Source organism: Pelophylax lessonae (genome assembly GCF_965119305.1).
Source record: "Pelophylax lessonae genome assembly, chromosome: 4".
Lineage (NCBI taxonomy): Eukaryota > Metazoa > Chordata > Amphibia > Anura > Ranidae > Pelophylax > Pelophylax lessonae.
The window spans coordinates 260,932,642-261,004,440 of record NC_138771.1 but is presented as its reverse complement, the minus strand read 5'-3'; the positions used below and the strand labels follow the sequence as shown (position 1 = coordinate 261,004,440).

The 71,799-nt window shown below is 44.1% G+C and overlaps 2 protein-coding genes across 2 annotated transcripts; both read left to right on the top strand.

Moving 5' to 3' along the window:
• Positions 1 to 2,691: 2,691 nt before the first annotated feature.
• LOC309555030 (uncharacterized protein) lies at positions 2,692 to 4,863 on the top strand. The gene is made up of 3 exons (XM_082256842.1): positions 2,692 to 2,810; positions 3,320 to 3,403; positions 4,773 to 4,863. The coding sequence occupies exons 1-3, from the start codon at positions 2,716 to 2,718 to the stop codon at positions 4,840 to 4,842; spliced, it is 249 nt and encodes an 82-aa protein (XP_082112968.1). The 5' UTR covers positions 2,692 to 2,715; the 3' UTR covers positions 4,843 to 4,863.
• A 26,713-nt stretch (positions 4,864 to 31,576) lies between these two features.
• RAB21 (RAB21, member RAS oncogene family) lies at positions 31,577 to 66,489 on the top strand. Its single transcript, XM_082253109.1, has 7 exons — positions 31,577 to 31,909; positions 57,172 to 57,231; positions 59,732 to 59,839; positions 60,577 to 60,640; positions 61,517 to 61,571; positions 61,680 to 61,768; positions 65,817 to 66,489. Exons 1-7 carry the CDS (start codon positions 31,757 to 31,759, stop codon positions 65,951 to 65,953), a joined length of 666 nt encoding a protein of 221 aa, XP_082109235.1. The 5' UTR covers positions 31,577 to 31,756; the 3' UTR covers positions 65,954 to 66,489.
• Positions 66,490 to 71,799: the final 5,310 nt, after the last annotated feature.

The window sequence follows — 71,799 nt, the reverse complement described above, 5'->3', positions numbered from 1 at the left end:
TCATACTGCTTTGGGATGACTGCAGTCCACATTTGGAAAGGGTCCTGTGCATCTTTGGCTCCAAATCAGTAAGAATTCAGGCAGCAATTTGGTCCTGAATTGGTTAACAGGGATGCACTGGACCCCCCCCCCCCCCTGCTGTGACCTGTGGCTGCAGCATGTGTGAACCCAGCCTCAAAATGAAATGTAAAAGCAATTACCTGTGCTCCTCTGACTTATCCTTTGTACACACGTGAAGATTATCGGCTGACCGATCGTCTGACTTTTGTTCAGAGTTTTGTTTTGTTGGTTGGAATGTGCTCTAGACTGCACACGTATTTTCTCGGCCATCAAAAATCTACTTCAGAAGTGATGTCATGTGCTGGTTTACTTTCTGTGTGTTTTTTATTCTCGGAGCATGTGCTCATCAGATTTGTCTGCTGAAATCTGTGCTGACTAACGGAAAATTGGCCGTTGTGTTGACGGCCAACAAATTTTATAGCCTGCACACCAGATCTTTTTCGGCTGAAAAGTCGGAGTCGGTTGTTGAAAGCATCATACTAACAAGCTGAAAATTGGCCGATTGGACGTTGGCTGAAAATTCCTGGCCAATCGATGCGTGTGTACGAGGCTTTATTGTGCCTTGTTTTGGTCTGTGTAGCTTCCTCATGTCAATGCCCCCAGGGAGAACAGTGAGCATCACCAAATCTCATGGACCTAGCAGTCACAGGAAGCTGTGCCTTAGATCTCACAATGTAAATTACAGCTATGAAGCTGTAGGTACTTGCATACTGAAGCTCTGTGGCCATGTGAATGAGGCCTTAAGTTCTAAGATGCTAGTGTTCAAAGTACCATCATTAACAAACTGGCATCTCCTAAAAGAGGGGATCCTAAAAGAGGGGATCCTAAACAAGGGACACAGAAGGTAATCCAATCTAGACTTGGGTTCTAATCCTTCCCCCATGCAGGTTTAGTTTGTTTCATTTGAAGGTGAACTTGAGGCCTTTGGCAGGGTTTCAGAAATAAAGAAAAACGCCAGTCAATTTTTTTCCTAATATGTTAAATATTTTTATATTTGATATTCCTTTTCTGGCTAGCTGCTTGTGTAGCTTAGAAAGCCTTTTCTAAACTAAACAGCTTCTTCCTGTTCACTGTTCACTGACAATGCTATCTCCCTCTATCTGAATTTGCTAAGCTGTCTTTCACTTCCTGAAAAGGTGGTCAGTTTTAGACACATGCCTAGACTTGCCCAGCCCTACTTTCATCCTTCAGAACATGTCCTGTCTTGAAAGCCACGTTTTAGGCTAGCCGCTTCTCGGGGGGGGGGGGGGGATATATATGAAAGAAATGAGGTACAAAGGAACATTTTTGAAAGATTGGAAGGATACTGATGGCTTTCTATGGCTTTCTATTGCTCATAACATGTGAGTAAAGGGTTTTGGGCTCTTTCCACTAGTGCCTTTGGACACAGTCACATAACTCAAAGCCCATTGACTTCAATGGCACCTTTTCCCATCTATGCTACTTTTGAAAAGGTGCTTGCACTGCTTTGATTTGACTTTGATCCACAGTGTAAATTTAGATCAAAGCTGCATTCAGTCGCTCTCTAAATCGCACAACTTGGAGTCCCACTAGTGGAAACAGAGCTTTAAGCCCCGTACACACATACCGATTGTCGGCGTAAAAATTCGGCTGCCGACCGATTGACCGATTGTAGGCTTGTTAGTATGATGCTTCCGACAGCGCATTTTCGGCCGAACAGAATCTGTCGTGCAGACTTTAAAGTATTTGTTGGCCGTCACCAGAATGGCCGATTGTTCGCCAGTCAGTACAGATTTCGGCCGACAGACAGCAGATTAGCAAGACTGGGCATGCTCAGAAAAGAAAAGACAAGGAAAGTTAACATCACATGACATCACTTCTGCAGTCGGCTGTTGTTGGCCGACAAAATTCGTGTGCAGTCTTTTGCAGTTTTCAACAAACGACAGCCCTGGACAAAAGACAGCCGATCGTTCGGCCGACGATCAGTACGTGTGTACGGGGCTTTAGTCTACATTTACACTGTTGCGATTAAGAGTGACTTTATTCCAAATGTACTCTCTGGATTAGTCTCATCAAAAATTTGAATCCCAAGTAGTGCAGGTGTGGTTGCCTGTACCATGATCATTGTAAACTGAGATGAGACCCCACAGTACTACCAGCTACACTGACAGTTCCTACCCCAGCTCTTATTCTATGGTAGGCTTTGTTCAAAGCAAAGCACAGCTATATTGTATATGTGCACTGCCCCTCCCCCCTTCATCTTCATGTCCACATTAATTAGGATGTGCAATGCATCCTTACTGATAAAACTGGGTGGGAACCTATGATCTGCTCATCCCATTCTGTATATTCACACTGGCTACACAGGAATATTGTCACTCCCTGGAAGTGATGTCACTAGCTTTCAGTAACCACACCCACTTTCTGCTCTTGGACTCTGCAGGAAGAGGGATTGAAGTCATGTGACAGCACTGAATACTGCAAAATAAAGGTAGAAAAACTGATTTTTTTTTTTTTTTTTACATGAGTCTGAACTTAGCCCACGTTATTGCTTGCAGGGGAGAAAGTATTAGGCTGTACTTCACTTTAACATTGCGGGCTCTGGAAAGGTCCTGAATTGGCATCCAGCTTTGTGTAAATAACTTGGTTTTTGTATATTGCAGGAAATCGAAGTACCGGATTTATTAAGCAAGAATGAGTAACAGCAAAGGCTTACAGGCAAAGGGCCATCCCAACCAGCAACTTCCAGTCACACCAAGCATAACCAAACGGAAACAAGTGCAGCAAAGGTAAATGGGGTGACTTGAAACTTATTGACAGGGTTCAAATATTTTTGGGTGTTATGGCTTGGATATCTTTACTTTGTAACAATATGTACCACTGATGTAATGCTGTAGTGATATAATATGCTTGCTACAGATGGCTACCTCCCTGAGCACTAGCAAGGTATTCACCCTCCTGTCCTCAGTAGTACCAGTATGTGTAACTGTCCTACTGCTGTTGTAAGTGGTGCCCTATTTAAAATCCCCCCCCCCCAAAGAGGTAAGGATTGGCCCCTTTGCAATGGAATGTTCCCTCAAGTTTGCAAACTGGTGTGACACAGAGGTGCTTGTTGCTTTCTAGCATCGACTTGTAGGACCAGATCCCCACTTGGGCTGCCAGATCATGGTGTTTATGGCCACCTTAACTTTATTTCACTACTTTTTCAGGGACTGAAAACTGTTAATGTATCACAAACTTTCTTTTGCTTCCTAAACGTTATTGGATATCTTAATTTTTTTTTATTTCCCCTTTTCAGAAATGCTTTCAGAAGTCCAACTGACAACATGATATCCCCATGTTCTTTAAAGTTGTTAAAGTCAAAAATTCAGAATGATTCAAGGTGAGCTTCAGAATAAACTCTTTAGTGTACTTGTAGCTATGTTGGGCATTTGAGTAATAAAACAGTTTCTGGATTATAAAATACACCATACAAGCAAAACAATGGCATGTTTGCTGTGATTAAATTGGCTTGGCTTTACTTCTCTTTTTGATATGTTGCACCTGTTTGGGGTGTAGCCACCTGCCTATACAGCCACATAATGTTTTCAGAGTCCTGTGAATGGAAAAACTTGTCCCCTCTGCCATTTCGACAGCTAGTGGTTTTCAAAAAGCAGCAAGAGCGCTGGGGAATGCTCTCCTAGTTCATTGACCCTTCTGTTATTCAGTAACCATCTGCCTGGCGTACTGTGGGTGCAATATTATGCAGGCTGCAGTGAAAAATGCTTAATTCACTTTAACTACAAGTGTTTAATGTGTTAACAGTGGCATGATCTCGATTTCTGCAAGCCTATGAGAATGCAAATCCCATCATAAACTCCTCATCCAGAAATGGTTGAATAATTTATTTATTTTTTTGCTTCTTTCTTAACCCCCTATGTAACCTGATATGCAAGGGAATTTTATTATGTGATTTCTGAATAAAACCGAATGGTTGTAAAGTCAAATGTTCAACTTAAAAAAAAAATTTGCCTGCTCTGTGCAATATTGCACAGCGCAGCTCCTTGCCACTTCTTCTAGGGTCCCCCACTGAAACTTTGCTCCTCTTCAGTGACCCCATAGCAAGCTGTGTGGGTGCACTCCCAAGGCTGGCTGTGTGCATCTATGTACAGTGTGGGACCCCCTCACTTCTCACAGGAGTTGAATGACGGCAACATGAGTTAATAGTTCCTGCTGCTTTCCGTGACTCTTGTGCGCAGAAAGAGGAGAGAAGAGCTGCTAATGGGCAGCAAGAGTTGGGTGTGTGGGAGGAGCAGATGGTGGAAGGTTTTTTAACCTTAAGGCTGGGTTCATACCGAATACTGCTGCAATGGTCTGCTGCGTCTGTTTCAGGGACGAATCTGACCCAAATTTTTGCCTGAATTTGATCCTGAAACACAGCCAAAGATGCACAGGACCCCTGTGCAATTCACTCCATAGCTGCCACAGATATGTGAACTGGCTCCATTGAGAGCCTTTAAGTCTTCTGTCATGTGACTCGGATGCGCAGAAAGCTGCTACCAATTTGCATAAGTGTGAACCGAGCCTAATGCATAAAATGAAATTGAGGCAAGTCACTCTTTTGTGTTTAGAAACACTTGAATTGAATAGTTTTTATTAAGGGCCTATACTGTAACTTTTTTTATTTTTTTGCCAGGCTAATTGAAATAGCTGTGTGAGATAAGCATGACCAAATAACGAGTTTTTTTTTTTTTTTTTCTATATTCCTCTAGGGATCAAAGTGTGAGCAAGAAGCAGTTTCCAAAGTGTGATATGGATGGCAAAGAGAATGAAATGTCATGAAGAGTTGCTTCTTGTACTGACTGTTCTAATGATTCCTGTGTGGTTTTTTTTTTTTTTTTTTTTTCCCCCTATGTAACTTGGGTTTTCGTCTGAAGCTTTGTTGTGGGTTGCAAAAGGAGTTTATTTTAAATGTTATTTATGTATTGTCTGCAAAGTGTCCGTTGCAAAGGGAATGATCCAGTATAGTGTTCAGAAATCCTTTTTACTTTGATCTTCCCAGTTTAACAAATGTTAAATTTTGGTAAACTATATATACTGTATGGTAATTTATTATCTTGGTCTGAAATTGCTAACTAATTTGTGTAAATAAATAAATGAGATTAAACTGATTAAGTCTAATTTGTTTCTTCTGTTCATTCGCCTGAAGCCTTTCTCATGATTTGACCTGGATCTATGGATGAATAGCAGGCTAAAAAAACTGACCTTTCTGGAGAAAATGATGCTTTAACTAAAAGCCTAGGTGTGTTTGCAAAATAAAATATACAAAGTGAAAATGGTACAGACTTTGGGTAATGTCAAAATGAGAATTTTTTTTTTTTTTTCCAGAGCCCTTAATGGTTATACAGTGAGACCTTTAACAGTTACCACCCTTTTATCAAACATGACAAATCTAAACATCTGTTTGCTATAGTACCCCCTTTTAGTTTGGTTTATATAAATCAAGCCCTGTAAGGGTGTATTAAAACTTATTAGAATTGCCCCTGGCTGTTGTGTTTGGAAGAGGTTAAGCATCGACTGCTCACACTAGCCACTGCCTTTGAATAGGTCCCCCAAACAATGATTTGGGTGCCTACTAGGGATAGGTGAAGTGCTCAGGCTAAGCATTTGGCCACTTGCTAACACCCGAATTTGCTGGCTATATGCCCTAAAAAATGCCATGCAATGCACTTTGCGCTGCACAGTTCATTGTGCGCCCTGATTGGCCACACTGTCCTTACTAACCGATTTTTAACTGTCAAGGTTTCTCACGACAGCTGAATAAAAGTGCTGGTAAAGAACTGCATGGGGGATTTAAAAAATAACAGAGCTGGGTCCCTCAAATCTATACCAGACCTCTGCCCATGTTGATGGGGACAGGGGCCTTTTCCCAAAAACTCTGGGCTGTATTTGTACGGGACTGGGGCTTATCAGAATCTGGAAGCCCCTTTTAACAAGGGGTCCCCAAATCCTGCCCCCTATGTTTATGGGTATAAGATACATTGTGCTCCTACCCAATCGCCAAAAAAGTGTCACTTATAACCATGAACATTTTTTGATAAGTTTTAATGGGGAAGAGGGGTGCTTCCAGATTCCAATAAGCCCCCCCCCACCACAGCCCAGGGTTGTTGGGGAGGAGGCAATTGTCTCCATGAGAATTGGAGTTGAGCCCCCCCCCGGCCCAAAGAACCCACCCCTTCATGTTGGAGGTATGTGGCCTGGTATGGGGGGGGGGGGGCGGGGGGTATTGTGCGCATTTTCCCATTCCTTTCCCTATCAGGCTACATGCTCAGATAAGGGTTTGGTATGGCTTTTGGGGGAAGACACCCTGCTGTGTTTTTACATTTTGGCATAGTGTTCCCCTTAAATTCATACCGATCTGCAGGGCCTGGTATAGACTGGGGGCACCCCACGCAGTCTAAATTGGATACAATTGAAAGTGTTTAGTTTTGACCTCGTATCAGTCTTTGGTAAATCCAAAGAAAAAAATTGCACAAGATGGGGTGGAACATGCATAGCCAGCCTCCAGGTCAGGCCTGGTAGCAATTAAAGCTGCTGACATCCTGAGCCTAAAAATGTGGCCAGAGCAGTCAGAAGTGCACAACCTGCCTGTGATAACGAGCAGTCATTAGGCACAACTTTGTCTATGCAGCCCTTGCATAGAGGGCAATCCAAGATCCAGTCAATTATGTTGCAGGATCCACACCACCAAAATCAAGCACAGAGACCTGATTGCACCCAGGACAGAAGGGAGAGGAAGGCGTCTGGCTTCTTTTACAGAGACGACTAATCCTTATAGGACTCCCAGGGATTCTTTTGCCAAAGGTTTGCTTATGCACTTTAGGCAGATTTCCTCTCTTGTGCTGACAGTCGCTACCCGATGGTATTAGCCTTCACTAATGGGTAATGGCGCACTCCACAGGAGCAGGCTAGGCAGATGACTCATTAACAGGTTAATACAAAACTTTTACTTCAGCACGTAACTAGGGAGCCATCCCTCGGCCATTACCAGAAACTCATCTGATATCTCAGTTTGAAGCTGCCTAGCATCAGGAGTAGAGTTGGGTCTATCCTGCTGAGACCTAGAGTCTCGGTTTTCTTTATTTTTTTTTCTGAAATTGTGTTTCTTTACACAATAGATTTTATTTTCTCTCACTATCACTAGTTGGTCAGGGATTCCTTTCCTGGAGGACTACAAGTGATCGCAGAGCTGGGTCTCGGACTGGGTATCATAGATCCTTATGGAATCGCAGCCTGCCAACTAACGTCGCAGGTTACTGGGACGCCCAGGCCTCGCAATGACTGTGCCTCTTCACATGGGGACGAGCCTGCGGAGCTGCGCTTCACTGAGGATGTCTCAACCCGTGTTGCCAGTGTCTCTACATGGCGGTCGGCACCCCCACATTAAGGTGGGAGGTCTCCCGTAGCGGAGTGGTGCCCATTTCTGGACTGGTGAGTACTGAACCCCCTTGTCCCTGGGGACGTTTGGGGGGCGGGTTGTGGGCCCTCTCTTAGGGGATAGCAGGGCTGGTGGTCTCTGGAAGGTCCCCCTTCTGGCCGGGTAGTGGGTCCCCCCACGCTCCCGCGGGGAGCGCTTTATGGGGTACTGTAGGGGTCTCCCTGGGGTCCCTGCAGATAGCCAGAATGTGTTTGGTGCACTTATTTGCCACCTGTTGGGGCGGCTGCCATTTTGTGTGGTGTGCAGAATCTAAGCTCTGTGTGAGACAGCAGCCATGTGGGGATTCTGCTAGGGCTCCCGGTCTGGCGCCATCTTGGATGTGGGCAACATGCCTAGCAAGGGCAAGTGGCCATTTTCCCTGTGACTTTTGTCATAGGCTTTCGATAGGCACCTTTTCTCTGGGCTCGAGGGCTGGCCTCTAGTGATGTGAGGTCACTTCCTCCTTCAGTCTCCTCTACACTGATGCATGGTTGGGGGGATTTTTGCTTATTCCTCTGCCATTTCTCAACCAAATCAGATTTTGTTTGTGGCTTGTGTATTTTCACAAGGGACTTTCTGTTTGTGCAGATTGGGGGGGGGGGCATTTAAAGGGCCAGCATCCCTTTTTTAATTTTAAGGCAAAATGGACTCCCAGGATAACAAATTCCCTGCAGACTTGGTGGGAGCTTCGGGTACACCTGAATCCTCCTCCATGGCTTCCATGTCTGCTGCACTTGTGACTTTGTCGTCCCAGGTGAATCTGCTGATGTCAAAACGCTCCTCCAAAAAATGGCCTGTGCCCTCCCAGTCCTCTGAATCTGAGCCTGAATTGGTTGCCACGGACAATGGCCCCCCCCCTTGAGGGGTCCCGGTTCCCTGCTTCTGAGCGGGAGGAGGAATCTTTCCCCCTCGGTAGCGTGGGAATGCGCTACGATGGATGTTCTCATTAGCGCCATTAAAGAAGCTCTTGTTCTTGACAATGAGCCATCTCAGTCACGTAAGCGGTCTGCTTTCGGGTTCGACAAACCCCAGAAGTCTGGTCAGGCTTATACCTGCCCTGAGGAATTTAACGAGATTGTGAATGACCAGTGGTGGCGCATTAAGCACATGTTGGTGGTGCCTAAGTGTTTTCCCGTCCGCTATCCTTTCATGGAGGTGGTAGAAAAACATTGGACGGTGTCCCCAAAAGTGGATCACACTGTCTCGAATGAATAAGTCCACCTTGATGCCAGTGGAGGATTCCCCGGTTTTCCGGTATCCGGCGGATAGGAGGGTGGAGGCACTCTCCTGTCACATTCACATGGTGGCAGGTTCCCTATTGAAACCTTTTTTTTTTGCCTCGGTGATGGCCTCTTAGGCGCTCACGGTATGGGGCAAGGGGCTTCGTAGCACCCTGGTGGCGGAGTCGGGCTTGCCAACTGCTCTTGCAATGGTTGATCAGCTCATCCAAACTTCGGATGCATTTGTGCAACGTGCCCGTGGACGAGGCTCCTTTGTTTGCCTGGTTATCGGCGGTGGGGATTATTAACCATTACCTGGTTGAAGAGCTGGTCGGCTGACCACGCGTCCAAGAAGACGGTGTCTGAGATTCCCTATGAGGTAGGTCGCCTTTTTGGGGAAACTCTGGACGAGTTAATTAAGGGGCTCACAGGAGGTAAGAGTACTCTGTTGCCCCAGGTCACTAAGGGTAAGTCCCCCTGCGTGCGGCGGGGACCCTGTTTCAAGACTCAACGTACTTCCTTTCGTGCCTTCAAGACGCAGGAGAAGGGTAAACCCTTACAACCCCCTGGTGGCCAGAAGAACCCGTGGATGGGTAAGCCAAAAGCCAGAGAGTCTGGCTCAGCGGCCCAGTCCACCTCTTACTGAAGGGACGTCCTCACCCGTTGTCTGGGTGGGGGGACGTCTGCGCTGTTTTCAGGAACCCTGGTTGTCCAGCATTCAGGACAGGTGGGTTCACAAACTGATTTGTTCAGGGTACAAGATCGAGTTCCGATCTTGCCCTGCGGACAGGTTCTTCCTGTCCAATCTCCACCTGTCCCCCGATTGTCTAAGAGATCTCAAGGGGGCAGTGCTCGATCTGCTCGCCCAAGGAGTCATTCTACCCGTTCCTTCACGGGAACGGTTTTGTGGGTTTTACTCCAACCTGTTCACAGTGCCCAGGAAAGAGGGCAGGGTGCGTCCGATTCTGGACTTGAAATCTCTGAACCGCTGTGTGCGGGCGGGTGCAGAAGTTCAGGATGGAATCCATCCGGTCGGTGGTAGTATGGTTGAGGCCCGGAGACTTCCTGGCTTCTATAGACTTTTAGGATGCGTACCTGCACATCCCTATTTTCGAGGGTCATCGGAGATATCTCCGCTTTCGGCCTTGCTTCGGCTCCCAGGGTCTTCACCAATGTGTTGGCTCCGGTTCTAGCTTTACTGCATTTACGGGGCATTGCGGTCCTCGGTTACCTGGACACCCTCTTGTTGAGGTCGAACTCGTGTGACCCCGACGAGCGATCTGGCCGTGACGGTTCAGACGCTCCAGGAATTCGGGTGGACCATCAATTTTCAGAAGTTGGCACTGGTCGCCCTCAACTCGTCTTCAGTGCCTGGGGATGGTCCTGGATTCGGCTCAATCGTGGGTTTTCCTCCCGGAAGACAAACTCAGGACTTTGCAGGCAGACATCTGGGCCCTCAGGCTCAACGATTTCTCCTCTTTGCGGACCTGCATGCGGGTTCTGGGCTTGATGGTCTCTGCCTTCGAAGCAGTTACATTTGCTCAATTTCATACCAGGACTCTGCAAGCGGAGATCCTGGCCAGGTGGGACAGGATGCCTCAGTCCTTAGAAAGGAGGATTTCCTTGAGTTGCCCAGTGTGATCGGATCTCTTGTGGTGGCTCCAGTCGCCGTCTGTGACACAATGCCAGTCTTTCTGGCCTCTGTTGTGGACGATCCTCACCACGGATGCCAGCCTATCGGGCTGGGGAGGAGTTCTGGGCACGCTCTGATGTCCTGGAGCTCCAGGCGATAAAGCTTTGTCTATTCCTGTGGTCATCTCAGCTTCAGGGGTGTCCGGTCCGGGTACAGACGGACAATGCCACGGCCGTGGCATACATAAATCCATGGAAGTGGCCGAGATCCTGTCTTGGGCAGAATCGCATGTACCGGCTGTTCACATTCCGGGTGTGGAGAACTGGCAGCAGGCGGACTATCTGAGTCGTCAGACCCTGGACCAGGGGGAATGGTCCCTGCACCGGAGGTGTTTCGCCTTCTGTGCGCCCATTGGGGAACCCCGGACGTGGATCTGTTCGCGTCCCGCCTCAACAAACGGGTGGAAAGGTTTGTGGCCAGAACTCACTATCCTCTGGCAGGCGCCGTGGACAGGTTGGTGGTGCCTTGGCACCGCTACCGGCTGATCTATGCCTTTCCTCCAATTCAACTGCTGTCCAGGTTCCTTCGCAGGGTGGCGTCGGAACGGATGTCAGTGATTCCAGTGGCCCCGGACGGGCCTAGACGGTCCTGGTACACGGACATCGTTCAGATGGTCGTCGAACCTCCCTGGTGGCTTCCGCTGCGAGACGATCTTCTGTCTCAGGGACCGATCTTCCATCCTGCTTTACAGTCGCTGGCTTTAACGGCATGGCTGTTGAAAGCCAGGTCCAAGGATAGGATAGGGGTCTTCCACAAACGGTCATTCCTACCTTGTTGAAGGCTCGCAAAGCCACTTCAAGGAAGATTTATCACCGCACTTGGAAAGCGTATATCGCTTGGTGCGAAGCAAATGCTCTTCATCCTCGTTCTTTCTCGGTGGCGAAAGTCTTGGCCTTCCTGCAGAAGGGGCGTGGATCAGTGTCTGGCGCTGACTACGGTTAAGGGTCAGTTGTCGGCCTTGGCCATCTTTTTTCAGCGACCATTGGCGTTGCATTCTTTGGTACGCACTTTTATTCAAGGGGTGCGGCATTTGGCTCCCCCGAGGAGGGCTCCTTTGCCTCCTTGGGATCTGAATCTGGTTTTGTCAGTGTTACAAAAACCTCCTTTCAAGAACATCAGAGAGATTCCTCTGTCTGTGTTGTCACAGAAGGTTGCTTTTCTGGTGGCAATCACGTCGGCTCGCAAGGTGTCTGAACTGGCGGCCTTGTCCTACCGTTCTCCTTATCTGGTATTTCATAGAGATAAGGTGGTTCTGCGACCGAGTCAATCTTTTCTTCCCAAGGTGGTTACTTCATTCCACCTCAGTGAGGATATTGTGCTGCCTTCGCTGTGTGCACAACCCAAGCATCCTAAGGAGTTTGCCTTGCATTCTCTGGATGTGGTCCGGGTGGTCAAGGTCTACCTGTCTGCCACGGAGTAGATTCGGCAGTCTGATTCTCTATTTGTTCTTCCTGAGGGACCTCGGAAGGGATCGGCCGCCTCCGCGGCAACCATTTCTAAATGGATCAGACAGACGATTGTTCAGGCCTATTCCATTAAGGGTCGGGTTCCTCCTTTCCCGGTAAAGGCTCATTCTACTCGAGCCGTTAGTGCCTCTTGGGCTTTTCGCCATCAGGCATCTGTCGCTCAGGTGTGCAAGGCGGCGACCTGGTCGTCCGTGCACACTTTCATTAAGTTTTACAAACTTGACGTTTTGGCATCTTCGGATGCTTCCTTTGGCCGCAAAGTTTTGAGTGCGGCAGTGGTTTAAGGGGACATTATTTTTCGGTCCCTCCTTATGGGGTGTTTTGTTCTGGGTTTGTCCAGTTTTTTCCTGTGGGCTTATGTTGTTGTTAGCCCAGTTATTTGCGTTACCTGCTAAATTGGTTGCATTGATTGCCCATCCTTAATAACTGCACTGCTTTGGGACGTCCCGTTAGAGAAGGCTAATACCATTGGGCGGCGACTGTCAGAGGACGTAAGAGAAAAGAGAATTTTTGTAAGAACTTACCGTAAAATTATTTTCTCTGAGTCCTCGGACAGTCGCCACCCCCACCCCTCTGGTTTTTGGATCTGGGGGTTGTGGCCTTCTGATACTGCTTGCTACAAACTGAGATAATATCAGATGAGGTTCTGGTAATGCCTGAGGGATGGCCCCCTAGTGGCGTGTTGAAGTACAAAAGTTTTGTATTAACCGGTTAATGAGTTATCTGCCTAGCCTGCTCCTGCAGAGTGCGCCATTACCTATTAGTCTAGGCTAATACCATCGGGGGGCGACTATCAGAGGACTCAGAGAAAATAATTTTATGGTAAGTTCTTACAAAAATTCTATTTTTTTTTTTTGCCCTCATATGAAACACATTCCTAGAGTGAATGCATGCTGCTGGTCTTTGCCAAAAATCGCTGCTACCTCTAATTTAGCATTATGTTTATAGTGGTTTGGTAAGTTAAATGGTGGCCGCAGCATGCTCTAGCTTACCTTGCAGCTATCCTGGCAAGCAGGATCTACAGGGCAGGGTGGGGAGTCATCCTGACATGAGCAGTCTTGGAAAAGGAACCGTAGCATAGGGACCTTAACTGCTTCCTGCCCTGCTCCAGCTGTCCGTTTTCTCTTTTTCTTCTCTCCCCCCCCCCCCCCCTGCAGGTTGGTGGACATACCTGTATTGCAACCTCCTGGTATCCTCGGCTCAACCTCTCCTTGTGAAATTGAGGCATTTATCTTCCCTCCGACAACAAGGATGTTGCCCAGAACGTCAATGGGGACAGTTGCCCGAAGGATGTAAGGACCAGGGGTGCTGTATGCAGGGGCCATTGTGACTTACATCATATGTGTAGTCACCATGACTGTTACAGATCAGACAGAAGCAGCTTCCCTAGGAACATCGGAGTGGATGCGTTCACCCAAGGCTGGGTTCTCTGTCAGTTATGCATCCCCCCCCCCACTGCCCTAATACCAAGGTTGGCACAAAAGGTCAAGGAAGAAAAGGCTACAGTGATACTTATTGCCTCCCTCCCCCCCCCCCAGTGGCCCCAGAGACCATGGTTCAGTCACTTAAAAAAAAAAAACTGAGCACTTCGCCTCCTCTATCGCTTCTAGACATGCCGAACCTCCTATCGTAAGGGCCAGTCAACCACCTGAACCGCAAGGTCAGCAAGCTCTTGGCCTGGTTCCTGAAAGGGTGAGATTACAGAGCAAGGTCTGCCTAACAGGGTGATTGATACAATCTTAGCCAGCAGAAAACCTGTGACTAGAGCCATCTACAAAAATAGTGAGGGGAAAAGTTTGTTTTCTGGTAGGAGAACAAAGGAGACCCATATAAGGGAACTATTCCAACAATCTTAGATTTTTATTTTTTACAGGAAGGAGTGTACAAAGGCATTTTCCATAACACTTTGAGGGCTGCCACTTGAGCCTTATCTTTCCACCTATTAGGCTGGCAGAGGACACGCTCGTAAGATTCCTTCTCTCATTGGGAAAAGTCACACCCATAAAGTTCAGCAGAACTTGGATATGGGAGCTCTCCACGGTACTCAAAGACTTCCTCTCTGCACCCTTTGAACCACTGGAGGAATGTTTGGATAAAAACAGTACTCCTGGTGGCACTTGTGTCAACAAGAAGAGTCAGCGAAATACAGCCTCTATTTGTGATAGAACCTTACTGTTTACTTCTAATAAATAAAATTATTCTCACACCAGATCCACCCTTCCTACCAAAAATCTCTTCAACTTTTCACAGAACTCAGGAGGTGGTTATTCCTTCACTTCCAAATTCAATGGACAGCAGGAAAAGAGTCACTTACAAAAAGCTAGATGTAAGAAAGGTCCTGATAGCTTACCTTGAGAGAACTGAAGAGTGGCGAAGAACCACCACACTATTCATCCTCCATGCAGAAGTCAACAAAGGAAAGCCGGCCTCGAAATGTACGATAGGCAGATGGATAAAGCTTGCTATTCAGACAGCCTACCAAGCCCTAAATCTTTCACCGCAGAGAGGAGTCATGACCCACTCAACCAGAGCTTGGGCATCATCAAGCGCAAAAAGAGCTGGGGCAACACCGGAGCGGATCTACAGAGCAGTGAAATGATCGGGCTTCAATACTTTTGCAAAGGTATTCCTGCATCGACCAGCTGTCCAGTCAGGACCAGGCATTTGGACGCAAGGTGCTCCAGACTTTTTTTCCCTCCCTAGTAAGTATTGCTTGGTACATCCTCTCAGATGCTGCTTTGGAAGACGACTGGAGAAAACAGTTAGGTACCTGGTAACTCTTTTTCTAGGAAGTCTTCCAGGGCAGCACCCGTTCCTGCTTTAAACAATGATAAATAAGGGATTTGCAGATTCATAAGCTTACTGAGGGTTTCCTTCGGTGCTTTAATATTACTGAGGCAGAAGGTATGACTGACATTTTTATAATAGTGGACTATTGTGTTTCCTGTTTCAGGAGGGAGGAGCCTATCTCTCAGATGCTGCCCTGGAAGACTTTCTAGAAAAATAGTTATCAGGTACCTAACTCCGTTTTTGTTTTTTTCTTATTATACATGTCTTTCAGGGCAGTACCCATACCCCTTTTATGGCCAATTGCTTGCATATAAGCCTTCAAAATGGACGCTTTTGATTTTTCCTGTTGGGCTTCAATGGGGTTCACCATTCGGGTTAGAATATTTCCCCTGTTCAGGAGTTCTGCTGCAACCTGGACAGGGGGTTGTTCAGCCCATCCCTAGTGCCTAAATTTTTAGAGACTATTTGAATAAGAAAAACGAGACCGTCTTTACACTCCACTTGTAGGGTTTATCCCATTCTAACATGGCAAAAATGCACTCTGCAGTAAAAGAGCTGCTGCTCTTAGTGTAAAAATTAGGTTATGGGTATTCTTGGTGCTGGATGGACCTCGGCCAAAATAAGAATTTTGTGTGGTGGTGCCCAAACACCACAACCTGGCAAAAATAATACATGCAGGGCACAGGATTGCCCTTGCTTACAAACAAATTCACATTATTTGCAACACTTAAACTGCTGCCAAAATTGAGTGCGTTAAATAAGTGCTATTGTATAGAACAGGAGGAATGACCTTAGTATGAGATGGTAACGGTGGCAGGTCTACATCAGTGGTGGTAGATGTTAACCATACCAGGATTGTGGTTGTAATAGCTCAAGGTTTTTACCTTCAAGCATTCTATTCATCAAGTCAAAACAGTGTGCAGCAGCCCCCTCAATAATACCAAGCCCCATCTCAACCCAGTGATGTGCACAAGAGCAGTGGCTCTTTCTTATTGGACAGCAGTGGGAACCATTGGCCGGTTTCATGTGTGAAAGGGCACACACAGCAGTGGCACGGGTGCCCCCATAGCAAGCTGCTTGCTATAGGGGCGGTAGGGGCCAGGAGCACTGACAGGGGAACCAGGAAGAGGAGGATAGGGTTTGCTCTGTGCAAAAACCCTGCACAGAGCAGGTAAGTGTATGCCATATTTGTTATTAAAAAAAAAAAAGAATCTGCCTTTAATATCACTTTAATGATGGCTCCGTGTGTGTGTTTTTTTTTTTTTTTTTTTAGGCCTGTGGGGGGTGAAAGGAGAGGCATGGGCTGTACAGAAAAACAAAAATGTTGGTAGCCGAAAAGTACTCTGCAGCATTTGCAGAAGGGGCTTGTTATTTGCTGCTGCTGCTGATCCAGGACTAGTTCTTTTTAACAAATGTCAGCTGGTCAACTGTGTCTGGGAACAGACACTTTTGTCTGTCCCAACACCCCCCCCCCCCCCCACAGCACTAAATGTACATTTAGAGAGCAGGTTGGTTGCAGAACAAGCTCTGACCAGTGGTCCATCTTAGAAGTCAAGGGGTTCTAACATTCTGATTTTGTCAACCTCCAAACCCACCATGTGATGCCGCTGCTGCTAATATTATCTGACAGCAGACAACCCTGGATGGTGGGGCTTGAATTTTTTTTTATATATCTCTTAGGCAGCCACCCCCGCTGCTGCTCTCCCTTTTACCAACGGGAAGCTCTAAGCCCTGTTGTCCATGAAAATGGTATACTGCCAGCCTCTGGTAAGGAGTTTACCAGGTTCCTCTGTAGCATGTCCTCCAGGTGTTTCTTCTGCAAGGGCAGGGTGAGCACGCTGATATTACCCTTGTAATGAGGATCCAGGAGGGTTGCCAAACGGTAATGGTCCTTCTCCTTGATACCACAAATCTTAGGGTTCTTGTGCATTCTAACTCCCCACAGCCACGAAACCCACCCCTGGAAGCCTGCTCCATGTCATCCTCCTCAATGTCCCCATGGCAACCATACCATGTATTTTATTTATCATGGATGCACCAAACTGCAACAAAAAACAAAAATTTTGAGACAGGCTTGTTGATGCATACGAAACTCTTCTGCATTTAAACAAATCCTTCTACTTGTTACAAATCTTCTTTCGAATGTACGTTGAGCTGTGCATTCTGATAATGAATGAGCTGATATGTGTGGAGTTATGTCATTCCATTCCAGCCAATTATGATGGCTGAAGATCCTGAGCCTGGAAGAAGGTGAAAAGGTCGGTGTGATAAACGCAGATGTCAGACCCCTGCCCTACTCACCAAATCGTGACAAAAGAGTGATCAATCTCACACTGCGTTGTAACTTAAGTAACAATGTCACTCTCAGCTGCACCCTTCACAAAGATTTTCCAGCTTGAGGGAACACAATCTAGGTGCCAGCAGCCTGAGAGTGATTCTCACTGAGTTAAGTTAGTTAAGCAATTACCCTCAACTCCAGACTGCCACCAGATCGCATTTGGGGTTATCAACCCTTTACAATATTTGTAAGAATAATTCTGAAAAAAAAAATGTCTGTACACACACTTTCACCACAGACAAGTATATTCAGAGGTTTATCATATATATATATATATATATATACAGTAGCGCTCAAGAGACAGGGATTTTTTTTTTAGTTTGCATTAAAAGCATTAAAGACAATTTCAACACTTTTCGAAATAGGGTTTAATAATGATAAAGTCAAAATGGTGCAAATAAAATATATGCAGAAAATGGGTGTTACTAAGAAATGACAATAAAGCAAAAGAGAAGTTGAAAATTAAGAATACTTAACAATGTCCTGGGTTGCAGAGTCCAATGAATTAAAAGAAACGGTACAGTGACTCTCTCAAGTCCAGTTAGGTGTTCCTGTGCTGATGGTAAAACGAGAGCTGTAAAAATGTCCTGGCATTCCCCTTTTCTCTTTCGTTCATTGACGAACACAGCTCCTGATTCTTCTTAAACATTGGGTTATACTGCCCCCTACAGGAGTAGGACACTAGGCAGGAAAAAGCTTGACAACACCTATGGCAGTCCCAGGGGGTATACACCCACACTCCGCTAATAGGCACTCTGTTTTTTTCTGCCTAGTCAGGAGTAAGGACATACAGTGTCTCATAAAATTGAGTACACCCCTCACATTTTTTGTAAATATTTTATTATATCTTTTCATGGGACAACACTGAAGAAATGACACTTTGCTACAATGTAAAGTAGTGAGTGTACAGCTTGTATAATAGTGTAATATTTGCTGTCCCCTCAAAATAACTCAACAAACAGCCATGGTAACAAAAGTGAGTACACCCCTAAGTTAAAATGTCCTAATTGGGTCCAAAGTGTCAATATTTTGTGTGGCCATCATTTTTTCCCAGCGATACCTTAATCCTCTTGGGCATGGAGTGCACCAGAGCTTCACGGAGCTGGTGGATGTTAGAGACCTTGCACTACTCTACCTTCCGTTTGAGGGTGCCCCACAGATGCTCAATAGGATTTAGGTCTGGAGACGTGTTTGGCCAGTCCATCACCTTTACCCTCAGCTTCTTTAGCAAGGCAGTGGTCATCTTGGAGGCGTGTTTGAGGTTGTTATCATGTTGGAATACTGCCCTGCGGCCCAGTCCCTGAAGGGAGGGGATTATGCTCTGCTTCAGTATGTCACCGTACATGTTGGTATTCATGGTTCCCTCAATGAATTGTAGCTCCCCAGTGCCGGCAGCACTCATGCAGCCCCAGACCATGACACTCCCACCACCATACTTGACTGTAGGCAAGACACACTTGTCTTTGCACTCCTCACCTGATTGCCACCACACACACTTGACACCATCTGAACCAAATTAGCTTATCTTGGTCTCATCAGACCACAGGACATGGTTCCGGTAATCCATGTTCTTAGTCTGCTTGTCTTCAGTAAACTGTTTGTGGTCTTTCTTGTGCATCATCTTTAGAAGAGGCTTCCTTCTGGGACGACAGCCATGCAGACCAATTTGATGCAGTGTGCGGCGTATGGTTTGAGCACTGACAGGCTGACCCCCCACCCCTTCAACCTCTACAGCAATGTTGGCAGCACTCATATGCCTATATCCCAAAGACAACCTCTGGATATGTGTCAGCGGATCTGTGATAGTGGGCCCTTATAGATCCCCAGCTCAGAATTCCCCAGGGCACGGAGTCTGCTTCTTCACCAGGGCCCCTGATGGTGGACTTGCAGCAGGCTGGAACCAGGTAGGCCCAGCTGAAGATGTGGAGACCGCTGGCGTGTGCAGAGTAAGCAGCAGACTTTAAGGATATCCAAGAGACAAGCCGAGGTCAAGACAGGCAGCAAACAAACATAGACGGAGAAACTAAGCCGGGGTTGGTACACAGGAAATCAGATATAATAGCCTAGGGGTATACAGATGGGAGCTCAAAGAACAGTGAAGTTGCTCAGGCAAGGAGCACTGAGCACATGTGTATATATAGGGAAGCAAACAGGGAGGTAACCTAGGAAGTAATAGAAAGGAAAAGGATATAAACCCACAGTGGAGCAGGCACCGCCCAAAGGTGAACAGAGAAGCCAAACACCACATGTGAAAAGAAGCAAGGTTGAAGCACTGCAGAAAGGAGGTAAGAGTATACAAACAAAACTACAGGCTAACTTGTGACAATATGATGCACACAATGTGCACTCAACTTCTTTGGTCAACCATGGCGAGGCCTGTTCTGAGTGGAACCTGCCCCGTTAAACCTCTGTATGGTCTTGGCCACCATGTTGCAGCTCAGTTTTAGGGTCTTGGCAATCTCCCTATAGCCTGGGCCATCTTTACTGTATGTAAAAAAACAATTCTTTTTTCATATTCTCAGAGAGTTCTTAGCCACGAGGTGCCATGTTGAACTTCCAGTGACCAGTATAAGAGAGTGAGAACGATAATACCAAATTTAACACACCTGCTCCCCATTCACACCTGAGTCCTTGTCACCCTAACGAGTCACATGACAGCGGGGGAGGGAAATCGGCTAATTGGGCCCAAATTGGACATTTTCCCTAAGGGGTGTACTCACTTTTGTTGCCAGCAGTTTAGACATTAATGGCTGTGTGTTGAGTTATTTTGAGGGGACAGCAAATTTACACTATTATACAAGCTATACACTCACTACTTTACATTGTAGCAATGTGTAATTTCTTCAATGTTGTCACGTGAAAAGATAAACATTTACAAAAATGTGAGGGATGTACTTACTTTTGCGAGATACTATAGTTCCTTGTTGGGATCTCTGGTCCTGGCAATTTTTTTTCCCCTTTTAAGTGGATTCTTTTCCTATCTTTGTTATTTTGTTCTGGTATGAATTCAATTGGACAATACCACGGCTGTGGCCTATATCAATCACCATGGGGGCACAAGAAGTGTCCTGGTGGATCGGGATTCTAAAGTGGGCAGAACGATTGTTCCAGCCCTTTCTGCTGTACACATTTCATGGAAGGAACAGAGGTTTGTGGCATGGTCTCGGAATCCTCTGGCCGACGCCACAGAGGCATTAGTCTCTCCTTGGTGTCAGTATCATCTAAATGTTGTCTTTCCCCCCTCTCAAACTTTTGCCAAGACTCCTATGCAGGATCGAGGCAGCAAGGGAATCCGGTCTTTCTAGTGGCTCCAGACTGGCCTCGCCTTTCTTGGTACACCAATCTGGTATGGTGGCTCGGATCTTGGCTTTCCTCAAACGGGGGGTCAAGCAGTGCCTTGCCTTGAGTACCATCAAGGGCCAGGTTTCAGCCTTGGTGGTTTTCTTTCATTGATGCGTATCTTTATCCAGGGAGCTCAACACTTGGTTCTTCCAGTGCGGTCTCCATTACCGTAGTGGGTCCTCAAATTGGTGTTGTCAGTTATCCAGAAATGCCCCTTCGAAAATATTAGGAGGTTCCCCTGCTTACGTTGTCCCAGAAAGTGGCCTTTTTGGTGGCTAATACTTCTGCGTGCAGGGTGTCGGAGCTAGCGCCATTGTCTTGTTGTTCACCTTAGCTGCTGGTTTACAGAGCTAAGGTGGTTCTTCGTCCCTGTCCGTTGCTCCTTCCAAAGGTCGTCTCTGATTTCCATTTAAATGAAGATGCTGGGGTTTATTTACTTAAGGCAAATCCAATATGCACTACTAGTGCACTACTGTAGATCTAATGAGAAGCTCTGAAATGAGGGGAAGCTCTGCTGATTTCTATCATCCAATCATATGAATGCAAAAATGCTGTTTATTATTTTACTTGCATGTCCCCCTTGGATCTACAGCGACTGCACTTCCAAGTGAACTTGCAGTGCACTTGTAGTGCAGAGTGGATTTGCATTTAGTAAATAAACCCCATTGTGTTGCCTTCCCTATGTCCCAGTCCTAAACATCCTAAGGAAATTGCTCTGCATTCCCTGGATGTGGTTCGGGTCTTTTAGGGAGTCAGACTCACTATTTGTACTCACAGTTTGACCTTCGAAAAGGGCTGTCTGCTTCTGCTGCGACTGCTGGATCAGACAGTGATTCAGTCCAATTCAATTAGAGGTCAGGTTCCTCCTTTACCTGTTAAGGCACACTCTACTTGGGTGCTTAGTGCCTCCTGGGCCTTCCGTCATCAGGTATCAGTAATGCAAGTTTGCAGGTGGACATCTGGTCGTCTTTGCACGCTTTTACAAAGTTTTATAAAATGGATGTGTTGGCATCTGCGGATGCTTCTTTTGGCCGCAATGTTTTGCAGGCTGCTGTTTAGAGGACCTGGTCCTCTTTGAGGGAGTATTGTTTTATTCAGGTGAGCTTGTTATGGTTGAGCTCCATGTTACCTGGTTGGCTATGGTTAGCCTTGGGAATTTTTTTCTGCTGTTTTCCCAACCCTCATGTTTGACACTGTGTCACGTACCTGGTCCGAGGCCGATATGCCGAGAGGGCTCCCCTTGCGGCTAAGTGTGGCACACCCCTGAAGGTGGTACAGGAGGTGTAGCGCCCAAAGTAGCACAGGTTGCCAGCAGGGTACTGGAGAACCGGAGGACGCCTGGAGGGTGCTGGAGGAGGTAGGACACACAGCAAGGCAAACGCCTCTTGAAAACTGCTGAGGAACTTGGCAGCCTTGTGCACGACTGGCTGAGGGTCAAACACGTGTGGTCAGTCCGAAGATAAGGCAGGAGGCAATATCAAAGTCTGTAATGGAAGCCGGGGTCATACACAGGAAGACTGATAGATTGTGCAGAGCAGTCCTTGAGGCAAGCCGGGGTCATACACGGGTGATCAAACAGAAGCCAGGTAGGTGAAGCAAGCCAGTGGGTCAATACCAGGAGGAGATAAAACAGAGTCAGGAGCAAGCCGGGTCACAACAGGAAATCCAAAGGAAGAATACAGGCGCACAGGAAAACAGGGAAGCTGACAATCCAGCAATTAAATGGATTCTACCACAGTCCTTTATTGGTCAGCAAGTGGCCGCATCCGTCACGCATTGCGTACGTGCGTTCGCCAATTTGTGCCTTTGTGCCGTTGCATACGCCTGTTCGCCCTTCCTGCACCATGGTGTACAGAGAAACGCCGGATGCGCCCATTAGTATTACTGGCAACATTGCCAGTTCTCCTACGCACATTTCCCTGACAGTGCCCCTCCCCAAGGGGCAGCCTCCGGATGCCCAAATGGGCCAGTCTTTCAGGGTGTCTCCTGTGAAAATCCTGTATCAGCCTAGAAACAAGCCCATTATTTGCAGGCTCCCAAGAGTTATCTTCTGAGGAGTACCCCTTCCCTTTAAATGAGATATTGAATTTGCCTACCCCTTCTCCTACAATCCATTATAGCCTCCACTTCGTATTCAATTTCACCCTCCACCGAAACTGGAGGTGGGAGCAACTCTTCTCTCCCAGGGAATGGGCTAGGTACAGTTGGTTTAAGCAGAGACACATGGAAAACCGGGTGGATCCTATAGGAATTGGATAATGCTAGTTCGAAGGCAACTGGGCGTATTTCCCTATTGAGCTTAAAAGGACCAATAAATTTTGGGACAGCTTCCGGTATGGGCAACAGAGTTTAAGGTTTGCTGAAGAGAGCCATACCTTGTCCCCAACTTTAAAGACTGGATCTCCTTTCCTCTTTCTGTCCTAAAATTTTTTGTAATCCCCTTGAGCTTTTTGGATAGTCTCCTGAAGAGATAAATAATTAGTTTGGATAAAGTTTATTCAATCCTGAACTGCAGGAACAGAGGCTTCTGGCAAAGTGTTGGAAAGAAAGGAGGGATGGAACCCATAATTAGCCCAGAATGGGGGCTGGTTGGTAGCAGAGTGCACTGAATTGTTATATGCAATTTCTGCACAGGGAAGAATGGACAGCCAATCATTCTGAGCACAGGTACAGAAACACCGTAAATATTGCTCCAGGCTCTAGTTTGTTCTTTCCGTTTGACCATTGCTCTGTGAGTGGTAGGCAGAGGAGAGACATACTTCTGTAGACAAAGTTCCGCAAAAGTCTCTCCAGAATTTTGAGGTGAACTGCACCCCTCTGTCAGATACAATGTTGTCTGGTAGTCCATGCAACCTGAATATTTCTTTAATGAAAACCTTAGTAGTTTCCAGAGCCAATGGAGTGCCTATCATAGGCAAGAAGTGTGCTATCTTGGAAAGCCGATCCATTACCACCAGGATGGTGGTGAACCCTTCAGAGGGGGGTAGATCTACTATAAAGTCCAGAGAAATAATTTTGGGATGCAGATAGGTTTAGCAATCATGTATGGTAGCAGATGACAGAGTAGCAGGTGGGCATACAAGAGAGATCAACCCAGTGCAAGAACAGGTGGTAGTAGGCTCAAGAGCTAGCAATCTTAGATAATGCAGATGTAGTAATAGTCCTTAGTATGCAGAGCTAGATAGTGTAAGCTTTAGTATAAAGGTTATAGAGGTTTCCCCTGTGGGGTACTTATCACTAATAGCAATGTAGCAGAGGAGAGGTTCGGCAAGAGCGGATGATCCGGTAGCGGGATACAGGGATCAGCGCAGCGTGGTTCCGACAGTGAGATATGCTTGCAAGCATGAGAGCTTCAAGACAGGTTAGCATCAAGGCACAAAGCAGTTTGAACGAACACATGTGAGTGAGAGCCGGCGATCTAAATAGCCATCCAGTCCGGCGCTCAGTGATGACAGCATCAGTCTTAAAGGTGTATGCGCACCTTACCAAAAGAGAATGGTGGGGCGCATACACTTATGAAAGAGTAATTAGGGTACCCAAAGGTACCAGAACATTACAAGAGCATAGCACATCAAAGCAGATGAACTCCTGGTTGCCAGAATTCCTTTTTGGTGAGAATAGGTCTGGTTTCTTGGGTGACAAGTCTGGAGCTGGGCAAAGAACCATCAGCTAAATGTACCTTGAGTCTTTTTCTCTTATTACAGAGAGGTACACACAGTCTTTATGCAAGAGACAAGTCCAGAAAGCAGCTGCATGCTCTGAAATCAATAATTTCTAGGAGCCAGACCTTCCCTTCCGCCACCTGCAATGAGACAGTACAAGGTGAAATGGAGAAGATCCGGAAACTTGAAAATAAGTGGGACTTCGTGAAGAAAACTTACTGGGTCTCACACTGCAATTACAGCAGACGTCCTCTGACGAAACGCGTAGGGTGGAGTCATCACGTCACTTCCGGGTTTTGGAGCTAGGGGCGTGGAATGTGGAAGCTTCCCGGCTTCTTTCTACTGATCGCGGACAGCCAAACTGTGAGTCACTACCCCCATTTTTTGGATTGGCACTATATATCATACCAAGGGGCCCCCCCTCTCTCTCTTTATCTTTGAGGATCAAAAAAGAGGGAGATCGTGGCGAAGGAACCCCCGAATATTCATATCGGTCCCATTGCAATAACAGGTTGTATACAAGGTGCGACACCAAGTGATCACACTGGTGATTGCAACCTAAGTTTTTTGGCTTATTCACTCTATACACTATTCCTTCAACAAAGAAGAGTTGGAATTTGTGGTATTTACTTATTTATTAACCAATTGATTTTATGAACTTACATCACCACTATCACTGGTACATCACGCTGTATATCAGCAGGCTCTTGTTTTAATACAAATTCACTGATTTGTCGGAATTTATATTATTTAACATTTATTATATATTTTTTACCTATTTAATTAATTTCATTAATTCATCACGATTATCACTGGTATATCACGCTGTTTAACAGCAGGCTTTCTTCTTTAATAAATTCACTGGTTTCTTGTATTCGTTTTCCATTTGATTTATTTGCACTAGCACTTTTAACCCTTGTGTGGGTAACTGTCAAAGGTCAAAAAAACCTGTTGTGTTCTCTGACCACCAAACACTTGAGCACTTTATGATACAATAAAATCACTATTTATTTATTTATTCTGTCTGGAACGTTATCACTTGGAAGGTAGCGCCGTATCAACCTTTGCACCTCTCTTTACTCCTGGATCATTATACTTCCTGATTGTGGTACATGTAGTGCAGATTTTCCTGGTGGCTGCAGGTGCCTGTTTCTGTGGATAGTGAGTCTGGTGGGGTCCTCTCCCTCTTTGCTGAGGATCATTTGGTGCTTTGTGCCTGGTGACCGTGTGGTGCTGCCTGCGCAGTGGGGCTTGTCCCTTAGCAGTGTTTTTACACTTTTTGTGGGGTTCCCCTGGTGACTCATGGATTCTTTGGAACACGTTTCCCCACCTGATCCCCTCTCTGAGGCTGCAGGGACCTCTGGGTCCCAACCATTTATCCATGCACTGACGGTAGTCCTGGAGTCCCTTGTGTCCCGGGTGGAGGTGGTTTGCAAGCGACGGGCTAGCAAAAAGCACCCCCCGCCTTCTCCTGCCTCATTTGTCTCATCAGATCCTGAATCTGATTCGGCTGCCACGAACATGGGTTACCCTGCTGGGTCTGCAACCACGCGCCTGGAATCCTCTGAGAGTGAGGATGATTCCTCCACATCTGGGACTGCACACAAAACAGTGCTGGTGGATGCACTGATTGTATCTGTGCATGAGACCCTAAGGGTGGAGGACGCAGCTGAAGCTGCGACGGAGGCGCAGGTGCCCTTTGGCACTCACAAGCCATTCAAAGCAGCAAAGGTGTTTCCTTTCCCTGCCCCTTTTGACAGAATTTTCGCTAAAGTGTGGGGACGGCCAAAGCATCCCCATGGGATCCCTGAGCGCTTTACTAGGCATTATCCCTATGAGGAGTCCCTTCTTAAGGATCCAGCTGACCGGAAGGCGGAGGCTGTGGTCTGCACTATGTACACTCTGGCTCTTTCGGCAATGAGGCCAGTATTCACTATTGCCCTAGTGTCACAAGCTCTGACCGAGTGGGCTAAGCTCCCATGCCGAGACCTGGAGGGGGAACAGCTCCCCCCTGCCTTTGCCGAGCTGGTGGACCAGCTGGTCCAGGGGCTGCAGTTTATCTGTGTGCCTCTTTGGATACGGCTCCCCTGATGGCTCGCCTTTCTGTTTTGGCAGTTGTCCTTCGGCGTGTCTTTTGGCTCAAGTGCTGGTGTGAGGATCAGACTTCAAATAAGGCCTTGACTGATCTTCCATTTCAAGGAGATCGCCTATTTGAAGCTACCGTGGATGACATCATTAAACGTCTCAAAGGGGGGAAGAGTAATTTTCTTCTGCAGGCTACTAAGGGCAAGGAACCTCGTCATAGACGTGGGCCTTCCTTCTCAGCTCCTTAGGGTCGACTGACAAGGGCTCGAAGCCTTTCAGGGCTTCTTCTGGAGGATCAAAATGAACCTGGTCTTGCAAGCCAAGATCGGGCTTCTTCAGACCTGTGGACAAGGCTCCTTCTGCGCCCTCACCCGTATCAGGGGTGGGGGGAAGTTCTACCCTGGTTTCCGGACCCATAGACACCATGGGTGCAAGACGAGTGGGTCCACTAAGTCATTCGGTCTGGCTACATGATCGAGTTTTGCTTTTGTCTCCGGCAAGGTATTTTTCCTTCCAACTTGTGCCTGTCCCCAGACCGCTTACAGTGCCTGTTTGGGGTGGTACAAGATCTGTTCCTTCAAGGGGTGATTGTCCCAGTTCTGACCTCGGAACCTTTTCAGAGTTTTCACTAAAACCTGTTCACAGTTCCCAGGAAAGAAGGCAAAGTGCATCCAATCCTGGACCTCAAGGCGCTAAACTGCTTTGTGCGGGTACAAAAGTTCAGAATGGAGTACATTCGAACAGTGGAGGCATCCATGCATCAGGGGGATTTCCTCGCCTCTATCGATATCAAGGATGCCTACCTTCACATTCCAATATGTGACAATCACCAGCATTTTCTCCGATTTGCTGTGGGAGAGGAGCATAATCAGTTTGTGGTGTTACCCATGTTTCTGCATCTGTTCCTCAGGTCTTCACAAAGGTGCTAGCCCTGGTGCTAGCTTTGCTACACCAACGGGAGATCGCGGTACTGGGCTACCTGGACGATCTCCTTCTGCGAGCGGAGTCTCCCTCTGCTCTGGTGGAGAACCTGGAGATCACAATATGAACTCTGCAGGAGTTTGGCTGGATTCTGACTTTTTAGAAGTCTGCTTTTGTTCCGGCCACAAAGCTGGACTATCTGGGCCTGATTCTGGACTCGGCCTTAGCCAGAGTGCTCTTTCCTCCGGACAATCTCCAGAAATTGCAGGCTGCAATTCGACTCTTGCTGTCTAGCAAATGGTCATCCCTCCGGACTTGCATGCAGGTGCTGGGCCTCATGGTGTGTACCTTTGAGGTGGTTCTGTTTGCAAAGTTCCATAAGAGGTCCCTGCAAAGGGAATTGGGAGAAAATTGGATTTTTTGACTTACCGTAAAATCAATTTCTCTGATGTTCATTAACGGACACAGCACCCACCCCTCTGTGGAGTTATAATTCTCCTGACACTGCTTGTAAGAAAACTGAGAGGCTATAGCAGACAGAGGGAGTATACCCCCTGGGACTGCCCATGGGTGTAGCCAGAATTCTTTCCTGCCTAGTGTCCTACTCCTGTAGGCAGTATAACCCAATGGTTAAAAAGAATCAGGAGCTGTGTCCGTCAATGAACATCAGAGAAATGGATTTTACGGTAAGTCAAAAGTCCCAGTGCAGTGAGCAGTGTATCTTTGCAAATGCAGCCTCAGCCCCCCGATCACATTGGAGCGATTTGACATTTGTCAAGTTGCATCCTATTGCCGACAATAGCAGTGTTCAAATCATTGTAAACCCGACGGTGCGGTGCCGCATCAATTTGAAAAAATCATTCCTGCACTAATTTTGGCAATTTTGGGGACAACTTAAATAGATATATGTATATGAAGCTGCACAGATGTCTTTCAAGTCACACCCAAAGTCGCACTGATATGTGGCTTTGAAATCGTGCTATTTCAGATGGAATCGCAAAATTTCAATGCTGCAGTCAATGCGAACTGGGTGTAAGGGCAGATTTAAACATGCATCTAAATCTCCACTACTCCTATAGCCAGATCCACATTGGGATCACGCTCCAGAGGCTTCTGACAGTCGGTGAGGAAGCGATCTCCTGCCTCCTGTTTTAACCCTATTCTTGCCAACAAACGGGCCACAAATGAGTGTGTTTGCAGCCCTCCCCCATTGACCTGAATGTGTAGCGTTCAGTGGGCTTGCTGCCCACCAATTGCTACATGTTGGGTCAACTTTGCCGCAGGCACAAAGTGAAGCATTGCGGCCAGGGCATGTAAACATCCCCCTCCAATGCCTATTGCAGCTTAAGAGGGGGGGGAGGGGGACGGTAGGCAAAACCGAAAATCTAAAGGAGGCCTAACTGAACAAGCTGAACTATTAGTTGATTGGTTACCAAGTAGAGCGACTTCAGATTCTGTCTGCTCCAGTTTTTTGGTGGCCATGCCCACTTCATTTTTATCATCTGATTGATGTGAGATTCAGCCAAAATGATCAAATCTGAAAAAAAATTTTTAATAGGCATAACATCCCTTCCAATCGTTATAAGTTCAGTTTAGATTGGATTGGATCAAATGACCAGGTTGGGGTTTTATCAAATATTTTGCATTGATCGGCAGCACTGATACTTTGTACATGAATACGGTTGTATTTTGATCAACCTGATTACATGGTGGAAACAGAGATGTGATCAATAACTTACAATCGTTAGTTTTCATTGAATCGTAGCTATTAAAAATCCACTTCACTGTGTGGCATATCAACCAAATGGGTTGCTGTCTATAAATCAGTGTTTCTCAACCTTTTTTTTAGTGAAAGCACCCTTTAAAATTATGGACAGTCTCTAGGCATCCAATTGTAAAATGTAAAAAGTTACTATTCTAATAGCTTTACACAATGCAGCAACATCCACACATAGGACACACAACTTTAGAGGTGATTTTTTTCTTCCAAAGCAAATACACTTTTGCATGCTGGTACTGACTAGTATTCCAATGTTTCTCTTCTCCCTCAATTTCTCTCCATCAGTCAGCTAATGTCACCCCAGTGCTGAGGGAGAGGGGCACAGGAGGGTCAAACAAGGATGCAGTGGAAGCAACAGAAATCCTCCTTATTAAATGATCATGTCACTGGTTGTTAGGATGCCAGTGTCTAGAACAGGGGTCTCTAAACTTTCCAAACAAAGGGCCGTTTTACTGTCCTTTAGACATTAGGGGGGGTGGTACTGTGGTAATCGAAAATAGGAAATATCCCAGCATCAGTCTCCTTCGTATGAATTGTGCCCCATCATTGGTGTCATTGGGAGGAATTGTGCCCTATCATTAGTCTCATTGGTAGGAATTGTGCCCCATCATTGGTGTCATTAGGAGGAATTGTGCCCCATAGTTGGTATAATTTGTAGGAATTGTCCCCCATCATTGGGAGAAAGTGTGCCCCATTGTTGGTGTTCATTGGGAGGAATTGTGCCCCATCGTTGGTGTTCATTGGGAGGATTTGTGCCCCATTGTTGGTGTTCATTGGGAGGAATTATGCCCCATTGTTGGTGTTCATTGAGAGGAATTGTTCCCTGTAGTTGGAAGGAATTGTGCCCTATAGTTGGTCTCATTGGTAGGGATTGTGGCCCAACATTGGTGTCAGTGGGAGGAATTGTGCTCCATTGTTGGTTTCATTGGGAGGAATTGTGCCCCATCGTTGATGTCATTTGGAGGAATCGTGCCCCATTGTTCTCATTGGTAGAAATTGTGCCCCCTTGTTGTTCTCATTGGTAGGAATTGTGGCCCATCGTTGGTGTTCATTGGGAGGAATTGTTCCCCATTGTTGGTGTTGTTGGGAGGAATTGTGCCCCGTAGTTGGTCTCATTGGTAGGGATTGTGGCCCAACATTGGTGTCAGTGGGAGGAATTGTGCTCCATTGTTGGTTTCATTGGGAGGAATTGTGCCCCATCGTTGGTGTCATTTGGAGGAATCGTGCCCCATTGTTGTTCTCATTGGTAGGAATTGAGGCCCATCGTTGGTGTTCATTGGGAGGAATTGTTCCCCATTGTTGGTGTTGTTGGGAGGAATTGTGCCCCGTAGTTGGTCTCATTGGTAGGGATTGTGGCCCAACATTGGTGTCAGTGGGAGGAAGTGTGCCCCATCGTTGGTGTTCATTGGGAGGATTTGTGCCCCATTGTTGGTGTTCATTGGGAGGAATTGTGCCCCATTGTTGGTGTTCATTGAGAGGAATTGTTCCCTGTAGTTGGAAGGAATTGTGCCCTATAGTTGGTCTCATTGGTAGGGATTGTGGCCCAACATTGGTGTCAGTGGGAGGAATTGTGCTCCATTGTTGGTTTCATTGGGAGGAATTGTGCCCCATCGTTGGTGTCATTTGGAGGAATCGTGCCCCATTGTTGTTCTCATTGGTAGGAATTGAGGCCCATCGTTGGTGTTCATTGGGAGGAATTGTTCCCCATTGTTGGTGTTGTTAGGAGGAATTGTGCCCTGTAGTTGGTCTCATTGCTAGAAAAAGTGTCAGTGGGAGGAAGTGTGCCCCAGTGTTGGTGTCATTGGTAGGAATTGAGGCCCATCTTTGGTGTTCATTGGGAGGAATTGTTCCCCATTGTTGGTGTTGTTGGGAGGAATTGTGCCCTGCAGTTGGTCTCATTGCTAGGAATTGTGGCCCAACATTGGTGTCAGTGGGAGAAACTGTGCCCCATTGTTGTGTCATGGGGAGGAATTGTGCCCCATCGTTGGTGGCATTGGGAGAAATGATGCCCCATTGATGTCATTGGGAGGAATTGTGCCCCATCAATGTGTAATTAGGAGGAATTGTGCCCCATCAATGTGTCATTGGGAGGAATTGTGCCCCATCAATGTGTCATTAGGAGGAATTGTGCCCCATCAATGTGTAATTAGGAGGAATTGTGCCCCATCAATGTGTCATTGGGAGGAATTGTGCCCCATCAATGTGTCATTAGGAGGAATTGTGCCCCATCAATGTGTCATTGGGAGGAATTGTGCACCATCAATGTGTCATTAGAAGGAATTGTGCCCCATCATTGGCATCAGTGAGTAAAATAGTGCCCCAAGGGCCACATAATAGCAAGAAAAGGGCTGCAGTTTGGAAACCACTGGTCTAGAAATCGGTAATGTAACATAACGAAAACAGCTGTGACTTCGTGTAACTAAAAGGCAGGCTTAAATCATCTAGCTTGTACACTTCTGATGAATTTTTAGGCATTTTGCCAAGGCACTCCTGAAGAAACCTCAGGGTACATGAGAAGAGATTGATCAATCATTTATGGCCCCATCGCTATACCTCATGACACTATACAGATGGATGAGTTGTGTGTCACACGTGGTACAGTCAGGTATCTCTCTAGCAGTACACAGAGGAACCTCCCCGGCTGACACTTTTCCCAGAAACGAAACCAGCACTGTCACCGCACCGCCCACAGAAACCACCGCAAACCACGCCCCTTCGCTGACCAGACCACTCCCCCCGGGGCGTCCGCCTGCCCGCCTGCCAGTGTCTCGGCACATCACGTGGTGTATCCGTGACGTAGAAGGAAGAAGACGCCATTAGAGGGAGGTGTATAGTCTACCAGAGAGACCTTGGCCTGTCAGAAAGCCGCCGATCAGCTGAGCGCTGCTCCAGCCGTGTGAGGAAACAGGGGGCGCTTCCTGGGACTGCGTGTGGCCTCCGGTATAGCCTTGGGCTCCGTGTTCCCCGCTTGAGTTGGTGCCCATGGCGGCTGGAGGAGGAGGAGGCGGAGCCGGGGGCAGCAAGACGTACTCGTTCAAGGTGGTGCTGCTCGGGGAGGGCTGTGTGGGCAAGACGTCTCTGGTGCTGAGATACTGCGAGAACAAGTTCAACGACAAACACATCACCACCCTGCAGGTGACACAGCCCCGTGTGTGTGTGTATTAGGGCCTCCTGTGCTGGGGGGGCAGTGTGTACATCTCCTGTCATCACCACACAGCCCCTCCATCAGTCTGGGGGACCTGTTGCTGTGTGTGTGTGTGTGTGTGTATTAGGGCCTCCTGTGCTGGGGGGGCAGTGTGTACATCTCCTGTCATCACCTCACAGCCCCTCCATCAGTCTGGGGGACTTGTTGCTGTGTGTGTGTATTAGGGCCTCCTGTGCTGGGGGGGCAGTGTGTACATCTCCTGTCATCACCACACTTCCCCTCCATCAGTCTGGGGGACTTGTTGCTGTGTGTGTGTGTATTAGGGCCTCCTGTGCTGGGGGGGCAGTGTGTACATCTCCTGTCATCACCATACAGCCCCTCCATCAGTCTGGGGGACTTGTTGCTGTGTGTGTGTTAGGGCCTCCTGTGCTGGGGGGGGGGGGCAGTGTGTACATCTCCTGTCATCACCACACAGCCCCTCCATCAGTCTGGGGGACTTGTTGCTGTGTGTGTGTTAGGGCCTCCTGTGCTGGGGGGGGGGGGGGGCAGTGTGTACATCTCCTGTCATCACCACACAGCCCCTCCATCAGTCTGGGGGACTTGTTGCTGTGTGTGTGTTAGGGCCTCCTGTGCTGGGGGGGGGGGGGGGGGCAGTGTGTACATCTCCTGTCATCACCACACAGCCCCTCCATCAGTCTGGGGGACTTGTTGCTGTGTGTGGAAACTTGTGTTGTTTAGCCTGCAGCTCCATCTCAGTGACTGCCATTTGTACAGACCTCACCATGTGTTGCATTAGTCACTTTACAATTTGGATCACTTTTAGAGCTCGATCAGCGATGGATCGCTTTTCAGATGGCATTTGACAGGCGTCATGTGACCTCATGTCGCCTTCTCGCTGCCTGTTTTAACCCCTGAAAGCCCACGCTGCAGCCCCATTTATATGAACAGGGGGTGGAATTCTTGTCAGAATTGCGGCCATGGCAAATGTACAACCTCACCCGGCAGTCTTTGTAGCTTTAAGTGGAACTTCACTCTCCCAATAAACATTGATTATTTTTAATCCACATGCTGCTAGCGTTAGTAAATACATAGGAAAGTATATTAGATTACTTGTTTTAGTTACTTCCTGGTTTCTTACTTAGGCAGATGATGTCATACATTCCAGGAGTATGGGGGGGGGGGGTGGAAATTAATGGGGTTTGGAACATAGAAATTCTCTTAGGTGCACTGAAAAGCACACTTGGGGATATTATTACGCGCCAAGCACCATTAATCCCTTCTACCTAAAAGTACAATGTACAGCTCTTTTGTATAAGGTTAATCCCAGCGTGCTAAGCGGCAAAGAAAGAAACAGACACTCGCTGTAAATTCAATGCCAACTGATGTATCGCTGCTTTACAGTGCAGCGCTCAGGTTTATTTATAGGCATAGATCAAAATGGGGGTTACAGGGGAGCGGCTTCAAGACCACCAATCACAGACATGCATACATTCAGAAATAAAAAAGGAAGGGGAGTGCATTTTCATGAACGAGCAAATTAACTAACTAAAAATACATCCTAAAGAAACGTCCACATAAATATTAATACAATTTCCACAACAGGGGGTTACTCTCCTGCATGCATGTTTGTGCTAAGGGCAGATGGCTTCCAGGAAGTAAATGCTAGATGAATCATTTGCCCTTATTCAATATGGCCACAGCCAGAAATGATAGGGGGTGTTTTTTAAGTGATTTCTCAACAAAATAAAGCACAGAGACATGGATGGAGGGGGGGGGGGGGGGGGTTTCTTGCCTAGGCAGATGTCACACATTCCAGGAGTCTTCAGGAGGTGAGGGGTCACTCTCCTGCATGCATGCTTGAGTTAAGGGCAGATGGATTCCAGGAAGTAAACACTAGATGAATCATTTGCCTTTACTCAATATGGCCACAGCCAGAAATCCTAGGGGGTGTTTTTCTAAGTGATTTGTCAACAAAATAAAGCATGGAGACATGGATGGAGGGGAGAGTTTGCGTTGAATATTGTTAAAAATTAATCAACCACTTAAGCCCCGGAGGATTTGGCTGCTTGAAGACCAGGGTTTTTTTTTTTTTTTTTTTTTTTTTTTTGCGACATTGCGGCGGAGAGATCGGACCCTTGACTGACATTTTTGACACTTTTGGGGTTACCAGTGACATTTCTACAGTAATCAGTGCTATACATAGGCACTGTTACTGCAAAATGACACTGGCAGGGAAGGGGTTAACTTTATTGGGGAGGGAGGGATTCAGTGTGTCCCTAGGGGCGTGCTTTCTACTGTGATTGGCTGTGGCTACTAGGGTAGGAACAGTGATCAACGGTCCTACATAGTAGAACCGTCTAAACACTGTTTCTACATAGGGGAGAATGACAGGCGGCTTGTTTACATCAGCCGCCTGACTTTCTCCCTCTGTACCGACGATCGGCGAGTGACCGGCGGACATTGGGTCCGCCGGTCACACGCACTAACTTCCCTGTGAACGAGCCACGGCGGGCGTGTGCCTCCGTGCCCGCCCGCTATTGGCTCACAAGCAAGTGACAGGCAAGTGACGTATCGGTACGTCACTCTGCCTTGCCGGGGCTGACCGCCGCAGTATATAGTCGTGCGGTGGTCGGCAACCGGTTAAAGCAGAACTTTACCCTCAAAAGCTTAATAAAAAAAAAAAAAAACCCACTGTGCGACCCGATCCTGATGCGGCTGAAAAAAAGGGTCCTGTGCGTGTTTGGTGCTGATACAGTGCAAATTCAGCCATACAAAGTGTATGGCTGAACTCGCATCCACACATGAGATCGCATGTAATGAAGGAGCAGTGCGCTCTGATATTACATGTGATTTCGCAAGCCGCACAAATGTGAACCGGCACTTTTAATTCTGCTACTAACATTAGTGTGTGCTTTAAATTGCCTCCAGCATTGTTCCTGATTCTTCCTGCTGGAGGTTGTCATTTTGCTGAAGCCCAGAGCCCCTGAACAGCAGTAAGGCCTCGTTCACACCAGGTGCAGCGACAATCAGCTTTACTGTTCATGTTCTGCAAGGGCACAAAAAACAATTGGTCTCTATGTACCCTGTTGAGACAACAATGTTGGTATCACCTGCAGATTTTTTTCTGCATGGGGGGGAAAAAAAAAACTGACATGACATCAACATTGGTGTGAATAGGGCACAAAAATGACACATTTGGAAACCAATGTCGGTTTTCATACACCTATGGTGTGAATGAGCCTTTTATTGTAAAGCACAACTAAATGCATCAATTTAAGTTTCATTCCTGGAGTGATGGGATTGCTGTCACATTTGCTTGTCTTCCAGCAAACTGTCAATAACTGATCACATATGCAGCACCATTGCATTTACAGATCAAATAGAAGCAGCTTCCTTGGCTGTAAAGGAAGGATTAATTACATTTTAAGGCTGTCAGCAGATCGGCCTCTACAAACTCGGCAGTGCTTATAAATAGAGTGCAACTGAGCATGTGCAGATCAGGGTGCATTACTGTACTTTAAACAGTATAGGCACTTATTTTGAATATTTTTCTATTGCTATACCTGCAAAGGGGGCCAGCCTGAAGTGATCTGGCAGGACCTAATTTCCTTACTAAAGTTTCACTTTGGTTTGTGGTGCTCCGATGCAGTGTAGTTTCGCTTTAACCAATTGGCCTCCAGAAGAAGATTTACCCCTGCTTCATGACCAAACCATATTTTGCGATACAACACTGCGTTACTTTAACTGACAATTGTGCGATTCTGTGACGTTGTACCCAAATAAAATTGATGTCCTTTTTTGTCCCACAAATGTGGCTTTCTTTTGGTGGTATTTGATCACCTCTGCGTTTTTTTTTTTTTTTTTTTTCCCCCGCTATAAACAATGAGACCGACAATTTTGAAAACAAATTGTTACTTTCTGCTATAAATAAAACATCCAATAAAAAAAAAAAAAATGTATAAAATCAAATTTCTTCATCAGTTCATGCCAATGTGTATTCTGCTACATGTTTTTGGTAAAAAAAAAAATCCCAATAAGTGTATTTTGATTGGTTTGCACAAAAGTTATGTCTACAAACTATGTAATATATTCATGTAATTTTTTGTTATTTCTTTTATACTAGTAATGGCGCTGATCAACGACTTGTAGCGAGACTGTGATAATGCGGCGGACAAATTGGATACCTAACTCAGTTTTCACACTTTTTGGGGACCATACTAATACAGTGATCAGTGCTAAAAATATGCCCGGTCACTGTACTACTGACGCTGGCTGGGAAGGGGTTAGCATCAGGGGCTATCAAAGGGTTAACTGTGCCTAGCCAGTGTTTGTGCACAGTGTGAGGGTGCTTTTACTAGATGGAAGGCATAGATCCGTGTTCCTGCTTTGCAGAGACACAGGATCCATACCTTTCCTACTGACAGAATGACAATCCGCTAGAGCTGCACGATTCTGGATAAAAAGAGAATCGCCATTTTTTTTCTTAGAATAAAGATCACAATTCTTGGCGTACAAGTGTCACAAAAAGGCTTATTCTTTAAAGAGCAAGTAAACCCTCCTCTGTAACTTTTACCTATAGGTAAGCCTATGATAAGGCTTACCTATAAGGTACTGTAAATATCTCCTAAACATGTACCGTTTAGGAGATATTTACCTTCAATGCAGCCAGTGACATCCCTGGCGCATGCGCTCTGAAGGAATGGCCGCTCGTGCCATTCCTTCAGAGCCCCGTGCCGTGACCGTCGGCTCCCGCGCGTGACATGTCGCCCGTCATACAGGTAAGCGGATGGCACGGCGGGGCTTCGTTCTAAGGTAAGTATTTCATAATGAGCTAGTATGCTATGCATACTAGCTCATTATGTGTTTCTCTTGCAGGGTGCAGAAAAAAAAAATGTTTTGGGGTTTACAACCTCTTTAAGAGGTTAAACTGATGGAAGTTCATTTGTTTGATCTAAAATAACAAAAGGATCATCAGCATTGTGTTTTTAGTTATCTAGCAGCCTTGACAATGTTGATAAACATTTGCTGGAGGCTTTTTTTTTTTTTGACAGCTGTGAGTGAGCAGAGAACAGCTCTGTATGAATAGAGGAAATGCTGTTTTAGTGCCAGTTTAAACTATAGCAGGGGTCTTCAAACGATGGCCCTCCATTATACCTGGTCATGTCTGTGAATGTCAGAGTTTTACTAGGCCTCATGGGATGTGTAGTTCTGCAACAGCTGGAGGGCCGTAGTTTAAGGATCCCAGCACTATAGCGATGTCAGACATCGCATGTGATTCGCACTGCTCTGCAAATCGCAAACGATGTCTGTGCAATGCAAATTTGGCCATACAGATTGTATGGCTGAATTTTCATCGCATTCGGACCAAAGTCATGCAGGACCCTTGTTTTTTTTTGGTCTGCACCAAAATCAGATCGCATGGGTGCTCACACCTATGTGATCCGATTCCTGTTTGAATTGACAGTTCTCACTGCGATAGGAGAATGAATCTGGTGGTGTCATTAACTTTATATTGACACTCCCAGCAGTTTGCATATGGCAGTGTGAACTGCCTGCGAATCGGGTGCGATGCGGGAACCCGCAGTGGATTTGCGGGGTTCCCGCATCGCACCAATGGGAACGGGCACTTAAGATCGCGGGGTGGGGATCGACATTGCAACTTTTTTTTTTTTTTTTAACAATTGCACAGCTCTTGTTTTCATAGGCAGATTGCCCGTCCACCCAGCTTTGCACATGCCAATCACCGGCTCCTGGCAGAGCAAGTACCAGGGAATAGCTTTGCAAATGGGGAAAAAAAAAACCGAGCTCTCTTCTGACAGCGGCGATGTGTCTTTTTTTTTTTTTTTATTTCTCTGCAAAGCGGCGGATAAAACCGGCGCATCCCTTAGTAAAAGCACTGCACAGTAAACACTTTACACATAGACATACATTTTAACCCTTTGATTGCCCCAGATGTTACCCCTTCCCAGCCAGTACAGTGGCCGTGTATATTATTAGCACTAATCATTGTATTAGTGTTACTGGAGATGTCAGTGACAGTCAATCAGTTTCCACAAAGTGTCAGATTGTCCGCCGTACAATCACAGTCCCACTATAAGCCGCTGATCACCGCCATTACTAATATAAATAAATATAAATTCCAGTATATAGCTCATAGTTTTGTAGATGCTATAAATGGCAAAAACACTCAATTACCCAAGTTGGAAATGACTGAAATACTGAATTTTAGTCCGTCTTTGGTCAGCTTAAGTATCCTGTCCTCTTTGTATTGTCCCCCCCCCCCCCCCATGGCATCAGCACAACCATGCACTGGAAAGATCAGGGTGCTGCTGTTTCCCCTCCTCCAGCTTTCTGAACTCCTTATGCAGCTGAGGACTGAGGATATGTGATCACTCTAAAAACAGAATGTCGGAGATATTTATAATTTTTTTTATTAGTGGTGCATCAAAATGAAAATTCAGATTCACTTAAATCCGAAACCGAAATAGACAGTTTAAAAAACAAAAAAAAAAATATAGATTATATTGTAATGTAGTTGTATTATATTCAGCTTTTTAATTTGTTTTTGAAGCGCTTTTGCATGGAAAAAAAATACTGCAAGAAAAATGCATCCCTTTTATAATTCTATGTATGTCTTCACACTGGTCTGTTGCGGTGTAGTGCACCTCCCTATTGAAAACTTGGCACAAACGCGTCAAAATTGCACCAGCGTTGCATTTTTTATACGGGTTTTGAGTCGCATGACCAATGAAAATCGTGGCAAATTTATGGTGGTCATTATCTGCAAATTTTATCCCAATGTTTGGCCCTATTTTCGGGTAATCATTGTTGAGGACCAATATATCAGTGCATCCCTAGTTTTCTATCTATACACAAATGATTTACCTTTTTATTTCTATTTTAAACTGAATGGGTTGTTTTACAAGGTGATCGTTTACATATACTTTAACAAATTAAAGCTGAACTCCAGCTAACATTTTGTGAGCAGCTACAGTAATAGTTTATTTTTCTCTTGGAATAAAGTCTTGCATAAGTAACCCCTGATCATTGTTGGTACCCCTGTCAGTGTTAAATGGTTTGCCTCCACCCTGTAACTGCTACATCTGCAGGAGAGCATTGTCTGTTAAAAAACACTTACTAGATTGGTTGGCTGCATTTATTTTCTTTGTAGGTTTTCTTTCCTTTATTTTCACCATCTGAAAATATAGGAAAGAAAACCTCAAAAGTAAATGAATGCAGCCAACCTTTCTAAGAATTAGTAAGCTTCAATATAATGTTTGCCTTTGGGTTTTATACCACTTTAGGTCCATTCACACCAGATGTATTAATCAGCACATTAACGCTTGGCAGCGCTTCTAGATTGTAAAATTGATGTATTTCAGTAGGGATACACCAGTGTGTTTTACTGATGTGCGCTGGACAGAATGTAGCACAGAGTCTGCCTTTTTCCGATGAGTGTAATGCATTGAATAAGTATGTAAGCGCTATGCGCACAAAACAGGCCAGCACAAGTTTAGTTACTGCTGTGCCTTAGTCCCTTGGCAACTGCCTGGAAGTGAGGAGAAAAGGCTTCTTCTAGGGGACAGGTTGCAGCCCATATCAAAACCACTGCACAGGTACATTTTACCTGCATTCAAAGACCCATGGAGCTTATTCATCCTATGACTGCATAGCTCAACGCAGGCTCATAACCAGGGCACAAAGAAAGTTTCCCATGTGTCCTGATCTTACTATACGTGTGTGTGTGTGTGTGTGGGGTGCACTGTGTAAAAAAGGCAGCGACATGCAGCAGTGCATAAAACTGAATTAAATGTCATTTTGTCACATGTTAATACAGTTAAAAATAATGTAAACCATGCCTTGCGTTGTAACATGTTGCACTGCCCCTGCATAGCACACACTAGCTTGGGGGCTCACGCTGTACGCTGTCAAGTAGGAAGTACCCGCACCCAGAAGCTGCAGGTGTGTTATCAGTCGCAGCCTTTACAAATTAATGACAGCTATTGCTGTTGTATTCATGTAATGTGCAGTCATGTGGTTACATGCATATATAGATGAATGAGCAGCTCTGGATACAAATTGTCTGCATCTAGGACCACGCAACTGTCCCGAAGGTCAGTTAACACCATAGAAACGCATTCAAGATGCTTTTCTGCATGTGCATTTTTTGTGTTCCAGTGCGTTCTTGATGCATTTTTTGATGCAGTTCAGTGCATTTTCCCTTAGACGTGCATTTAGGTGCATTCCAGTGTGTTTTTTTTAATGCGTTTTATGGCGTTCTAGTACAGTACAAATGCAGAATGTTCAAACTTTTTGGTGTATTTTTATTTTTTGATTTTGGAACTGCAAGCACTGGTGTGAACTATGCTATTAAAAACCGTGCAACCTAATTTCCATATGTTTTTGATGCAGAAAAAAAAAACGCACTGGAATGCATGTGGTGTGAACTTGCCCTAACAGAATGTAACTACTCAATTTGCACTTGTATGCATACAGCCGTGTGTCAGGCTGTTGAACTGTGCAGTCTGCTGATTGCACACTCCTGTAATCCCCACTGCAAAAATGTTGATGCTTGGACAAGCAGAGCTCTAATCAGCCATGTGAATGAGGCCCTATTTATTCAATAGGTCACATGGGGGAATCCCTGATTAGCCAAGCCCTGAAAGCTTATTTCATGGGTTTTTTGGGGGTAAAAAAGGATAAAGGTCAGTCCAGATAGACTTTTATTTTTAATAAGACTGGATGAGATGATGATAATACTTGTGCGGTGCTTTATTACCTGCTGCAGGCTTGGATAGAAAAAAAATTTGTAACTTTCTTAACGGGGCAGACCTGCCAAAAAAGGAAAAAATAAGTACCAGACCATTTCCTGATGTACTGTAGAACGGTTAGTCACATGGTATGCCTTACAGGTTTCAGATGTTATCAGATTTTCTTTTTTTGTGCAGCAATGGCAAGGCAAAAAATAGTTGTTTGTAATACTGTTCTGTAGGTTAGTGAACAGACTAGCTGTTAAAGTGGACCTATCATTAAAAGTCACACCTCCCATGAATCGGGCCACATGAAAACTTGTTAACCTTTCAAATTCTAATTTTGGGTAAATCGGTATCTTTTACACCTCCCCTTATTTTCCTGGACATTCATTGTCTGCCTTCACACATTCTATGGTGACTTCAGCTGGAAATAGATGGACATCTCTGCAGAGACCGGCCGAATGTCGATCAGTGTTTAGTTTGGCCCCATCTGACAGAAGTCAATCATTAGACAAGCTGGTAAACTCTTTTTTTCAAATATAGCTTTAATTAAAGCACCGAAAGGGCCAATACATAACATGACAATAATTACAGATGAACAAGACAAGATAAGAGAAACTCAAAGAACCAATATTAATGGTACTGAAAAAATAAGTGGTGTAGCTTCTCTTCCTATATACTCCATTACTTTCCTTTTCCAGAATAATTGGGTAGGGCGGGAGAAGAGGAGAACAAAAAAAAAAAAGGGGGGGGGGGGTTATTTATGTGGGGACAAGCTAGTAAACATTGTGTTTGCAAACCAGGTAATGTTTCTCCTGCACTGGTGGGACTGCACTGATAATCAGTGTACATGTCCCTTTTTTAGAGAAGCCAGTTATTGGCCCTCATGTCCTCTCCTCATGCTGATTATCAGCATGAGGAAGGGTGTGCCGATAACCTGCTTCTGTTTACATGCATGATTGGCTGTAGATTGGACACAGCTGATTGGCTCCCGAAACTGATCGCAGAGCGCCCCGCCCGCAGTGGCCACGATCACAGGAGGCCAGAACTAGCTGGCTGCAATGAAGCCGTCATTCGACTGTAGCACCTCGGCAAGTGGTTAATTGAACAAGCTAGTATTGGAAGCTGATTGGCCATCATGCAAAGCTGCACCAGATTTTTCACCCCTCAGTTTTAGTAAATCTACCTAACAGTGTCCTGGGGGTGGGGGTTATATCTCTCCATCCACATTATTTGTGTAGGTAGAGGAATCCCTTTTTTTTTTTTTTTTTTCTGTTTTCTGTTTTCTTTGCTGTGCGCAATAAAAAAAAAAAAATCTCTGGCCAATTTAAGTTACCCATGTGGCTGTAACGAGTATGTTCCTGACACTTATTGGAAATGAGGAAGCCACTGGGTAAGTGGTAGAATGTCTTCTGCATTACAGAACAAGTTCATATTATTGTGACTATGTCTAGCTATACCATGACCTGGATAAATTAAACTTTTACAGATTAACCACTTAAGCCCCGGAAGATTTTACCCCCTTCCTGACCAGGGGGTATTTTGCGATTCGGCACTGCGTGACTTTAACGGACAATTGCGCGGTCGTGCAATGCTGTATCTAAACGAATTTGGCGTCCTTTTTTTTCCCACAAACAGAGCTTTCTTTTGGTGGTATTTGATCACCTGTGCGATTTTTTTTTTTTTTTTTTTTTTTTTTTTTTTTTTTTTTTTGATCATGCGCTATAAACAAAAAAAGAGCGTAAATTTTGCAAAAATAGCAATATTTTCACATTTTTTTTATATGAAATTCCCCCCCAAAAAAATGTAAAAATCTAAATTTTTTAACATTTTCGGCCAATTTGTTTGATGCTACCTATGTTTGGTAAAAAAAAAATCGCAAAAAGCGTATTTTCATTGGTTTGCGCAAAAGTTATCGCGTTTACTAACAAATGGAAAGATTTTTGTCATTTTTGTTGTTGTTTTTTTTCGGCAATCTGCAATTTATTTATTTATTTTTTTTTTTGCGGTACTGCGACATTGCGGCGGACAGATCGGACCCTTGACTGACATTTTTGACACTTTTGGGGTTACCAGTGACATTTCTACAGTAATCAGTGCTATACATATGCACTGTTACTGTAAAAATACACTGGCAGTGAAGGGGTTAACTTTTTTTGAGGGAGGGGCTATGTTTGTCCCTAGGGGCGTGATTCTAACTGTGATTGGCTGTGGCTTGAGATGTATGAACAGTGATCAACGGTTCTACATAGTAGAACCGTATGATCATCATTCATACACCGGGGAGAATGACAGGTGGTTTGTTTACACAAGCCGCCTGACTTTCTCCCTCTCCCCCGACGATCGCAGAGTGACCGGCGGACATCGGGTCCGCCGGTCACACGCGCGGGGGGGTCCGTGACCACGCGGGAGCGTGCCTCCGGCGGCGCGCGTTCGCTCCCTAGATCCTCACAGGCTAGCGATGTAGACCTACGTCACTTTGCCTGTGAGGGGCTGACCGCCGACGTAGATAGTCGTGCTGCGGTCGGCAAGTGGTTAAAGTGTTACTTAAAGCGAAGTTCCATCCTCAAACGTTTTTTAGATAAAAATACCCCCGGGACAGTCAGGGCTAGTGCATTTCAGAATGGATAGCCTCTGAACTGTCCCAGGTTGCACCTTTTTAGAAGAAATACTTACCTTGAAAATGTCTTGTCCAGTGCTGCCATCTCAGGTGTGGGCAGCTGAATCCGGAACGTCCTCTTTGGCCCAAGAATGCCCTGCACCGGCTCCGCTCGTCAGTTCCGGTGCCGGCGCTTCATCCCTGCACAGCTTCTGGGCATGCCTAGACACAGCGGGAGTCGGGCCAGAGGAGGAGAGGCGGCGAGAACCCACACACGTCAGTAACCATGAGGCATAAATTTAACCCCTTGATCACCATCAGTGTTAACTCCTTCCCTGCCAGTGTCATTATTACAGTAATAGTGCATATTTATAGCACTGATTACTGTAGTAATGTCACTGGTCCCCCCAAAAGTGTCAAAAATGTCAGGGGTCCGATCTGTCCGCCGCAATGTCACAGTCCCGCAAAAAAATTGCAGATCGTCGCCATTACCAGTAAAAAAATAAATAAACAAATAAAAATGACAAATCTTTCCTGTAGTTAGTAAACGCGATAACTTTTGCGCAAACCAAACAAAATGCGCTTATTGCTATATTTTTTTTTTTTTCACTAAAAATATGTAGCAGAAAACAAATTGGCCTAAAATGTTAAAATTTGACTTAAAACATTTTTTTTTTTTTTTTGGAATGTTATATATCAGAATGTGAAAAATATATATTTTTTTTTTCCAAATTGTCGCTTTTTTTTTTCCCCAAAAATTTAAAATCGCACAGGTGATCAAATACCACCAAAAGAAAGCACTATTTGTGGGGAAAAAAAGACGTAAATTTAATTTGTGCACAGCATCGCATGATTGTGCAATTGTTCGTTTAAGTAACGCAGTGCCGAATTGCAAAGTGTGGCCTAGTCAGGAAGAGGGTAAAATCTTCCGGTCTTAAAGCGGTTAAGAGAATTTTTTTTGTCAAAGACATGTAGCTAAATACATTTTGGCCTAAATATGACAAAAATTGAATATATTGGATATTTTTTAACTGTCAAAGTAGAAAATGTCAATTTTTAGCAAAATTTTCATTCTTTTTTTATTAATATCGCAAAAAATAAAAAGCGCAGAGGTGATCAAATACTGTACCACCAAATGAAAGCTCTGTTTGTGGGGAAAAAAAATGGACTTACATTTTGTTTGGGTACAGCGTTGCATGACCGCACAATTGTCAGTTAAAGTCGCGCAGTGCCAAGTTGCAAAAAGTGGCCTGGTCATTGAGCAGCAAAATCTTCCGGGGCTAAAGTGGTTGGAAAAACAACTTTTTTTTTTTTTTTTTTTTTTCTTTGAAAATTATTACTTTATCATACTTTACTCAAACTAGAAATCTGAATTTATATACCCTCTGTTCTCAGCTGCATAGAAGATTTTGAGAGGTGGGGTTGGAGAAACATCAATACACTGACCTTCCCAGTGATTTGCTATGGAGGGGGGCATTGTAGCCCAAGTCTGATCATTGGATGAAAGGCAGGCTAGTCTCCTAGCACAGCCAGAAAACTGACCACACTGAGATTACTTTTATGCGTAGTGTGGCCAGTTTGAAACGGGAAAGCAGGGAGGATGGTAGGAACACCGGGTATTTCACATAAAGGAAGACCTACAAAGAGAACAGGATACTTTTTAAATACATGAACAACAGACAGCATGGGTAACATTTTCTTTAACTTATTGTGTGCTTATGTTTGGTCTCCTAAATATATCATTAGAATAATTTTGTGTTTGTGGTACAAAAAAAAAACCGTTAACCTTATTAGAAATACAGAGCTGCCCTGTGGTCTTGCGCAGTCTTCCTGTGTTATCTGAGTATTTAGCTGTCTTAGTTCTTATCTTGATCTAAACAACGATTGGCCCTTTTGTTGAACGGATCAAAGAGTGGGTAGTTTAGCTAGATACTGGGCAGGGCTAACAGCACTATGTCCACAAAAATATAGTGTTGTAACCCCACAACAGGACTTAAAGGGGAGTTCGGCCCCCCCCCCCCCCTCCAAAAATTAGAAGTCAGCAGCAGCTACACATACTGTAGCTGCTGACTTCTAATATTGGGACACTTGCCTGTCCTGGAATCCAGCGATGTCAGCACCACAGCCGATGTTTCCATCGCCTGTCGGGTGCTCCCGCCACCATTGCCGGTCAGGGAACCCGGCAATGAACGGGCGGGTCCCTACTACGCATGCACAAAGCACGTTGCGCACTTGGATTGGCTCGGCGGCAGAGGGTAGAAGGAGGGGTCCTCACTTCGCCGTGGGGCCGTTCCCCCCCCCCCCCCCCCAAAGTGGGGAAGGGTACCTGTCAAAAATGGGTACCCCCCCCCAAATGTGGCACCGAAGGGGGGGGGGGGGTGGAAGCAAATGAGTGGAAGTTCCACATTTGGATGGAACTCCGCTTTAAAGCGGAGCGCCACCAAAAACGGGAAGTTCTGCTCGTTTCCTACAGTATTTGTAACTGCTGACTTTTTTTTTTTTTTGAGGGAACCTGGAGTTCCAGCCTGGGGAAACAAAACAAGTCAGCAGCTACAAACACTTACCTGTCCAGGGATCCTGCAATGTTGGCACCCCAACCCTATCGGTCCATTGGCTTCAAGTACAGGTGCCAGCATCTTCACTAAGGGAGACAGAAAGTGAAGCCTTGTGGCTTCACAGCCTATTTACCACTGCGAGACAACGATGGGTTTTCTGAATGGTCCGCTGTCTTCTGGGACCTTCGTCTCTCCCAGAAGGGGGAGGGGGGGTGGGCGGAAATTTCGTACATCGCCGCACAACGATCGCGGTGATCTAACGCGGAAGTGGGAGCAGGTACCTGGTTTTCACAGGTATCCACTCGACCTTTCCCCCCCAAAAGTTGCTAAATGTGGCAGCGGAGGGAGGGGGAGGAAGCAAACATGTGGAGCTTACTTTTTTGGGTGGAACGCCGCTTTAAGCTGGCTGTAGATGGATTAAATCTTGGCCAGTTTAGCAGGGACTGACCAAGATTCGATCCATGTATGGGCAGGCTGGTTGTACTGAGGTGGATTCATAGATTTGACTTCAGTACAACCAGGCTGTCACAATTTTTGCATGCGATTTCTGCCAGCGGCTATAGCTGCCAGCAGTGATCATTCTGTTCTGGCTAGGAAGGCTCCCTGCTGGCAGAACAAATTTGCTGACAGGTGTGTGTGTGTGCACAGCTGCACCTGCTGCCTGTACAAAGCAGTGATAGGCTGATTGAATCCATCTGTGACCCTTATCACAGGTAACTGCTGAATGTGAAGATACACATGGACAGCTAGGGCTTCTGAGAGAGACATCTGTCGCTAACCACAGGTAAGAATTCTATGTGTGGAAACCGACGTGGCAGACAGCTGTGGTTGCTGTCAGCCTGTCATTGATTGTACAGGCTGAGGGGCCTCAGTTGTCAGCACACACCTGTCAGTCCAGCCACAGCTATACACTGTCTCCTGCTGCTGTCAGTGCCTGCTTATCTGTGTGAATGAGGCCCAGCTGTTCACCTTTCAGAAAATAGAAGGTTCTAATATTCCTTTCAGATCTTTACAATGATGCAAGAATTGGCCCATGTAGCATCAGTCTCTAGCAACTCCCTCTTTGATTAGTGAAAAGTATTTATGCAAGCATATTTTTCCATGATAACGGATCACATCCATGTAGTCAATTTTATGTGTGCCTATTGTAATTTATGAAGCTATTCAATGTCACCAGAGTTCTTTTACTGTACAATAGTGTGTGGGTTGTGTTGAATTTAATAGTTTTCATCAGAGGCGTAACTAGAACCTTCAGGGCCCTGATGCAAGAAACCATGAAGGGCCCCCCAGACCCCTGGCCGGGGCCCTTACCTTCAAGCCCAGGGCTCTTCCCACTAATCCCGGGGCTCTTTACACTCGTTGCATGGCCTTTTATTACGGTCCCGCAGCAGGATTTTTTAACAAGTTCTGCAGTGGGCCCCCTTTCTGCAATCTTGGGGCCTCCCCACAGTGGTGCAATGCCAGGGTCCAGTCGCAAGTGTGACCTTTGCAATCCTGGAAGTTCACCCACTGGTTTGCTACCGGGCCCCCTGGAGCATGGGGCCCGGTAGCGATTGCAACCCCTGCAACCCCTGTAGTTACGCCCCTGGTTTTCATAGATGTTCTTCATCTCACACAGTCTCCTTTTTATTAAAGTATGTGTCTGCATTGCCTATAGCAAGAAACTTCGAAGAACCCTCTTATTTTCTCACTGTCACTGGAAGAAAAAAAAAATGCAAATATGGGTACTGTGGTCAAAATCGACAGTTTAATTGTAAAATCTTGAGCAAAACAGGAACATTACTCCATGGTAACGAGTCAGGTTGATCTTTTGAAGCAATTAAAACTGAACTCCAGCCTTCCCCCTCAGTCTTGCACAGTTGTATTGGTTCCTTTCCTGTACTGAAAATGCTTAGTCTGATTTCAGTGCACACTGAGATTTTTACAGTGTTCTTTAGAAGCTGCAGCAAGTCAGAGCCCACCTTCTATTAGCTGGCTGAAGATTTCCAGCATCATGTAGCTCTTCCCCTCTATCCAGGGTGTCTTGCCTGTCCCTTTTCATTTATTTAGGTTTTAGTTCTTTGGGTTATGGAGGCTCCGCATCAAAGGTGGGTGTTGCCTAAGGCGGTCTGAAAACAATTACAGCCTTCCTAGGAACACCCACCCCTCCCATCAGGGCATATTAATATTTACATAACTCCTGCAGTGCTTGCTTCAGGGCAAAGGGCTTTTGAGAGGAGTAGTGAGGTAGAGTACTGCGATGTCTTCAGGAAGCCATGTACAGCACTCTGCTGGCCTCTCCCACCAGCAATGATTGCACAATGAAGCACATATACCCAGTAATGATACAATCGGGTCTAAAATAAGGTATGTGATGAAATTGGAAAGGTTTTATTCAGTTGCTTTGTCAGACCCTGGGGTACACTGAGTGAAGCACTGTTGTGGTGGATGTGACCAAATTGCAGTAACAGTGTGAATGGGGTATTCAATAAAACCTGAGCCCATTATTTGTTTACACAGCACACATACCACCGTTTTTGAACCCACAAAATATGCTTTAGGCCCCTTTCACACGGTCCGCATTCCGTTGCAGACCGAGCTCTGCTCAGCGGGGTTCGATACACCGATCCCCGCTGAGCCGGCGGATGACAGCTCCGTCTCCGCACTGTGTGCATAGACGGAGGTGTCAGAGCCCCGCTGCTCTCTATGGGGAATTGGATGAGAGCGGCCCGCCTGTCCGCTCTCATCCGATCCAATGCCCAGGACGGATGGAAAATAGGGTTTCCATCCGTCTGGATTCCATGGACAGGATCGGATGCGGATGGCAGCGGGTGTCAGCGGACATGTCACCGCTGACATCCGCTACTCCATAGGGCTAAATGGGGCATCAGATCAGATGCGCCTAAAAAACTGACAGGCGGATCTGATCGGAATGCCCGTGTGAAAGAGCCCTTAGTCTCTTTTGTCTCGAGCAACAGGCTCCAGACACACATAAACATCAGCACAATGGGTTTTTTTTTTGTTTTTTTTTTTTAAATGGAAACCTTTCCAAAACTTGCGGTTTCCTGCCAATTCAGTATAGTATAGACAGAGACTTTTACTGTGCCAACCCATAGATGAGCATCGTTTTAAAAGACTGGGGTGACTTTACACACATCAGCTATTGGGACCGTGAACAATTTTGGTGAGGAGTGTATACTGAACAATACAGCTTAAAATGCGCAGGGGTCAGGAGGATTTAACACACCTAGTGTTTGGGATGCGTACAAATCACAAAGAACAGGTGTATGTATGGCGCAGAGGTCTAGCTTACTTAATGCACAAAGCCGAAAGCTAAGGCAGGCCATATATAAAGCAATTTTCTATTTGATGCAACACAGTCAGTATTGGTAGGGAAAACCTTCCCGCAGCACTATTGTGTTCTGCTAGCCTGGAACCTTCCAACCAGCCTGCCCATAGACTGCTCGAAATTTTGATCTGTCTATGGCCAGTTAAAGAAATACGTAATTCATATAACATGTGGGCTAGAAATTTGTAATGGACCCTCCCTAAGCAGTAATTGCCCCCTCCTTCCCTGATATGTACTTTGCCTTTTGATATTCTTATTTTCTTAGCTCTACAGGTTTCTATGTAATGACATTTCATAAGCTGCCGTGTCATTTATTCGCCTCTCCCCTTTGCCTATTTACAGAACGCCTTGTATTCTGTGAACCATTCACAAACCTGAAGATGTTGCGTTAATGGAATGGGAAGAGGACTGAATAAACAATATTGCAGCTTTTGCGTATGAGAGCCGCAATGGGCTGGAAGTATATTGTGAGCCATACAATCTGGCTGGATGAAAGTGTAGATATACAAGAATGGGCAGTGATTCTTGATTTTTTTTATTTTTTATTTTTTTTTTTTTCTCCTCCCGGAATTCATAACTAAAGTCTATTTGCCTGGAATCCTGCTTTAATGCATGCTTTTTTTTTTCCATGATTGCTAGCCTTGACAGATCCAATCTATATGGTCAATTTTCTGCACACTTATTGTAAAATATAAGCCTATTTTGAGTCACCAGGGAGTGCTTTTTACTATTCTACAGTACTGTATGTAGGTTGCATTATATTTTTATAGAGGTTTTAAATTGTCTGCATTGCTAAAAACAAGGAATGCTTTGTGATCTGCTTTTATGTCTAGGTTGGAAGAACCATCAGTTTTATATGTGAGGCTATAAGAGTGAAAATAGAGACAGAGCATCTACATGGCTAGTTACAGTTTGGGGGGGAACAAACGTGGGTAAAGAATAATACAGACGGTGCTCTAGAATGCTGCCCCAACATACAAATGAAGCTCTGTAGAGCGAGATTAAAAGAATGTATGTTAAGCTGGATATGCATTATACAAGTTTGTTTTATGGCCTTTAGATTTGCCTTCAATTATGTATTTAAAGGATTGCCTGATTGCATGCAGTTTGGAAATGTTTAGGTTTTGACCTCATTTATATGATTTTGGTAAATCAAGTAAAGTTGTACAAGAGAATTGAATGAAAGTTGTATAGTGTGTCGTCCACTTTAGACAAACTGCACTAAATCTTCAGTCATTTTTTTTTTTTTTTTTTTTTTTTACACCTTAGTAGACAGCACCCCACAACACATATAGGAGATTAAACCAGAAGTATCCTCCTAACCAATTCCTAGTTTTAAGGAGGAACTAGGGGTCTGTTAAATACAGTACATCTGTTCTGTGAATGTATGAACAAGTCCTGCCTGCCACTGCGGCAGACAGCTTGTAGTACTGCGAGGGCGCTGATGATTAATTCTTCCTGCAATTCAATAACTGTCTGCCCATACAGCTATACGGAGTGTCTGCAGGAGCCTGACATTACACCTGTGATTTACTATTCGAGGATGCAATGCTTTACAGGCTGTTGTGAATTTTCTTTCATTCGTTGACGGACACAGCTTCGTAGCATTCTTGACCATTGGGTTATACTGCCCCCTACAGGAGTAGGACACTAGGCAGCAAAAGAACTTGACTACACCTGTGGGCAGTCCCAGGATGTATACTCTCTCTCTGCTATGGGTACTACTATGGGTCTTTTTTCTGCCTAGTCAGGAGTAAGGACCTAGTTTCTTGCTGCGATCTCTGGTCCTGGCAATTTTTTTTTTTTTTTTTGTTTTCCTTAACCACTTCTGAACCAGGCCTTTTTCTAACCCTTGTTTACAAGTTAAAAATCCATTTTTTTTTTTGGCTAAAAAAAAAAAAAAACCCCAAGCAATTTATTTTTTATATATATAATTTTTTTTTAGCAGAGACCCTAGAGAATAAAATGAAGATCGTTGCAATATTTTTATCATACTGTATTTGCGCAGCAGTCTTACAAGCACAATTTTGTTTTTTAAAAATAGACTTTTTTTTTTTTTTTTTAAATTAAAAAAAACAGTAAGCCCATTTTTTTTTTTTTTTTTCTATGATAAAAGTTATTACGCCAAGTAAATACCCAATATGTCATGCTTCAAAATTGCGCACGCTCGGGGAATGGCGACAAGCATTGGTACCAAAAAAAAGAAAAAAAATCCCCATAGGCGACATTTTAAAAATTTCTTGTTCAGGTTATCAGTATAGCGTTAGAGGAGGTCTAGGGCTCAAATTATTGCTTTCACTCTAGCGATACCTCACATGTATGGTTTGCACACCGTTAACATATGTGGGCGCGACTTGCGTATGCGTTCGCTTCTGCATGCAGGCTAACTGGGGATGGGACGCTTAAAATTTTTTTTATTTACACTTTTAAGAAAAATAAATAATTTGATCACTTTTTATTCCTATTGCAAGGAATGTAAACATCTCTTGTAATAGAAGTAAGCATGACATAACCTCTTCAATGTGAGATCTGGGGTCAAAAAGACCCCAGCTCTCACATCTACACTAAAAAAGTCATCTTTTTCATGATGGGGGGGGGGGGGGGAAATGGGCTCTTTAAATCCTTTGCTAGGAAGCGACGTGCAACGTCGCTCCGGTCCTCCAAGGCCATAGTCGAGTGAGGGCCATCTTGCCCTCACTCGACTTCCTGCCTGAAAGGACAGCGGACTGGATTGTTTTTCCCGCTACTGACGGGTCCGGTAAGCTAGGAAATGGTGGGAAGGGGGCACCTCTACCGCCACCCATTAAGGTAATCCCGCTGAGAATCCGCCGCTGGGACCACCCTTATGTTAAAGCAGGCCGCCTGCGGTTTAAAAATACTGGGGTTATGACAGCTATCCGCTGCCATAACCCCTGTATTTACCATCAAAGTACCGACGTAAAACTGCGGCAGGCGTGGTTAAAATGCTTTTTTTGTCCCGATTTTTTTTTTTTTTTTTTTTTTTTTTTTTTTTTTTTCCTGCAAGATCTAAAATCAACTCCCAGATCTAGATCCAGTGGTCACCCCAGTCTGGCCAGCAAGCGTGTGCAGACCACAGCTCCATGCTAGGTCGGCTGTGACATAGCCCCACTGGACGGGGGCTGGCCTGCGAGTTAAACGCCTTGTAAGGACGCATACGGCTGGGTCTCGGCCTGCGTCGCAGCGTTCCTTCTACCCGACAGCCCCTCCATTTTGATGGCAGTGAGGTTCTGTCTGGAGCAGTCTGTTTTGTTCCTGGTATGGTGAGTAGCTGTCTCCTCCTGGAGGGATTTGGAGTGGACACGGGCCCCTCCCTGGGATGGTCAGACGGACCCCCGTGTTTCCCTCCTTCCCGTTAGGCCCCCCTGTATTCTGGTGGTCCCTGTCTGTCATCTAGCACCCATCCACTCCCCCATCTTGGGTAGTGTGGTGGTCTGGGCTATTTCTGGGGCATGGTAGTGGGGGCGGGGGGGGGTACGCTGCCGGCGACTGGGCTATCGTCTGGGGGGGGGGAGACTTCTGTGCCCAGTTCCCCCCTTCCCTCGGGTATTATTCTTGGGTTCCTGGGAGCCTGTATTAGTCTCTCTGGAGCTTGTTTTTCGTTTGTCCAGCATTCTAAAGCAGCTACCACTACAAAGGAGCCTCTGAGGATTTCGGCTGTGGGAGCCCCTCCTTTTCCCCTGGTGATGACTCCTGGGTCCTTCCTTTCCCTGGACACTGCACATGGAGCAATTGTTATCCTGGTGCAGCCGGTGCCTTTCTGGTGGGGGATAGAGTCTGGTGGGGTCCTCCCTTTCTCTGCTGCAGGATTGTGGGGGTGCTCTTGTTGCTGGGGACCTGGTGGTGCTACCAGTGCAGTGGGGTTGTCCTTTAGCAGTGTTATGTTTCCTGGGGGTCCCCCTATTACCTGATGGAGTCTTTGGCACGTTTCCCCGCCTTACCCCCTCTCAGAGGCTGTGGGGCCCATGGTGTCCCAACCATCCATAGATGCATTAATGGCTGTCCTGGAGTCCTTTGTGTCCTGGGTGGAAGTGGCTTTTGGGTAGCGGGCCTTCCCCTGCCTCATCTGTCTCCTCAGATCCTGAATCTGATTTGACCACCGCGGACATGGCCCGCCCTGCAGGTTTTGCGGCCATGTGCCCTGACACTTTCGTCCATTAAAACACTGAAAGTGCATCAGCTGATTGAGCACAGATTCTCCCATTCTGGAGTCATCCTTCCGAAGATATAGTGGAACATACAGATTTTTCTTAGAAACAGAAACCAGTAGGAATCTGCTACAAAGTTTGGTGAAATCCTTGCAATGTACATAGATCATCCAGAGGGGATTGTGGTGTTTTTATTAAAAAAAAAAGCAGAGTTACACTTTAACGTGGAATATTGGTCAACAGACTACTATAATTACCTAATAGAATGCTTCAGGTACATTGTAAACACATGGTTCTTTGTGTAGATCAAGTACTTGGGGCTCTGTTAGAGATTTCTCTTCACTCATGTCCTTCTCTCAATGTTTTACCAGTGAGGGGAACCCTCCAGCAGTAACAGACAAATTTCAGAAGAGTAGGTGAGGGTTAGGCTGGTTCGAAATTCGAAATAATTTTAGTTCGAATTTCGCACTATTAGTGAGCGGCAGCAACTGCCGATTTTTGTGCAGCCATTGGATTTGAGTGATCGGGCATGTTGGAAAGTTTTTGAAAAACAAACTATTTTCTAATCCATGATGGGAGAGGTGGGAAATATAATCGAAAAATAAAAATGGAAATACATTTTCGGAAAGTAAAGATTCTTGGCCACGAAAGTTCTTTTCTGTATCAACATGGGGTGAAATCGAAGGCTTGGGTGGTAGAATTTCGAAATCAATGGTAGCACCATCGAATCACAAAACAATAAATCATTTGGAATTCGTCTTCTGTATGTATGGCCTGCATTTTTATTTTCCCTTGCTTTCACAGAAACCATTGTATTCTGTGATTGGTTCACAGATTATAAAGCTTTCTGTGAACTGGCAAGGGGAGAGGAAAGGCAGATAAATGACAGTACGGCTTCTGTATATGAGACTCGGCTCTTGGTTGTAGCGCCAAAGTATCTGGCATAAAGGACACTATAAATAGAATAGTCAGCATTCCTAAAGTTGGAATATACTGCATTTGAATAAACTCCTTCTTTATATTTATTAATGTTTGATTGCTTCAATTATAGCTCTTTGTAAATTATTTTAAATGCCATTTAGGTGCTCAGTGTTGTAAATTCTCTGTTCCAAACAAGCATTATGGAATGGTATCGTTGGTCTTATCAGCACTGCCCTATAATGGGCAAATCCAAGTTTTGCCATTGTTCAGTAGTCAGGAGACTGCATACACGGAAGAGTCAGAAAGTCATAAGGCATTCACAAGATGTTATGTTTTCCAGTGTTAACTTGCAGAGATAAAACACATGTGTTCAAAGTCAGGGTTTTTACTGCTCTTGCAAGGTCATTCACATGACTGTTATCTTCTGGGTGAGCCGTTGCAAATTAAAATTTCATTGGACCAATCGGGCTGATCAGGGATATGGAATATAAAAAAAGACAATACAGTAATTCAATGTTTAACAACGCAGCTTTTTAGTAAAGGGGTTCTGGATTTAGTTCCCATCAGGGACTTTTATATGCTTGAATTTTCTATGTTATTCCACTGTTCCAATGGGTTTCCTCTTAAAATATTCTTGTCGTTTTTTAAAGGTAGCAGATGTAAGGCCAATGGAAAAGCTGTCTGACACTTCAGTTTAATTACCCATAATCACGATCTGAAAATTGTATGAAAAATTCCGCTTTCGGAATGATCGTACTATAACCGGATCGTTAGCACAGAGGTTTTGAGACCTGATCATGATGGTTTATCTGATATTATCTGATCGGACAAGCATTAAAATTTTTTCTCGTACAATTTTCGTTTAATCAGTACAGTTGTCATCCGAAAATACAATACAAATACACTACAACACATTACATCAAGGCTAGACAAACCCCAGGTTGCATTGGCGACTAAAATTAGCGGCCTGGCGTCTGGACCCTCCAGTCTCCTCTATGGAGTGGCAGATGTCTGTTGACAAACGCTGCCATCCAATCCTGTCGACAAAAAAGGTGAATGGTGGTCATACTTTCCATCTGTGCGATGGATTGTATCAGATGGCATCAGATTGAAATGGACAGGCAGTCCATTTCCATCCAAACACATCAGCCAAGTTCTCACTCCAGTGGAGATGACAGGCGTGCTGCTCTCCTCAGGCAGGGAACTCCAACATGTACACATGAAAAAGGAGGCGGCGCAAACATCTTGTGCATTACCCATAGTCCCCTTACAAATTTTTTATTAAAATACAAAAAACATACTCCCGAACAAGAAGAGTAAAATCGCATTATGAGATCCTTTCCACGTGTGGTGGACCCATGTCCCTGTAACGGTCCTATCTACGGGGACATGATCCTTTCCATATGTGGTGGACCTTCGTAATGTGATTTTACTCCTTGTTTGTGAGGTTTTTTTTTAATTTGTAAGGTGACCACAGGTAATGCACTAGGTGTTTGCGCCTCCTTTTTTTTTTTTTTTCTATGAGTATTTCCATCCGACTACTCCATAGAGGCGAGTGGAACTGTGTCCATTTTCGCTCTGCATAGTGGAGTGGACAGGACCTGTCATCCACCTGCTAAGTGGGGGATTAGCAGAGAAATCCCTGCTGAGCAAGCGGATTCCGCTTAGCCAAGGTGCACAGGTGAAAAGGGCCTAAGGTGTCGTTCCCTAGTGAGCCACTGCCCATCACACCGTCAAGTACACACGGGCCGAATGCCGGGCAACATCAGCCAGTTCAATAAACACTGTCCGCCATTCTGTCCGTGTGTATGGCAGCCGGTCCGACAGAAGCCGGCCATTCAGCATGCGTAAAAAAAAAAAAAAAAACTGGCTCCTAACTTTTTTTTAGCTGGCTCCTAGATTTCAAGCAAATTTGTCAAGCCCTGCATTACATCACTTCAAATTTTTTTTTTTTTTTTCTCATACGAGAATTGTCAAAACTTTAGTAACCTCTCCATTTTCATTTTCGATAATGACTAGCATGCAAAAAAAAGACGATCTAACATCCGATTTTCCGAGAGTTTGTGTGGGCCATTAGGCCCCTTTCAGACTGGAAGGACTCCGTCAAGCGAATCCATGCTCATTGGGGAATCTGCCCACTGACCCACTGAGCAGGCAGATAACCAGTCCGTCTCCAGCTGACACTCGTCCGATCTGCTAGATGGATGGGGAGCAAATCCATCTGTTTTTGGCTGCCCAAATTGGATGCAGGCGGGTGTACACACACGTATTAGTTTACATCTGCCTCCTCAGAAAACAATGGATGGTCCAATCAGGTCCCTCTGGTGTGAACGGGGCCTAAGTCACATCAGATCTGCTTCCAGAGGTTGGGGAGCTGTAACCTGTAGCAATGGTTATAAACCTCCAAGTTAAATAAGAATATGACAGGTGGCCCTCATGCTTATTTTATCCTGAAAGCCCTTTAGTTTTTCGTAGAGATGGGAAGAATTGGTACTTCTGCTGTCTGTAACCCCATTAGGGAGATTTCCCTCACTTTCTATCTGTGACACCAGAACAAGAAATGTAGGAAGTGGAGTGGGTTGTGTCATCTGGACAGGAAAGTCCTGACGGCTGTAAAAATGTTCTAACCCTTCCTTACCCCACAAAAGTTTGTGTATGGCTTCGTTTAACAAGCATCTGCCATTAAGATGTGGTAGAATTACGTGGTTTGCATTCACCTTGACTTGTACAAGGCAGAAAAGCAGACCGAATGCAAACAAAGCCTGCATAAATGAGCTGTTTTCTTCCGAATATATTGGCTAAAATCTTGGTCTGTGTAAGGCCATGACAACTGGCCTAAAAACTTAATCCATTTTTCATTTTTGTTATTTATACTGTTATTTCTCTACATGTTTGCTTTACTTTAACTTTTTTTCTTTTTTTTTCTCCAGGCATCCTTCTTAACAAAGAAGCTGAACATTGGAGGAAAACGGGTGAACCTTGCAATTTGGGTATGAAAATATTTGCCGGTTATTGTACAGGCTAGGAGAACTGAATAAGGGCTCTTTCACACGGCCGCTCCGCTTGTCCTCAAATCATCCTATTTTTTTGCGGATGATTTGCGGACATAATGTAAGTCAATGGCATTGCGGATGTCAGCGGATGACCATCCGCTGACATCCGATTTTCTTCCTTTCAGTTCTGTTCCGTTTTTTTGGAACGGAACAGAACCCTATTTTTTCATCCGTTCAAAAAACGGAAAGGAAGGAAAATCGGATGTCAGCGGTGTCATCCGCTGACATCCGCAATGCCATAGACTTACATTATGTCCGCATATCATCCGCAAACGGATGGGATGATATGCGGGCATACAGAGCGGATGACACAAGTGTCATCCGCTCCGTGAAAAAAAAAAGTCCCGCAGCAGAGATTTCACACGGAGCGGCCGTGTGAAGCCTTCCTCTTCCTTAATCTGAAAATCTGATTCTTTAAAAAACAAAAAAAAAAAACTAAAAACACACAAGTTGAAATGCATGCCTGTAATTTAAAGTAGCGCAGTGCCACATCGCAAAAAAAATGGCCTGGTCATGAAGGGGGGGGGGGGTAAACCTGGAGTTGAAGGGGTTAAGCATATATATATATATATATAGAGTATATATATATATAGAGTCCTAACCCTAATAAAAACACCTACGTTTATCCCATGAATCCTATGCAATTTTTGGAATACAGTAGTATCACAATAAATAAAAACCTGTTTCTTGAGACTGAGGAGTAACCAGTTGTGGTTATTGACTGCTTATGGATCGCCCGCCCCAGTTTTACGTTGACGTTAAATACTGGGGCTATGGCAGCAGATAGCTGCCAAAACCCCGGTATTTATTTATTTTTTTTACAGGGCGGGCAGTCCTCTTTCACGTAAGTAGTCCCAGCGGAGATTCGCCGCAGGATGAATTTTATGGGTGGCAGGAGAGGTGCCCTGTCGCTTCCCGTCATTTTCCCCACTTACCAGAGTCGTCAGTAGCAGTGAGAACGATCTGGTCCTTTTCCCCTCCTAGGCAGGAAGTCGAGTGAGGGCAAGCTGGCCCCCACTTGACTCCTTGACCATGGAGGACCCGAGCTACGTCATACGGTTGTTGCCTCCCAATAGCCTTAAAGGGCCCATTTTTTTTTTTTTTTTTTTTTTTTTTTTTGTGTAGATGTGAAATCTGTGGTCTTTTTGACCCTCAGATCTCACATTAAAGAGGACCTGTCCTGCTTATTTCTATTACAAGGGATGCTTACATTTTTTTTAAAGGGACAGTGCAAAAATTAAAGGTAAAATAAGAAAAAAAAATGTAAAGCGCCGTCCCTCCGAGCTTGCACGCAGACGCGGATGCATAGGCAAGTTGCGCCCACATATGTAAACGGTGTTTAAACCACGTGTGAGGTATCACTGTGATCATCTTTAGAGCGAGAGCAATAATTCTAGCCCTAGACCACCTCTGTAACGCTAAACTGGTAACCTGTAGAAATTTTTAAAGCGTTGCCTATGGAGATTTAAGAGTAACAATGTTTATTGCCATTCCATGAGCGTGCGCAATTTTAAAGCATGACATGTTGGGTATCTATTTACTTGGCACAGCGTTATCTGTCACGTTCTAGAAATAAATTGGGCAACTTTATAGGGCAAGTTTATACTGTTTCCTATTTTTTTAATTCAGTGTATTTTTTCCAAATAAATTGCATTTGTAAGACCGCTGCGCACGGTGTGACTTAAAGTATTGCAATGATCTCCATTTTGTTCTCCAGAATCTCTGGTAAAAACAAAAATATAGAATGTTTGGGGGTTCTAAGTAATTTTCTAGCCAAAAAATGCTTATTTTAAGTGTCAGAAATAGGCCTTGCCCTTAAGTGGTTAAAAGCTAAATTCACCTTTTGGAAAATGTTACATGTTCCAGCCATTTTAGGGTGGGACATGCAACATGCTCCTGCACCTTCTTCCCACGGGGTTCACAGGAGGAATGCTTTAAAGGCTTTAGTGTAAAAAAAAAAAAAAAAAAAAAAAAAGTGTTTTGTTTACCTGCAAAAAGATGAGCTAGTTATTATTTTTTACATGTGTGGTGTTTTTTTTTTTTTTTTTTTTTTTATATAAAAAAAGTGAACTTCTTTTAAGGGAGGACCTAAAATGTATGTGCATGTATTAGGAACTGCATTCTAGTGCTTAATGTAGTGAGTTTCTTATATATACGTTAGAGGTCTTGCTGTGCTTAGCCCCGTGCAGTGACTCCCTGGGGGCTTCACTTTTGATGTTTAGGTGTGGGGTGTTTTTATATATGCTTTACTATTTAACTCTACAGTATGTAATGCACGTTTTGATTAAAGTGCACCTGCATTGAACTGGAGTGAACCAGGCCTTGGGAAAACTAGGGTAAACCCAGTGTTGCTGACTGTTTTGTGTGGGGATGAGAGATGGCTTTTGGCTTCCGTACTGAGATTGCATTTTATTTTTTTTTCTTTTACATCCGACAGGATACTGCAGGACAAGAGAGATTCCATGCACTTGGTCCAATATACTACAGAGACTCTAATGGAGCTATTTTAGTGTATGACATTACAGATGAGGACTCATTCCAAAAGGTAAACCTGTCAGAGCACCCTCACACAAAGCAGAAAAATGAAACCACTTTACTTTGCTACAGTTTCATTTTCACATTACTAGTTTAAAAAAAAAAACAAATTTTCATGATCGCATCGTGAACATTCTGTTGCTGTGCTTAACTTGAGCGGTGGGAGTTATGTCACTGACTACCTAATAGTAAGCCAACAATAAATCTGTGGCACTCAGTAAATTCTATGACCGTACGAAATAATTTTTTGTTAATAAATAGTATATTTAGTCTGTGCCACAGAACTTTCCCAGCTTTTTGAAGTGTACCCTTTCCATAGAATTTGACGTGGGAAGTTCTTATTGTATTTTTTTCATTTTGTAAACATCTGTTGATCCTGTCAGCATCTCATTACAATATACTCTTCTGTAGTAAAATCCTTAAAACACTGCCGCAATAACAGATGCTGGCACTGTTGATGGGCCTACCAGTAAGTAGCCATTTTTAGTTCCACCCACGTTCAAAACAGCTCCATTTATTGGAGCTTAGGGAAATTATGTTGAAACTATTCTCACTCCCTATCAGCACCCCCCCCCCCCATACATAGCACAATTTAAGGAGTAGCAGAGAAATCCATCTTGCTAACAGCAATTTGCTGTTAGAGGTAAATTACAGTACTTTTTAGGACATTTACCATGGAAAAAAAACATGCGTTTTTTTATTTTTATTTATTTATTTTTCTTTAACCTGAATTTTTCTTTTTTGTAGGTAAAAAATTGGGTGAAGGAACTAAGAAAAATGTTGGGAAATGAAATTTGTTTATGTATAGTAGGTAAGTAACCATTATTTACTAGTCTGATTACATACACACATACACATTTTTTTTTTTTTTTTTTGGGTCACTCATCTTGTTCTTAGGGCACTGTTTGTCATGTGGTGTATGTGCTATGATCACACACAGTTATAAAGAGTGGTCAAGATTTAGAACTTCTGTAACCTTTATTTTTTATTGCTGTATACATCTTGAGAGATTTTTATTTAGTTTATCACAGTGAGAACATGTTTTAATTATTTGCGATGCAAACCATTTTTACTTCCTGCTGGAGGCTCCCATCACAGGAAATGAGAAAACAAAAAAATAATTTGTCTAAAGTTTTTATAAAATGGAAAAATATATCTTTATTTTCATTGTGAACCACAACCCTATTCAAAATCCTCTAACCTAATCTAAATACCTGCTGGTAGCCCTGGGATCCTGATGTACTGCTGCAGTGCGAGTCATTTGCACAAGTGGAACAGGTCTAAAGCTGGCCATGTGTTAATCAGTTTTTTCATTCAGCCAACCGGAGTCAATTTTTTTCCATCCACACATTAAAGGGAAAATACTTCTTGTGTCGTATTTTGGCAGCAAGACCTCCCTAAAATCGGATTATATTTGTTAGTGCTGAAGGCCATTGGCTGCATGCGCTGATCAAGCAGAGACTTTACAATCAGCCTATTCATGAAAATTCGATCAATAGATCGAGTTCTCAGGTACAAGAACAGCCATACAAGGCCAAAATAAGGGCGCACATGATGAAACTGACAACCTTCCCTCTCACTCTGCTTGGCTCCTTTCATTTGACATGTACTATATGCATCAAGATCTGACATATATTTCTCTTGTAAATATGACTAAAACTATATATATATATATATCTTTAAACAGGTAACAAAGTAGACTTGGAAAAAGAAAGGCATGTCTCTATTCAAGAAGCAGAAGCGTATGTGTTTTTTTTTTTTTTCTTAGGTTTATCTTTTATTTTTATTTTGTCTTAACTTGACAATGCTTCATTGGGAAATCATTTAATTTTGCTTATTTTTTTCTAAAGTTATGCAGAGTCTGTGGGTGCAAAGCACTACCATACTTCAGCCAAGCAAAATAAGGGAATTGAAGAGTTATTCCTTGATCTTTGTAAAAGTAAGTACCAATATCTGATTTCAGATGTCTATCAGCTAAGATTTCAGTAAAGGGAACATGCTTTATAGCACAGTAAGTCTGGGTTCACATCTGTGTGTCATAATGCATTCTTTACGACATTTGGTATCCCATTTTTTTTTTTTTTTTTCCGTTGGGTCTGGTTTGCATATACCAGGGGTGTCCAAACTTTTTTCAAAGAGGGCCAGATTTGATGAAGTGAACATGCGTGAGGGCCGACCATTTTACCTGACATTCTTTGGACCATTCAAATTAAATACAAAGTAACTATTTTATGCATAGTTTATTGCAAAAGGCATACTTTTCCTTTCATCACATAGATGACAAATCTAAGCGGATGTTAAATCACTCTGCCTTTCATATCTGAAGGCCAGATGAAAAAAAAATCCAAGAAGCTGAAATATATGCCAGGAACCTTGTAAAGTACATTACATATTATTGGTAATAAAGGTTGTCTGTCAACTTTTAAGTTAAAAAAAATATGAACAGGAACATAACACCAAGTATACATGTTGTGTTCAAATATATTGATAACTGACATCAACTGAGAATTTGCAATGTATTCATCTCAATCCGGAGCATGCTTGCTCCCTAATCTGTCACAAGGGTTAACCGCATATTGATTAATGATGGCAGCAAAAAAAATCATGAATGATGCCAATTTATTTTTCCAAATTACCTGTGGGGCCGTATTAAAGCAGCCCGGGGGCCGCATTTGGCCCGCGGGCCGGACTTTGGACATGCCTGGCATATACGCATTGCTGCACATCATGGAAAACGGTTAGAAACATATTTTTATTCATTTAAAGTTCATGGGAGTGCATGAAAAAACATAGTTACTGAGATTCACCCTGACATCTGTGCTCTTGATCTAGCTGTATTTGAAAAAAGATAAGTTTTCTCATACCTTCTTAGATCCTGATCACATACTTTGAGAAATTTAAATGAATTATAGGTGGATACAGTGTCGCATGACCACGCAATTGTCAAAGTAACATAGTGCCATATCGCACAAAATGGCCTGGTGATGGGAGGTAAATCTTTCTAGTGATTAAAAGGAAGGTGGACAGTTAATTTACAGTTGCGCTCAAAGGTTTGCATCCCCTGGCAGGAATCGTGAAATTTTGGCATTAATATTGAAAATATGACTTCTCATGCCAAACTACTGTCTTATGTTAGGATAGTGATCATATAACCATTTATTATGTAGTTTAGGCTCCTTTTTTAAAAAATCACCCAAATGGCCCTGATCTAAAGTTTACATACCCTGGAATGTTTAGCCTTGGTACAGGCACACAAGGTATCACACACGTTAAAATGGCAATTAAAGGTTAATTTCCAATAGCTAGGTGTTTTTTAAATTACATTTAGTGTCTGTGTATACATAGTCAATGAGTTTGTTAGCTCTCACCTGGATGCACTGAGTAGACTAGATACTGAGCCATGGAGAGCAGAAAAACTGGCAAAGGCCTACGTAACAAGGTAATTGTTCAATCGCTTATTAAGATGTAAAAAATTCAGGTATCTCTTGATACCAAGCCAAAGTCACGTGGACCAAGAAATATTGCAGCCACCACTGTCTGAGTTTTTCAGGACACAAAAAAAAACCCATAGGTAACCTCAGGAGAAAGACAGGCTGCTCTGGAAAAAGACAGTACGGTTGTTTTTAAGGAGCTCAATATAACAATATTTGAACAAAAATGAGCTGCGTGGTTGAATTGCCAGAAGGAAGCGTTTATTGTGCCAATTCCACAAAAAGCATGGTTACAATATGCCCCACTACACCTCAACACTCCTCACTGGGCTTTTTTTGTGGCATTGGTGCAGTAAAGGTCTCTTTCTGGCACATCAAGCCTGCAGCTCATTTTTGTTCAAGTATCGTTGTATTGTGCTACTTAAGAACACACCATCTTGTTTTGCAGAGCAGCTTGTATTTCTCCTGAGGTTACCGATGGGTTTTTCTTTGTATCCCAAACAATTCTTCTGGAAGCTGTGGTTGCAATCTTTCTTGGTCTACCTGACTTTGGCTTGGTATCAAGAGATTACTGAATTTTCCACTTAAGTCATAAGTGAACAGTACTGACTTTCATAGTCAAGGCTTTGGAAATCTTTTTCTATCCTTTTTCCATCTTTAATAAGTTACATTACCTTGTTATGCAGGTCTTTGGACAGTTTTTCTTTTATTTTATTTTTTTTCCTTGCTTCCCATGGCTCAGTGCCTCGCACAGTCAGCGCATCCATGTGAGCGCTAACAAACGCATTGATTATTTATACACAGACCCTAACTGCAGTTAAAGCCACAGGTGTTTTAAATTAAATCTTGAATTGCCATTGTAACCTCTGTGTCACCTTCCTGTCTGTACAAACGCCAAACATTCCAGAGTAGATAAACTTTTGATCAGGACCATTTGGAGTAATTTCTGTTGTCCTTTAAATTTAAAAAGGAGCCAAACAGGAACAAGTCCATAATTTCCTGTTGTTCGTGTTAACTTTGGGTGCATTTTCTTCTTGCCCTTTTTATTAAAGTGGTTGTAAAGGTTGAAGGTTATTTATTCATGAAGGAAAAAAAAACACAGTATGCAGTTCCCTCTGCAGTCCACAAAATACTTACCTGAGCCCAATCCTGATTCAAGGATGTGCACAGGAGTGGCTGCTCTTCTGGGTATTTGCCTCTGAGACACAGCAGTGGAGGCGGAGTTATCACAGCCAGTGAGCCAAAAAGATGAGTGTCTTATAGTCACACACAGCTGGGCTTGGGAGCGAGCATGCGCGAGTGCCTTCATAGCAAGCAGAGGAGTTAGGAGTGTCGACGGGGTGCTCTGTGCAAAATCATTGTACAGAGCAGTTGGGTAGAAGAAGTTTATTTTATTTAAATATTTTAACCTTTGATAGTTAAGATGACTATTTCTACCCTTAACCACTTACAGACCGGCCGCATATTTACGTTGCCGTTCAATACCGGGGCAGCTGCCATAACCCCAGTATTTTTTTTTTTAAACAGCGGGTGGTCCGCTTTAACATAAAAGGGGTCCCAGCGGTGGATTACTTTTATGGGTGGCGGGAGAGGTGCCCCCCCCCCCCCCACTGGATTCCTGGTCGTTCACCGTGCTTACCGGAGCCGTCGGTGGCTGGGAAAACAATCCGGTCCTTTCCCCTCCTAGGCAGGAAGTTGAGTGAGGGCAAGCTGGCCCCCACTCAACTCTATGGTCTTGGAGGACCGGAGTGACGTCATACGTAGCTTCCTCCCAATGGCCTTAAAGAGCCCATTTTGTTCATGATGGAAAGACTTTTTTTTTTTTTTTTTGTGCTTTAGTGTAGATGTGAGATCTGAGGTATTTTTGACCCCCAGAGGACCTGTGCTGCCTTTTTCTATTACAAGGGATGTTTACATTCCTTGTAATAGGATAATAAATGATAAAAACATTTTTTTTTTTTTTTAAGGGACAGAGTAAAAATAAAAGGTAAAATAAAATATGTAAAAGGGTTTCAGAACACACATGTAAGGTATCGCGGCGATCGTTAGAGCATTAATTCTAGCCCAGTCCTCCTCTGTAACTCTAAACTGGTAACCTGTAGAAATTTTTAAAGTGTCACCTATGAAGATTTTTAGGTACCAATGTTTGTCGCCATTCCATGAGCGTGCGCAATTTTGAAGCATGACATGTTGGGTATCTATTTACTCTGCGTAACATTATTATTCATTTTCTAGAAAAAAACTGGGCTAACTTTACTGTTTTCTTATTTTCTAATTAAAAAAGTGCGTGAATACCGCGTTGCAAAAAAGATTGCAACGACTGCCATTTTATTCTCCAGAGTCTTTGCCAAAAAAAATATGTATAATGTTTGTGGGTTCTAAGTAATTTTCTAGGAAAAAATACTGATTTTAATTTGAAAAACCACAAGTGTCAGAAAAAGGCCTGGTCCTTAAGTGGTAAGTTATCGGCTTTGGAAAAAAAAGAACCAATTGACATTGTTTTTAACCATTTTGATTGACTTAATGGATTGACTTAAATTTTCACGTTTTTTTTAGGAATGATTGAAACAGCACAAGTAGATGAAAGGGCTAAAGGCAATGGCCCCAGCCAGGCAGGAGGTGCAAGAAGAGGCGTACAGATCGTGGATGATGAACCACAGGCACAGAGCGCCGGAGGATGTTGTTCTGGATAAATGTATAAACTGTGTGGATGCTTGTCCTATCAGGAAGATTGCCATATTCCAAGTCACATGTTCTTTTACCATTGGAGTAACAGAATTTAACAGTATTGAATCAATAACAAAATCAAAGACCAAGCTCTATACTAGTGGAGTCTGACCAGAGAATTGGCATTTTCTACAGCTGTTAACCTAGCAGTTACCAATGGCCTTTTTACATATGTTTTTCTTTAATGAAGAATAATATGCATGTAGAAGAGACCTACTTAAAGCTTCATTTATATTCTTTTTAAATCTGATCCTTATTTAATAACTTATGTACATTGTTAGAATGGTATGCACTTTGCTGCCCTTTGTATTTTGTGGAAAACTAATTGTACTCAAAAAAGAAAAAAGGCATTTTTTTTGTTTTGGCAAATACCAGTCATTCTATTTTTGCAAAGTTTGCACATGTTCTAAATGTCCACATTGGTTATACTCTGTTCATTTCTGTAAAATGATCTGGTAAATGTGCTCTGTGCATTACTTATTAAATATTTTATCTGCTTTTCCATGTGCAGGAAATTGTACTAGAATGTTGAGTGTGGATTTGCAGTTGGCAGGTTTTGTTAAATACGGTTTTGCAACTGACCTGTAATATGTCGCCACTAACACTTCTCACTTGTCCGTATACCTTGCTCTGGTTTGTTGTGATTGCATATCTATATACTTTTTTTTTTTTTTTTTTTCTTTCACCCACAATAATTTTTAAATAGCATTGCTAATCGGAGAATCTAATCTGACTCAATCAGTACAATGTTATCTTAATAATCTTGATACTCTGCAGATACGTTTGGAAAGCGTATACGTTGCAAAATGTAGAACCAGCAGTTACTGCTTGGTATTTACTAATCTCTCCTTCCATGTAATTGCTATTATTCGTTGTAGAATAAATCATATGTGTCTAACAATGTAATCTCCTCCTTTAGTTTTGGAAACTTGTATGCAGTTTCCACAAAGAGATTCCTCCAAAAAGAATGTCTTTTCAGTGAATTGTAGCCCCTTTTAAACCTGTACAAACTGTAAAGATGTTAAAATGCTACCAGGGTTGACAAAGCGGGTAACTGTAGTTGCGTTCATGTAGCTTTCTGTGCACCCTAGAAGCTCGGAAACCTGGATTTCTCAATCTAGCCCATATATCAAACTGTATATGTACACATCACTGTGACTGTTTTTGAAGCTTGCTAGTATTTTACGAGCTATACATTAAACATGGGTCCTTTATAAACTTCCTCAGGACAACTGATTGTTGTTTGAAACCCAAACCCTGGCTGTGCTCTCATCCATGTTTAAAGTTGGGCTTTAAGTAGAGCTCCAATCATAAATCAGTTGCCCTACACCCCATGACAAAGAGCTTTTTTAGGTATAAAGAATAATTAATTTCTGTTTTTGACACCTGCCGGTGATTTTTAAAACTAATGATGAGTTCCAGATTAGGAGTTTCCCACAATTGCATACAGAATGACTAAACTCCTTTTACATTATGCTGATCATTGCTGTTGTTCCTGGGGGCGGTAATCACATTGCTTGATGTAAAAGCTAGAAATATGTCTGAGATTTTCCATGAGACACTGCAGAGTTGAGAAGCCACCATGATTGAACCTGCTGCTGTTTATCTGATATTTGGTGGGTTTACCCAAATTATAAAGCTTAGGGAATGATTCAATTTTTTTTTTTTTTTTTTTAATGCTCTGTTTACAGTGATATACATTTATTTTGTATGGGTTTATTAATGCATTAGAATTGCAAAGGGCAATTCAATGTAGAGTTGAAGGACATGTTAATAACCTTTTTTATGGTTTCCTAGAAATTGCATTATTTCATTACGGCATCATAGTTTTCTGCATTATTTGTGAATCAAAACAAAACATTTTATGGTTTTGGTGAAATGAGCTAAAAGGAAATAATTTTGAACATTAAATATAATTTTACAAAGAAAGTAAATGGTAATGTCTAAGACCTTCAAGATCACTTGATTTATTCCTGATTGTGTTAATGGTCACATCTAGAGAAATGTATGAGATGAGAAATGTACACTGTAGCTTAAAAAAAAAAAAAGCGTATTGTGCACTTTTGACTTGCGTTTCACTTCCTCTTTAAGCACATCCTTTGCTCTGTGTTTTAATGCAAGTTAATGTGTGCATTAGTGTTATCAAACATGCAGTGTTTTTTTTACACTACAGTGCTAACTATGGTATAATATATATGTAATCTTCTTTAACCTTGAACAATTATTGTAGGACAGGATTTTGGCATTTATGTATGCGGAAATAAGAATAGTCTGCAAAATCTAACAGGGCACCAAGTTAAGTAAACGCCCTTCAAATAAAATGGTGTTTGATAATTTCTAATGCCCCCTTTGTAACTCTTACTATGGCTTTACACTTTGAGTCTGGCTGTGTGTCTAGTACTGCAGGTATTATACCCCTCCCTATGAAGTTGGAGTATTGGCCAGTTATTTTGGGGGGGGGGGGTGATACTGACATCTCTAGAACATGGTACTGCCTGACTTTGTAAGATTCTCATGGCAGTACAAATTGCACTTAATTGTAAATTAATGACACAATAAACTGTTATTCATAGTAAAGTTTCTAGCCTTATGAAACACTTTTTGTATACATGCTGGTGTAGAAAATCAGTTGTCTAAAGTTGCACCAACAGTGTGTTCAATATAGGAAGGGTTCTTTTACAAGCAGCTTTAAGGTTTACTTAAATAACTGTCTAGGAGAAAATGCCACAAGATACTTACTTGTAACATTTTATTACCTGGAAAACTCCTCCTCTTGAGAGAGAGAGAGAGATTTAATTTATGTAATTTTTTTTTTGTTTTGATTGTCTTTATGGTTGAACTCCACTGACTTTAACCCTCTGTCTAAGTTCCTTTTAATGACCACTGTGGCAATCTCAGTGGGCAGTGCAATGATTTCAGTAAGTATTGTGAAGACCAAGGAACACAAATGGGTTTGTAAAAGCACAGAATTGTTTTTTTTTTTTTTTTTTTTGGCCTACTGTCAAGAGTATGTTCTTTGGCAAGAATTTTACTTCCGAAAAATAAAACATTGAGAACAGGATAACTTCTACACGTTTTGAAATGTTCCTTAGAATTGGTGTTTAAGCTATGTTGAATTTTAGAGCTTACTTAAATACTTCATATAGCCCAGCCCTGGGTCTCTTCTGGTTTTGACTTGATTCTGAAACCATAGTGCACTTTTTTTTGAACATGGGGTTGAGGATGAGTGCTGCAATTCTGCCAGAGACGGATGCATACACAAGTGAAGCAGCAACTGACGTTTAAGGTACTACTCCCTATTTTGAAAAGATGCAGAAGGTATACCCTTGCTGATTTTGAACAATAGAGAAAATAACCCACACTTGTAGGAATTTGTGTAGTTTTAAATAAAAAAAAAAATAATGCGCTACGATATAACCATACAAATGCAGATCCTTATTTTGGCATGAAAGATGACAGAATCTACTGGACTGGACATGCAAGACTAGTTTAGATTATGAGCTTGGGGCTCTGTCCTTGAGACGCTTAACAGACCATAGAATATTGATCATGTTAGCTTAGTAGAACTTGGGTTCAGAGTCATTGCATAGTCCAAGGTGTGACCCTGTCTCTGAAGACTCAGAGTAAGGCGATTCAGACTGAAGTACTGGGAGCTACCTCACCTGTGGACATTGCTGAGCACAGCTACTGCCATTTTTCTGCAGTGAGATTTAAAGCTAAGTGGAGCATTGTATGCACACTTGTAAGTATCTTTCTGCCATTCAGCCTAGAGCAGGCATCTCCAAACTATTGCTCTCCAGTTGGTCAGAAACAACAATGCCTATCATGCCTAAAGCGTCCTGTCTAAGTGTGCAGCGTCTACCTGACTTTTCCAAGCCTTCAAATTAGGCTGGGTCCACTAGTTTCTGGTCCTATTTCTGACTCCTGTTAGGAATACCTCAGATAATTAGAGACTGGAAGCACCCTGTGTCCTGGACCTGGACCCCACATAAGAGTGTGAATGAGCTTTTCTCTTTTCAAAGAATTTTTAAACCATGGTATGACCTCACTGTGGCTATGCCTATGATCTACCTTAACTAGAACTCCCCTAAACTGTTTGAAAGTATGCTTCATATTTGGCCCCTTTCTCACAGACAATCCGATCAGATCCACTTGTCTATTTTCAGGCAGAACCAATCAGAACCGCCTTTACTCTCTATGTCCTCTGACACCCTATATCAGTGATGGTGAACCTTGGCACCCCAAATGTTTTGGAACTACATTTTCCATGATGCTCATGCACTCTGCAGTGTAGTTGAGCATCATGGGAAATGTAGTTCCAACACATCTGTGGTGCCAAGGTTTGCCATCACTGCCCTATACAATTCTGTCTGCTAAAATCAGACTGATTGAGATCCGTTCCCATCCATCTGGCAGATTGGATGGAAATGGACAGTCGGTCTGTTTCCAACTGACCGCCCCATAGAGAACAGCAGGGTGTGTCCATATCAGTTCTGCATTAGCAGAGTGGACTCAGACGTGTCATATGCCTGCTCCATGGGGGAGATCTCCCTGCTCAGCAGGCAGATCCATTAACTAAGTCTGCCCCAAATAAAAAGGGTATTTGGTATTCCACTGCTGGTGATAGGCAGTTGGAGTCTGATTTAACTGGGCTTTTGCCTTCCATCTTATGTTAGTGGTGACTTTATTCTGTCAGACCATTTCAGAATGGAAAGGGATTTCTTTGCCATAGTATACTGGTACCCCACTATAGGAGGACCATAGCGATGTTAGAGGGTTCCAATGCTGCATCTGTCCCTGCTGCCCTCTACCCCAAGAATTGAGTGACCAATGACTAAGTGCTTGGTTCTCAGTCTTTACTGTGGAGATAGCCAATGACTGTCAGTTATCGACTCTCTGCTCTGCTCCTCCAGCACTCACTGGAGGCTGTGGAGGGGGTGAGTGGTTAGCTCAGGTTCTAAGTGGTGTGCTGAGTGGCTGTGCCAGTTGCTGATCCAGGCATGTGGGTGGATCTCATCTTTAAGTAGGGATCTCTCAAACACTAGGACTGGGTGAGTGACATCAGCCAACAGCAAACTTTAGCCCACTGTTGGCTGAATACAGGAAACAGGAGTCCAGAACTAAGTTCGCTCCTGTGACCCACAGGAGAAGTAGGACCAAAAGCGCTTTGGCCCTACTTCTTCTTTAACCTGTAAATTCCTGCAGATAATATACCGGTACTTCCTGTCCCTGGGTCACTTCATTATTCCTTTACTGTATCTGTGGTTGTCATCTTAGGTTGGTCTGCTGATACGGATGGCAAAGACATTGGTATCTCTTCATCTCCATGACACGAAGAGCAGGGCACATTGGTTAATTACAGGATAATGGTAGGAAGGAAGCTATTCCTCTGTGCAGCTCATAGGAAGTAACCAGAACACTGAATTTCTGGCAAGATTAACAGGTATTTTCTGTTTTTGTGAAACTGTTTTCAGCTAGAGAAAAAAAAAAAAGCCAAAGCAGCCAGCATATTAACCTTCTTAGCGCTATTCCTGAGCGTGACTCAGGGTTAAATTTCAGAGCCAAAAACGGTAACCCGAGCCACACTCGGGGTACAGCCAGAAGCATCACTGGATCCTGTAAAAGAGGTTTCTTACCTTGTCACCGGGATCCAGCGATGTGTCTCGCGGTGGATCTTCCTCCCGATCGTCTCCGTGCCCCGGCTTCCGTCACCTGCCATGTGACGTTCGCAGGGGGGTGGAACCGGCAGCAAATTCAAATGTAAAAACACACCAAACACTGATACCATTCAAAATAAAAAAAAAAAATCACA

Excerpts from the sequence above, each read along its gene's own strand:
- LOC309555030 (XM_082256842.1), top strand. The coding sequence starts at position 2,716 with ATGAGTAACAGCAAAGGCTTACAGGCAAAGGGCCATCCCAACCAGCAA. Across the intron at positions 2,811-3,319 it reads CGGAAACAAGTGCAGCAAAG|AAATGCTTTCAGAAGTCCAA; the intron begins GTAAATGGGGTG and ends TCCCCTTTTCAG. Across the intron at positions 3,404-4,772 it reads AAAATTCAGAATGATTCAAG|GGATCAAAGTGTGAGCAAGA; the intron begins GTGAGCTTCAGA and ends ATATTCCTCTAG.
- RAB21 (XM_082253109.1), top strand. The coding sequence starts at position 31,757 with ATGGCGGCTGGAGGAGGAGGAGGCGGAGCCGGGGGCAGCAAGACGTAC. Across the intron at positions 31,910-57,171 it reads AACACATCACCACCCTGCAG|GCATCCTTCTTAACAAAGAA; the intron begins GTGACACAGCCC and ends TTTTTTCTCCAG. Across the intron at positions 59,840-60,576 it reads ATGAGGACTCATTCCAAAAG|GTAAAAAATTGGGTGAAGGA; the intron begins GTAAACCTGTCA and ends TCTTTTTTGTAG.